Raw genomic sequence first — 62,076 nt, forward strand, 5'->3', positions numbered from 1 at the left:
ACGTCTTATTGAAAACCCTCACTAACGAGCAAAAATTCTAAATAATAGTTAGTGGAATCGGTTTAAAAGTAATGCAGCATCACCAGATGTGTTGTGGGAGGCAGAGGCAAGGTTGATTTAACTCAAGTGTGTGGGTTTGGGAGGCAGACTGCCAGGTTCATCCAAAACCTGGCTTCCCTGCCTACTGGGAACTGGCTGAGCCAGCCAGGAAAGGTCGTAACCTCTCTGAGGTTGCTTTCCAGTTTGCAAAATGGAAACAAGATCAGATTTTGAGAGATGGGAGGATTAAGTTACAATAATTCATTTGCAGAGCTTAGCCAGCTTCTGGGCACATTGTAAACACTCAACAAGCGGTAGATACAAGGGCTCACTGTAGAATACGTTTTCAAAGCCTGGAAGACGCCATCGGCCGCTGGCTTGAGTTCTTGTCCCTGCCAAGTTCTCCAGCAGGAGACCATCGAATGTGTTCACGGCTGAGCAGGCGAGTGGAGAGGAAGGCAGGCAGGCATCTCAGAGACAAGGAGGCAGAGGTCAAGTCCCTGTGTTCCTGGCAGTCGTCCAGTCCAATCTTCTTAGGCTAGTTTGGCTAAGTCAGTACCAGCAAACTAGGGAGTTCCAGGAGTTACTGCCCGGTGCTACAAGTCCTTCTTAGCCAGCCATAGTCACAACCACCCCTTGGGGTATTTAAGTCATGGCAACCAACAACCACTAGGAGGCAGCAAACCGCAGCCGGGGTGGGGGCCGCTGGGATCCAGGGTCAGAACCGGGCGGTACCCGGCCTGCGGGCTGCTCAGCTTGATGCCAGCACTCCATTGCCTCTCAGCCCCGCAGCCCCGGGTTCCATGGACTACTCTGAATCTCCTTTAACGCCTCCTGATGAAGAAGAAAATGATACTACCAACTCCACAGACATCCAAGAGCCATTTGATTAAATTAACTTCTGTTTCTAATTTCCTTTGAAAAAACCCTCTCCGTAAACCAAGAACTGATGAAAGTGATCTGATCGCAATAACAGATCTACGCGGTCTGCACGAGCGGTGGCAAGTGAGACAGCATCAATCGGCCGCGTACCTCCCGTGAGCATCCCCACTGCAGTTGTTATCATGAGAATCGATTCCCCTGGTAGAAGGAAGGCACAGAACAGCCACGAAACTTGGCAGGTGCAAGCAGAGTGGGGGGCCCCCTGCCTCGCAAAGCCATTCCGAGAGTTGGAAAACCAGAGGAGTGGGAATACTGAGACTGCTGGGTGAAGAGACCCCCACCCTGGCACCGAGGGGCGGGGGAGGCGGCCATGTGTCCAGGGGGTCTCTGTCCAGGCTTGAGGAGTGGCGAAGAGCAGACACCCATTCAAGACTAGGAATTCTCGGGAGAAGATCAGAGGCTCTGGAGCGGGCGGGAGGCGTGTCCCGCGTGAGCAGGGCGGCCCCACGTGTGTCCGCAGCCAGGCGCGCGGTTCAGGGGACCCTTCTCCGACGTGACGCACGGGCCCTGCCTCCGCCTCCCCGCCTGCCCTGCTCTTTCCTTGCGGCTCCTAAGCTGCACGTGGGGCTTGCTCAGACCACGGCTTCACCCCTGTCCCTAGTGGGCGTGGCCTGGGCTGCCGTGTGGGAGGGGGAGGGTCCCCCTGGATGGAGAGGCAAACAGTGCTCAGAGAAGAAGTGGGGATGCCGGACGCCCCAGAGGGGGCCCCTTGACGTCACCAGATCTCTTCCCAGACACTTGCAATTGACCCAAAAAACCGGAACCCCGGGTCTTCCCCCACTCACCTGGTCCTTCTCAGAAAGTGGTGCCATCTCCCCCAGGCCACGCTGGGAGCCTCAGGGCCCTGGGCCTCCTGCTCTCCCCTCTCCTGCAGGTCCAGCTGGTCCCAGGGTGCCGCTGGCTTCCCCGCTAAGCCCTCCTAGCATCTGCACGCTCGTGTCCACCTCCGGGGCCCTCACCCAGGTAGGGAAGTGTCCCGTTTCACCCGGACCTCTCTGCAGGCGCCTTTGCCATCGGCTGCTACTCGCCACCTTGCGACTGTGATCTGTGCTCACGCTCCAGGCCTCCGCCCAGCCCTGCTTCCCCAAGGAAGTTGCCTCTGGGTGCTCCAGGCCCATTGCCTGTTGCTCGCTTTCCCAAGGCGAAGCCTGTCATTCAGTCTGTGAGCATCGCAAGGTAAGCTCACCGAGCTAGCACGAATGGGTGGAACAGCCAGGGCTGGGCCGGGCTGAAGCCAGGAGCCGGGAACTGCACGGGTGTGGACCCCAGGCTGTGTGTCAGTGGGAAGCGGGGCGAGGGCGCTCTGATACGGAGCGTGGGCTTGCTAAGCAGTGCGAGGGGCAGCCCTGAGCCCCCAGCCTGGCACGGGCTTTCTCAGCCTCGGGTTTTCACTGTCCTCCTCTAAGGAGAACCCCGCAATGCTTAGTAAACAAGCAGGTTTTGTATAGAAATTAAATGCTAAGGAGAAGCTTTGGAGAGTTTGGGAGGGGGCCATTGTAACAGATGACCGCGTATTTATCTGTTTATCTCCACAGGGCCTGGAAGGCGTCTGATGGGGGCTCCCCAGGCTGCAGAACACGATGTCACACTGCGGACCACAGAGAGACACATCCAGGGTCTCCTCCTGGGGACCCCACCCTCAGATGGGGTCTAACGCTAATCACCTCCCCAAAGCCCCACCCCAAACACATCCCGTGGCGGGGATACAAATGCCGGGGAACAAGCATTCAGCCCCTGCGAGAGCGCCACATACCCTGCTGACGTCTGTTTTTTGCCCCCCACCCCCAAGAATGAAGTTTTACCCCATGAGATAATTACCCTCAGTGAGCTTGCATGACTCGGCACATAGTAGGTGTTCAGTAAATAGTTATGAATGAATGATGTCAGCTCCCCGCTAATGCACACCCTGGGAGACAGCAGGCGATGGTTCAAGGAGTGGAGTGCCTGCTGTCCACATGGGAGACCTGGACTCAGCTCTCAGCTCCCAGCCTTGGCCTGGCCCGGGGTCAGCTGCTTTGGACACCTAAGGAGAGAACCAACAGATGGACGATCTCTCTCTCTCCCCCTACCCTGTGTTGTTCTCTTGCTTTTCAAGTAATGACAATAAATAAAGACATTTTTATAAAGAAGTAACACTGGCTCTGGATTCAGCTACCGGTAACTGAGGTGGAGACAGACGTCCGTGAGGATTTTGAGCGGGTCGCTGATGGAAGCGGGAAGAAGGGTGGACGTTCAGCTTTCCTGGGTGGACGCCCAGGGAGAGAGTGGTGCCACCCAGGAGCCAGGATGCTTGCTCTGCCGGAGAGTGGCATGAAGTTCTAGTGTGGGCTCTGTGGGGTGCCGTGGCTGTGGGTTACTCGGGTGCTGTGTCTAGCTGGCTGTTGGGTACGCGGGTGAGACCTTCAGGACCGCCGTCCCTGCTAGAAGTGAGGATCTGGGGGCAGCGGATGTAAATAGGAATGGGTGATCTCATCAGAAGGCTGTTGTGGCATAGCAGGTCACCTCCAGGTGACACCAGGCTTCCTGGCTCTCCCTGCAGGTGCAATGCATGCTTGGCCTCTATGCCCCTCAGGGCCCGGCCCAAAGCATGGAGGCAGCTCCCTCATCCTGGGACCATCCTGCTCCCCACCTCCCCACCCCCACCCCACAGGTTCAGGCCTCTCACCTGCCTGGGGCCAGCTCAGCAGCACCACCTCCAGGCCATCCTGAGAAACGCGTTTTCCGACCTCCACGCGGTCTCCAGGGGGGGCTGGCAGGCAGCTCGCTTCCCCTTTCTGAGCTGCCCTGCAAAGTGGGGGCGGCCATGAGGATGCCGAGAGACAACCACACAACTCCCGTGGGAGCAGCCGGGCGGCACCCAGCGAGAGCCGGATCGCCGATTCCGTCCCAGTGTGGATACCATAATCCTTCTGCAGCAGTGTCGGAGGCTGGTGAGACCCCTGGCCCTTCCGGTCCTGCGCCTTGAACCTCAGATGCGGAGACCCAGACGGATCGCCGCCTGTCCCATCGCCTCACAGCCTTCAGCTTTAGCTTCTTGGTTTCCGTGTGTCTCAGCCCCCTCGTCCAGCGCCCGCCCCTGCCTCTTCTGGCATAGGCAAACCCTCACGTTGTCCAGGTGAAAATGCTGGCCACGGCTTACAGGGGTGCTCTTCTCCGCACACCTCACTGGGCCTCACAGTCTGGCCATCCTCCAGGGATAGACCCGTCGTCCTAACTCATTCCACTGGGCTTTGTGTTCCATGTGGGGCGCACCAGCGGCCGTGTTGTTGCTCTCCCCCCTCCCCCCAGCCAGGACACATGACAGCTCCTGGGAATGGCCTTGGCAGCACCAGGTCACTCTGCAGCTGGGTCTCACGTCCCCAGGCACCCCAAGCAGGTGCCTGGCTGATGGTTACACAGTGCAGCCCCTCGGCCCCGCTCTCTCCTGTTCCAGCCGGCTGTCCTGCAGGGGCACTGCAGGCCGTGCCGACCAGCAGCCGGTAGGCCCTGCACCCAGGCACCTGCTGAGACAAGCAGCTCCGGTGCCTGGTGCGCCCACCCTTGCCCATCATTTGCTATTGACCACACCCTGTTAGGGAGCTGACACGGGGCACTGACAGCACAGCCTCGGGACCAGGGTGGTTGTAAGGCCATCACAAAGCACACCAAACACCGGAGTTAGGTGAAAGGTTTACTGTCGGGTGGGGGAAGCCCGACGGGCAGGGTGGGGAGAGAGGTCGAGAGAGTGAGAGAGAGCTGGAGAGCGTAAGAGAACGAGCAGGTGTTCAGGAACAGGTCCTGTTAAAGCTTGGGGGGAGGGGGGCAGGGAAGTAGGAGCAGCGAATCCCATTAGGGTGGGGTGGAGCTGACACCTCTGGTTGGGCCACGTGGCCACCTGGCTTCCAGCAGTGGCGGTGGGGGGATTTGAGCCTAGGACGGTGTCTGGGGCGTAGATCATGCCAGATAAGACTGTGCCATTTTACTAACAGTGGTGCGTGAGCCTAAGGGCAAACCAAGGTGAACGACCAGCCCCGAAAGGATTGATCAGCCAATCAAATGCAGCTCTGGTGTCCCCACCCTGGGGAAGTGGAAATTCAAGACAAACAATCAGTCTGGGGACTGCTGTTTGGTGCTGTGGGCCAAGTCTCCCCCTGGGATGCCAGCGTCCCATATCGGAGCTCCTGGGAAGGCTGCAGAAGACGGCCCAAGAGCTTGGGCCCCTGCCTCCCACGTGGGAGACCAGGACGGAGTTCCTGGCTCCTGGCTTCAGCCTGGCCCAGCCCTGACCATTTGGGAAGTGAACCAGCGGATGGAAGATCAATCTTTCTTCTCTCTTTCTGTGTTGCTCTGCCTTTCAAGTAAATAAGTAAATAAACAAATAGGGAGCTGACACTGTGGCATAGTGGGATGGCCCTCTATCTATGGTGCCAGCATCCCACGTGGGCTCCGGTTCAAGTCCCAGCTGCTCCACTTCTGTCCAGCTCTCTGCTGTGGCCTGGGAAAGCAGTGGAAGATGGTCCAAGTGCTTGGGGCCCTGCACCTGCATGGGAGACCCAGAAGAAGCTCCTGGCTCCTGGCTTCAGATTGGACCAGCTGCAGTCATTGAGGTCATTTGAGGGGTGAACCAGTGGATGGAAGACCCCTCTTTCTCTGTCTCTCCCTCTCTCTGTCTATAACGCTGCCTCTCAAATAAATCTTTTAAAAGCAGTCAATCAATCTTCCCTCTGCTGCTTCACTCCCCAAATGGCTACTAAGGCTAAAGCTGAACCAGGCAGAAGCCAGGAGCCAGGAACTCCATCCGGGTCTCCCACATGGGCGGCAGGGACGCAAATACTTGGGTCATCGGCCCCTGCTTCCCTGGGCGCATTAGCAGGGAGCTGGATAGGAAACGGAGCAGCTGCGACTAGAACTGGATCCTGGAGAAGGATGCTGGCCTCTTGAGTGGAGGTTTAACCAGCTAAGAAAACAAAGTAGCAGTCTGGGCTCCCAGGTCTGTGAAGCAGGAAGGGCCAGGTGGGTGACGGACACCGGGGGCTGGAGCTGGGTGGCCGTGTCCCCAGGCTCTGGGGCTGGGTGTCTGTATCCCCTAGGCTCTGGGGCTAGGTGGCCGTGTCCTCCAGGCTCTGGGGCTAGGTGGCCGTGTCTGCTCGGAGCTCACGGGTCTCTCTCTGGCTTTTGCATAGGGGCTTTCAGAGTCCTGGGCTCTGGGGTCAGGACGTGCTGGTTTCAAGCCCCATCCAGCTCAGCCACCCTGCAGGGCTGTTGGAAACTGGGAGGAGGCGCCTGGCAGGGCTGCAGGTGCAGGCCCCGCCTCCGAAGCCGCCAACGATCATTTTGGGGGACCCGAAGCAGGATGGATGGATCGCTGGGAGGAGAGAGGGGCGGCACTGTGCCCCTCACCCCTCCACGTGCAGGGGCTGCCCCCAGCTCAGCGGACCACGGCTAGGGACGCATTGTCCATCCCCGCCTCTTCAAGGTCCCTCACAGCCTCGCTTCTCTGAGAGGTGGACCCCCCTCCCTGAGGCCAGGGAACCTGGACTTGTCCCCTGTACGGGGCTCGAACCCCTCTTCTTGTACTGCAGGGGCCGACGTGTGGCCCTGGCCACCCCGCCTCCCTGACTGGCACCTGTCAGCCCCAGCGCAGGACACACCTTGCCGCTGCGGACAATACGGGCGCCCACCGCACCGCGAGGGCCTGCGTGGCCACTGCGCGCCAGCTTGCCGGGGCACGAGTGGGGGGGACGGCCCAGGTCACGTGGCGCCCCCGCAGCCTCCGCCCTCCCGCCAGGCCCAGGCCGGGCCGGGGAGCAGGGATCCCCCGCAGGTGCCGCTGGGGGGTGGCAGGAGGCTCCCGGGCGAGCACACGCGAAGCCAGCCCCAGGGAAGCCCCGACGCCCACATTAAATATTAAAGCGCCGGCTGCCTTGCAAGCGTGGTGATTAAAACTCCTATTTCATATTTCACACAGGGCGCGCGGCTTCCGGGCTCCTCGGTCGCGGACCCAGCGGCTCTGGGGGCGGGGAGGGGGTCTCCCTCCCGCGGGACCCTCTGCCCTGTGGCTAGGAGCCATTTCCAGGGACGGAGGCACCGGGGGGCTCCGGGGTGGGGGCCCCGGCAGGGCTCCGGGCAGGCTTTCGGGCTCCACGTTTGCCTCTCCAAAGCGGGGTCCGCGTCCCCGGGAGGCTGCGGGGGCGGCCCGGGAGGGAGCGCAGGGGAGGGAGCGCGGCGGGCGTGTCCCTTAGCTTCCGGCGCCATCTGCTGGCCGTGCCCTGAACTGCAGTCCCCGCGGGCCCACGGGACCCCCAGCCTGAGTTGGGGGGGGGGGTGTGGGCTGGAGAGAAGGGCCAAGGAAAATCAGGCCTGGCGCTCCCAGAGGCAGTAAAAAAATCGTTTATTTTTAAAATATTGTTTTTAGATGTATTTGAAAGGCAGAGTTACAGAGAGAGACAGAGATCTTCCATCCACTGGGGTCACTCCCCAGATGGCCACCACAGCCAGGCTGCAGCCCCGAGCTCCAGCCGGGTCTCCCATGTGGGTGCCAGGGCCCTGGTGCTTCGGTTACCCAGCGCCGCCGTCCCAGGCGCATCAGCAGGGAGCTGGATCAGAAGTGGAGCAGCCCAGGCTCTGGTGGGCAGCATCCATCCATGTCAGAACGCCAGCCCTGGTTTGGGTCTTTTATGCCTCCGGGATGGAAGGAAACACAGGCCCAGACTCGGACGTTTGGGGGCCCAGGCCTGTGTGGTTACCGCGTGTGCAAGGCGCCCCATGGCCCTGTCGGTCACAGCCCCGCCCCCGGGTGGCCGTTGGTCATCCGCCTGTGGGTGCTGCCGGCAGCAGCAGGTTCCGTCCGTGCTGTTGAACTTGGACCCTCTGCCCCCAGCACGAGATGCCACTGAGAGGGAGGGGCCGGCAAGGGGAGGAGCCAATTTCTGCTTTGAAAGATCCCAAAGCCGTTCTGTGCCGCGGGCCAGGGAAGGGCTGGGGTCCAGGTGAGAGAGAGGGGAGGGAGGAGGGTCTCCCGCCAGGGTAGCAGGGGCAGGAGTGGAGTGGAGACAGGAGCTGGAAGGGAATCTAGCGGCCCTGGGAGCAGACAGGGAGTTGTCAGAGGAGCGCTCAGTGTCTCCGTGCTTCCACAAAACTGGGCGTTTGTGGGTGGCATCCACTAACAGGAGGCTTGCAAGAGAAAATGAATGCCCGGGTGCAATTCTTACATGGCAGTGCACGGAGAACTCAATTCACATTGGCCTCAGTCACTAGAAGATAGGCTGGGCTTTGCGGTTCTGCTCTCCATAGTGTTTCTCCCTGAGGCTTCGTCTTCATGGTGGCAAAATGGCTGCAGCAGCTCCAGCCTTCATGTCTCCACTTGCCCAGCCCAGAAGAAGGAAAGGGGTTAGTAGGGGGGGTCCCCTCAGAAGAGGAGCAATAGTCTTTTCCTAAAGCCCCAGCAAAATCTCTGTGGAATAATCGAGGCAGCGCTGTTAACCTGCCGGCACCGCGCACCCCTCCCGTCGGACTGCGGGCAGAAGGGTCGAGGCTTCGCTGAGCCCGGCGTCGGATTCCCGCGTGGCCGGGTTGGCGGGGCTGGAAGCCGCGGCGGTGCACACGCACGGAGCGCCGCCCTCCCGCGCCCGCCGCGCCCGCCGGCGGCTGCTCCGGAGCCCGCAGCCCCGACCCCCGGGCCGCGCACTCCACGCTCCAGCGCGGCTGCGGGCCCCCCGGGAGCAGTCGGGCGGTTCGCACCGCCCGCCACGTTTCCCGTTAAAGACTGATTTACCTGTCTACCTGAGAGGCGGCCCCCTCTCGGCCCGGTGCCGCGTCCCCAGGCGCGTCCGCTGGGGAGCCGGCTGGGACCCTGCGCTCCTGGCAGGCGGGAAGCGGCCCCTCTGTTCTCAGAGGTGGGCGCTGTCCTCAGTCAGCGGCACGGAGAGCCCACCGCCCCCGCCCCCGCCCCCACACAGGGGTCTCTGCCCCGCTTCCCTGGCACGGTTCTGGGAGGAGGGGGGCTCTCCCGCAAGAAGCCACTGGCGCGGAGACCAGGAGCCCCAGCTCGGGACCCGGATTTCTGCTCCTGCATCCGGGAGGCAGTGGGCCATGACCCAGGTCCTGGGGTCCCTGCTATTCACGGGGGAGACCCTCCTGCCTCCTGGCTTCCGTCCGGCCCAGTCCCGGCCACTGTGGGCATTTGGGAGCTGAACCAAGCTCTCTCCCCCACCCCCTTGCCTTCCAAATCAATCGATACGTTTAAGAAGAATCCAGAAGTGACTGTAGCTATTGATACTGCGCTATGCATTAGTTTAAACATCTTTAAGGCTAGAAGAAAGGATTTGGGACGAGGACGATTGGAGGAGACAGGTGCATCCTATCCTAACGCCAGCATCACTCAGCGGGCGGGGAGAGCAGAGGGCAGGGCACAGCCCTCAGATTGTGCAAGCTCCGTGTGTCGCTGGAGACAGAACAGCGTCCTCACTAGAGAAGCCGGAGAGGGGACCAGCGGCCAACGAGGAAGACAAGAGCGGGGGAGGCTGCAGGGAGGGCCGCTGGGTGGGAGCTGCAGCCCGCCAGCCCTCCCTCCGGGCTCGCCGAAGGCCCAGTTCCTTTCGGGAAGCTGCCGGAGGTGCCAGGGTGGGAGGGGTGAGATGTGACATATTAAATACAGAGGCCTCTGGGGGCGGCGCTGTGGTCCAGCCGGAGAAGCTGCCGCCGCGACACGTGCACCCACCTCGGAGCTGGTGTTCGAGTCCTTTGTTGTCGTGGCAACAAAGGATGGCACAGGTACCTGGGCCCCTGCCACTCGCCTGGGTTTACATGGGTGGCGTTCTGGCCTCTCGGCTTCAGCCTGGCCTCACCCTGGCTGTCATGGCCGCAGGGGGAGTGAACCAGCGGATGGAAGAACTCTGCCTCCCCCTTTCCCTCTCTGTCACTCTGCCTTCCAATAAGTCAATCTTTTCTTAAAGAAGAAACTGCTGGCCCGGAACAGCCGAGGCACAGTTAGACACAGAAGGTGGCCAGTGCCCAGGATACATGACAGAGCCATGGGGATTGAGACAGTGCCATGTCTGCCCGGGATGGACGCAGAGACCAGCGGAGGGGATGCGAGAGCCCAGGAACAGACCTCCCCCACCCCGCCCCACCCCCCAACCACGCACGAGGACACAGGGGGCCACCAAGCAGTGGGGAAAGGTGAGGGTCTTCAACACGCGAACTTGGGACTGTCAGGCACCCACAGGGGACGGGTGGCAGGGCCCCGCGTCTGCCCCATGTGCAGCCCCCTCCGGCAGGGTGTGGAGCCCAGAACCAGAGCGCCATCTGCGACCCCCTCCCCGGCCCCCCACCTGATGTTCACAGAACACGCTTTAGGTGCTAGACACTGGCCTACGGGCATTAGTGTGTCCTCATGGAGTCCCTGTAACACGCCTTCTGGGCCAGAAGGATGACCCCATTTCACAGCTGTGGACACTGAGGTCGGGATTTTCCCAAGGATGCGGAAACCACAGGAAGTGGGGCTGGGACCTGAAGCCAGATGGGCAGGGTCAGAGCCCACCTCCTGTGCCCCTTCTGGGAACAAGGAGAGGCTCAGGGTGGGGGGAGGAAGGCCCCTGGAGAGCTGGGTAGAACCAGAGCGCTGAGGGCCTAGAGTGCCAACCCAGAGCTCGCGCCTCCTTGTCCAGGGCAGGGAAGGTGGGGTGGTGGGGAGGCCGAGCGTCACTCTCCCGCCCAGGCTGGGGCACCGTCAGGTCCCCGGGCCGGCGGCCGCTCCCTCCCAGGCCTCAGAAGTGGCCCAGTTACACCTTGCCTGTCCTGGTCACGGTAGAATCCTGCCTTGCTGGTGTCACATCGGGGTGGCGTGGACACACGGGAGGGAGGCCAGCTGGCTTATCCCGGTCACAGAGGCGCACGACCCGCTTGAACTCCTGAACGCCCTCAAGTGGGAACCCCGCGCTGCAAATGCTGAGCTCGGGGCTTCCCCTGTGACTTGTAGCCTGGTCACAAGAGTTCCGGGTTCGCTCCTCCCCCGGCTGACGGCTGACGCTGGTACCTGCGGTCAGAGGTTGGACGGAACGACTGGCTCTTCTTTTTCCCGCACCCCTCCCCCCACTTCTTTCTTAACTAGGGTTCAGATGGTCACTCCCCTCTCTGCCCCTCCGCCGCCCGTGGGCCCGGCTCAAGCTGCGCCCAGAACCCAGGCTCTCCGCCCCACCCACCGTCTGACCTCAAGCCCGGCGGGGCCAGGCGGGGCCCAGGCGAGATTCGCTGTTCTGCCCTGCACCTGGTCTCCTCCCCCGCGGCGCCCATCCTGTGAGTGGCACCATCACCCCCAGCTGCCCCGCCACCAGCGCCACACGTCTGGGCCACGCTGGGCTCCCCTGCTCCCTCACCCACAGGCGAGAGGCGCAAAATCCTGCTGGATCTGTTTTTCTTTTTCAAAGATTCATTTATTTGTTTGAAAGTCAGAGTTACACAAGGGAACACACATACACACACACATACAGAGAGAGAGAGAGAGAGAGATCTTCCATCAGCTGGGGCTGGGCCAGGCCAAAGCCAAGGAGCTTCATCCAGGAATTGGGCCATCTTCTGCTGCTTCCCTAGGCGCATTAGCAGGGAGGTGGATCGGAGGCGGAGCAGCTGGGACTCGAACCAGCACCCAAATGGGACGCCAGCACCACAGGCAGCAGCTTTACCCACTGTGCCACAGTGCCAGCGCCATGAAAGACATTTCTTCAGAGAAAATAAACAAATGCCCATCGGCCACGCGGAAAGGTGTTCCACATCATGGGTCGCTGGGGAAGTGCCAGTCAAAAGCAAGGAGGTGCCCTCTCCCGGGAAGGTGGCTAAACAGGAGACAGGCGAGAGCGGGTGTTGGTGAGGCCGTGGAGGAAGTAGACCCTCTTGGGAATGTAAAGTGGCAGCCGACGCCGCAGCTCACTAGGCTAATACTCTGCCTTGTGGCACCGGCACACCGGATTCTGTCCCGGCTACCCCTCTTCCAGGCCAGCTCTCTGCTGTGGCCAGGGAGTGCAGTGGAGGATGGCCCAAGTACTTGGGCCCTGCACCCCATGGGAGACCAGGAGAAGCACCTGGCTCCTGCCATCGGATCAGCGCGGTGCGCCGGCCACAGCACGCCAGCCGCGGCAGCGGCCACTGGCTGGTGAACCAACGGCAAAGGAAGACCTTTCTCTCTGTCTCTCTCTCTCTCACTGTCCACAAGTCTAGAACATCATTCTGCCATCAGAGGGGCTTCTGAGACATGTGACCACGTGGATGAACCCAGGAACATTCCGCTGAGTGACAGGTGCTGCGATAGGAGACAGGAGCGGGAGTGACTGTGCTGAGCTCCGGTTCCTTCCAGGATGAAAATGTCCCCAAGTCAGGTGGTGGTGATGGCTGCACAACTTTATGATTATGCTAACATCTGCTCGGTTGTGCACTTTAAAAGGTGGAGATTGTGCAATGTGAAATCAGATCTCAAATCTTTTTTTTTTTTTTTTTTAGAGACTTATCTATTTGACAGAGTTACAGAGACAGAGATCTTCCATCTGCTGGTTCACTCCGCAGATGGCCAAATCTAGGAGCCAGGAGCTTTTTCTGGGTCTCCCACATGGGTGCAGGGGCCCAAGTACGTCTTCCACTGCTTTCCCAGGCCATAGCAGAGAGCTGGATTAGAAGAGGAGCAGCCAGGACACGACCCGGCAGCCGTATGGGATGCCAGCACTGCAGACAGAGGCATAGCCTACTACGCCACAACGCTGGCCCCAGGATCTCAATCTTTAAAACCCAAACAACCGGGCCGGCGCCGCGGCTCACTAGGCTAATCCTCCGCCTAGCGGCGCCGGCACACCGGGTTCTAGTCCTGGTCGGGGCGCCGGATTCTGTCCTGGTTGCCCCTCTTCCAGGCCAGCTCTCTGCTGTGGCCCGGGAGTGCAGTGGAGGATGGCCCAGGTGCTTGGGCCCTGCACCCCATGGGAGACCAGGAGAAGCACCTGGCTCCTGGCTCCTGCCATCGGATCAGCGCGGTGCGCCGGCCGCAGCGCGCAGGCCGCGGTGGCCATTGGAGGGTGAACCAACGGCAAAGGAAGACCTTTCTCTCTGTCTCTCTCTCTCACTGTCCACTCTGCCTGTCCAAAAAAAAAAAAAAAAAAAAAAAAAAAAAAAAAAAAAACAACCTTGAGCGCTCCACACAGCTCCAGCATCCAGCCCCTGCCAGTCCTCCCGTTGGTCATTTCCTCAGAGAAGCCAGAGTCCAGGAACCACCTTTCTTAAGGGCTTTGCCGTGGGGATTTGTCTGAATGTGGGAGCGGGGTCGCTGGTTTTTCCAAGTCTGCTAATCCCAGGTCTAAACATGTGAGCTGGCAGGGTGCCTGACAACCGTAACCCAGGCTGCGGCTCCTCCCTAATCTCACCCAAATTTCTCCAAAAGCCAGCACCAGAACCACACGAGGAAGGGCATTCTGGGAAATGCAGTTCCAGCTTAGCTAACCAGAGCCCACGCAAAGCCACACTCGCTGCTCCGCTGCCCAGGGACACAGCCCACCCGTGCCTGCCCAGCCTTCAAGTCTCAGCGTCCCACAGGAAAATTATCTGGCCCTTGCAGGACCAAGCGCAGAAAGGCCCATGGACTGGGGTCTTCAGACGTTGGGCTGGGGGCAGGAAGGGGGGAGGCTCAGCATGGGAGCTCAGAGCACCGATTCAGGACCTTCTTCTCCAGCACTCACCAGCTGTGTGGCCTCCAGCTAGTTACTTCACCTCTCTGTGCCTCGTCTAGAAAAACAGAGATAAGGACAGCAGGTCCGTCAAGGGCTTGCGGGAGACTGCGCTGGGCTAATGTTTGCCAAATGCTTGCTTAGCAGTATGCACATGGCTGCTGCATGAATAAGCATACACACACACTCATGCACGCAAACTCAACAGAACGGAGGGACGATGAATCATTTCCATCAAAGCCAAGGCCAAGGCAGCCCTTGGAGAGAGCCTGCTCCTGGGGCTGCCCACGGGGCGGCTGGGAGGCGGAGTAGCACCCCAAAAGCACCGCCAAGTTTAAGAGCATCCAGCAAGGGCCCCGGCTGTAGGGTGAGCGAGACGAGAGGGTATTGCGTTAACATACTGTTACTTAAGGAATTACTGCTCTTTGGATACCAGCTTCTGCACAATAAAATGATTTTTAAAGCCACATTTTAAAAACCTGATTAAAACATAATGCTCTGTTTAGTTACTGCCACAAAATGTTTCCTTTGCAAATTAGAGCCGAGCGGATTTAATTTACTTTCTGCTGACACCCACATTAGACCTGATGGGCCAGGCAGGCGCAGCAAAGCTGCAGGCTGCAGAGTGGCATTGTGGGCACGTGCGCTTGTGGGCCCCGCCTCCCAGCGTCTGTGGAGGAGGTGGCACGGCCAGGCCTCTCTGCTGTCCCCAGAGGGGCACCTCCTAGTGTCTCATAAATAGCCTACTCACAGAGATCCCTCCCATAGGCTGTTCTTCCCATGGAGGCTCGTGCTGAGAGCAGAGACCAAACACTGGGCACCAAGTTCAGCCACCCGATTGTTTGCCTGGTGCTGTGGTTTGAATATGATTTGGATCCTGAACCGTGCAGTTTTGTTCCCAGTCTTACGTTAATGGTACGAAGCAGATGAAAACTTAATCTGATTAATGTGCTCGCAGATGGAGCCTTTGGAAAAGGGATCGGATCGGATTGAGTCATGGGGGTGGAGCCCCTGGTGGATCCCTGGTAGCTTTGTAAGAAGAGACCCTGGGGCTGGCGCCGCGGCTCACTGGGCTAATCCTCTGCCTCGTGGCGCCGGCACACTGGGTTCTAGTCCCGGTCGGGGTGCCGGATTCTGTCCCGGTTGCCCCTCTTCCAGGCCAGCTCTCTGCTGTGGCCAGGGAGTGCAGTGGAGGATGGCCCAAGTGCTTGGGCCCTGCCCCCCATGGGAGATCAGGAGAAGTACCTGGCTCCTGCCATCGGATCAGCGCGGTGCACCGGCCGCAGCGTGCCAGCCGCAGCGGCCATTAGAGGGTGAACCAACGGCAAAGGAAGACCTTTCTCTCTATCTCTCTCTCTCTCACTGTCAAAAAAATTAAAAAAAAATAAATAAATAAATAAAAAGAAGAAGAAGAGACCCTGGGAGTGGGCCTTGTGGCACAGAGAGTTCAGCCACTGCTTATGCCCATGTGGGTGCAGGTTCAAGTCCCGGCTGCTCCACTTCTGATCCAGCTCCCTGCTAACCCACCTGGGAAGCCAGTGGAAGATGAAGCCAGTGGAAGATGGCTTGAGTGCGTGGGCCCTTACCACCCATATGGGAGACCCGGGTAGAGTTCCAGGCACTCTCTCTCCCCTCTCTGTAACTTAGATAAATAAAATAAACCTTTAGGGAAAAAAAAAAAGAAGAAGAGAGAAGAGAGAGAGATACACGGGCGCGTGCATGCCCTGATTTGCCGAGAGAGGCTCTGTGCCATCGCAGGACTTGCATGCAGGAAGCCTTCCGCAGAGGTAAAATCAATGGGACCTGCCCAGTCTGGGACTGAGAACCTGCAGAACTGCGAGCCAACCGGACTTCTGCATGTTTCATTATGGATGAAAAAGGAATTCATACAACCGGCTCACAGCGTGATTCTTAACAATCTGTGCCAACACTTAAAACCAGGAGATCTTGGGGCTGGCATTGTGGGGTAATGAACAAAGCCATCCATATGGGTGCCAGTTCATGTCCCCGCTGCCTCACTTCCAATCCAGCTCTCTGCTGTGGCCTGGGAAAGCAGTGGAAGATGGCCCAAGCGCTTGGGTCCCTGCACCCACGTGGGAGACCTGGAGGAAGCTCCTGGCTCCTGGCTTCAGCCTGGCCCAGCGCTGGTCGTGGCAGTCATGTGGAGAAGGAACCAGTGGATGAACGCTCTCTCTGTCTAACTCTGACTCCCTCACATTCAGGCGCTCGAGCGGCCCTCAAGGCCTGATTTTTGGTGCCTGTGGGCTGTTGTTTCTCTCTGAGGAGAGAAGCACTCCCTCACTCATGCTCACCACCAGCCAGAGACAGACGGCTCCCTCACGCCGGGTCCCTGGGGCGAGGTGAGCAATGGCATCGTTTACCAAAACATGACCAGGCTTTATTTAGGAAGAGCAGCAGGGACAGATGACACAGACCTCAGGGCCACGAACACTGGGAGCTGTCATCATGCTAACCTGCAGGGATACGGGGGAATACTGCAGGGATACTGATCCAAAGGCTCAGCCAGGCCTGGTGACTCTGCAGGGAGGAAGCCTGGAAATACGCTCCACGTGCACACTCCCCTCTCCCCCCCAGTGCCCTCCAGGGCTCCCGTGTCCCGGGAAGGCAGCAGAGGAAGGAGTCACCCAGGTCAGCCTAGGACACAGAGGTGGGTGGGGAGCCAGGGGCAAACAGCAGGCAGCCTCCACTGCCCATTTCCCTCCGAAAGAGCAAGACAGGCAAACGTCTAAGCACAAGCAAGGGCACAGCGCTGTGTGGCCGGTGAGCACCGTATCCTGCATTTAATAAGCAAACGCCTGCTCTACTTCTCTCCTCCGCATCACCGTGCCGCCACCCCCGCCGCCGCACTCCGTCTCTGTGATACTGAGAACGCTCGCACACGTTCCTCTTCTCCTTCCCTGCCACCGCCACTCCCTCTTTTGGTTTGGTGTCCATTTGGGGAAGGAGATTCCCACCCACTCCCCAAAGAGGAAACAGCACCAGGGGCCCTTCCTGTCTCCCTCCCAGCTCCCTCACGTTTGTGGTGGGGCAGGGGACAGGTGCCAGCTCAGACACCGGCCTCGCCCTGGCCCTGCCCTCACACAGGGCACCATGCAGTAGCCCGACAAGGCAGAGTCCCTGCTGGGGGCAGGGGAGGGCTCCCCCAGAGCTAGGAGAGAAATTCGGCTCAGAGGGGGGGAGTTGGAGTCCCACTTTGACCCCAGGTTCCAGCTGTATTCGCTGTACCAGGAACACAGCTGACACTGGAGCCCCTGTCTGATCTCTGCTCCTTAGGTCCTGAATTGAGCACTGGGCTGACTTTTCCCGACTGCCCAGCAGGGAACCCATCCTGTGCCGAAGGAAGGAATCGCCCACCATGAGCCTTGGAGGGAGGCAGAACTCACCTCCCACTCACTGGAGAAGCCCAAAGGGTCAGCTGGTTGCCTTTCCAGCTTCTCTTGCAGCTACAAATGGGACACGGGCCCAGGCAAAGCTGGCCAGGGGGCTATGACTTGTAGCCAGTGCGTCCGGGAGGCCACGAGAGCTGCTTTCAAAGCAGCAGGGGAGGCGGCCCTGTGGCCTGGGCTGTGCGGTCAGCAGTGGCAATGCTGCTGTCCTGGCCATTCCAGTTCTGTGGCCCAGTTGTGGCTTGGCTACACAGTCACAGAGCTTGATTTTCCAGCCCTGCCAAGGACTCTGTGAGCTACCCAGGATGCTCTGAGTGAGTCCATTTTCTGCTACAATCCGCCAGACTCCATGTACTTCAGATTTCTTGCTGAGTTCGTGCACAAGTGCCCCTAAGGCCAGCACCCCAGGGGAAAGGTGTTAGGAAAACTGCCAGGTGTGTAGTCTTATCTGTGGCATGACCTGCCCTTGATTTACATTCTATACCCCCAGTTCCAGCCGCCATTACTGAAAGCCAGGTAGCCACATGGCCCAAACTACCTGTGCCAAGCTCCATCCCCAACCTAATGGGATTGGCTAACTCCTACCTCACTGCCCGGCCCCTGGAAAAGGTATATTAGACCCCCTTCCCAGACACGCAGCCCTTTTTTCTCCTCCCTTCGCTGCCCCACCCCTCCGGTCTGCTGCATTTTCCTCCATAAATCCTCCCTTTTACTCCAGTGTTTGGTGTGCTTTGTGACAGCCTAACAGAAATATATAACAAAAGGGGGTGAGCCGCCTCCCACATTGGATCCCTGAGTTCAGTCCCCAGACCTACTCCATACTCCAGCTTCCCAGTAATGTGGCCCCTGGGAGGCAGTGGCGATGGCTTAGGGGACTGAGTCTCTGTGACCCCTGGGGGAGATCTGGATTGAGTTCCAGCTCTCAGCTTTAACCCCTGCTCCAGCCCCAGTCACTGGGGATGTTTGGGGAGTGAATCAGCTGGTAGGAACTCTCCAGCCATCCTGAGCGTTCAGGCTGGGTGCCACTTCTTCTAGGAGCCATCCTTGACCTTCAAGCCCATGCTGGGGCCTCCTCTCCTCTCCCAGAGCCCACAGCTTCCACATTGTAAGCAGAGAGAGACGCAGACAGAGAACACCCATGGTTTACTTTCCAGATGCCCACTTTGGCTGGGCATGAACTGCATCCAGGTCCCCCACGTGGCTGGCAGGGACCCAGTACTTGAGCCTCCCAGGGTTCACATCGGCAGGAAGCCGGAGCCAGGATTGAAACCCGATAGGAGATTCAGGCAGCTCAAAGAGCAGCTTAACTGCGGGGGGCCAGATGCTAGCCCCACACCTGTCAGTTGTCATAAATATTCCAAACACTTCACAGAACAATGTTTTTATTGCACTCTATACCTGTCTTGTCTGGGTCCCCAGGTGCCAGTGCGCTGGTGTCTGGTGAGGGCGTGTTCTTTTTCCAAGACGGCACCTTGAATGCTGATCCTCCACCGGGAGGGAGCACTGGGTACCGCCACGGCAGGAGACACAGAAGGGACAAAGGGGTAAAAAGGAGCTGAACACCTCCCCTACACTTCTTCCCTTTTATGAATCATTCATCCCACTCGCAAGGGTGGGCCCTCCTGACCTAGTCACCCCCAAAGCCCTGCCTTCCCATACCATCACCTGGGTGATAAGGTTTCAATGGGATTTTTTTTTTTTTTTTTTTTTTTTTTGGAGGGAGGAGCCGCCGCGGTGACGCAAGGGGTTAAGCCGCCTTGAGCGATGGGGATATTCAAGCCACAGCAACGGACAGACAGACACACTCCGTTCTCTCTGCATGATGCTGAGTTTGTCTTTTTCTTCTTATAGTTCTACAAGGTTTATTCCAGACTCCAGTTTGAAACTATTTCAACCTGTGGATACAATTTAGCATCATTAGGCTCTCGTGGGGAGATGACCCATCTCTCATTATGAAATTGTCTGTCTGTATTAGTCATCTCCTATTAAGTGTAGCTGTGGTATCAACACAATAGCATGAATCACAGGGCCAAGCACAGGGCCTTAAAGTGCCCACCTGGAAATGACGCACGCGACACAGGGTTCATGCTACATTAGTCAAAGCCGCCTGACCACATCTGCCTCCCAAAACCTTGTTTGCTTATAGCAATAAGGGCTCACCTGTCATCCTGTTGTCTGTCCTTGGGGCACTGCCCATTGCTATTCTGTGTTATCTCTCTCACCTGTGGCAGAGGGCAGGCGGCATGACTCACAGCCCTCTGTGTGGACAACACACATTGCTCCCACCCCTGTCTTGGTACCATCCTCACGCCCCTGGGGTGCGGAGTCAGGTCCCCAACAAGGACCCCAACAATTGCTGAGGACAGGACTGCAATGCACCCAGTGTGTCCGCCAGCGCTTTTCGCTTTATAGTCTGTCCAGTATTCCACAGCTAAACCAGCCCAGAATCTCTTACTGTGGTTTCACTTCAAACTTGCTTTCTGTTTGTACTTTAAATAGTGTATTGCTTGATTTTTTTTTGACAAATCTAGTATTACAATCTGTCATTTAACTAGAAGGCTTAGGATTTTTTAAAGACATACTTACTGTGATTATGGATACATTTGAATTTATTTTTCATCTTATTTTGCACTTTGTATTTTTCAATTATTTATTTGAAAGGCAATAAGACAAAGAAAGAGGCAGACAAAAGAGCTCCCTTGTGCTGTTTCATTCCCCAAATGCCCTCAGCACCAAGGCTGGGCCAAGCCAAAGCCAGAAGCCAAGAGCTTACCCATGTGGGTGGCAAAGACCCGAGCACCTGACTCATCATCACTACCTCCCAGGGTCTGCATAAGCAGGAAGCTGGATTCAAGAGCTGGAGCCAGGACTTGAACCCGGGTACTCCTATATGGGGTGTGGACATCTTAACGACTAAAATAAATGACTACCCTGACTTAAAAAAAAAAAAAGATATTTGAAAGGTGGAGTTACAGCGAGGGAGAGGCAGAGGCAGAGAGAAATCTTCCATCTGCTGGTTCACTCCCCAAATGGCCGCAGTGGCCGGAGCTGGGCCTGTCCAAAGCCAGGAGCCAGGAGCTTTGTCTGGGCCTCCCATATGGGTACAGGGGCTCAAGTACTTGGGCCATCTTCCTCTGCTTTCATAGGTGCATAAGCAGGGAGCTGGATGGGAAGTGGAGTGGCAGGGACTTGAACCAGAGCCTACATGGGATGCTGGCACTGCAGATGGCGGCCCAACCCACTACGCCACAGCGCCAGCCCCCTACCCTGACTTTTTATGTTATTTTGTTTCTGTTATTATTTTCTTCCTTCTTCCTTTCTTTTTCTTTTTCTTTCTTTAATTCTGCAACTTTTCTCCTGGCTTGGACTAGAACTTTATACTTTCAATGGTACCCTTCAAAATTTTAACATTCATATTTTAATTGCAAGTTTAAAATCAGTCAAAATGTTTGTGGGCAGTGAAGCCCCCTGGCTTGACTGAACTAAGGACTGCCTTGGACCCTCCCTGGGAGCTGCCTCCTTTGTGCGAACCTTCACAGCTCCCCCTGCTTTAACTCTGAAATCAGCCCTGTGCTTGGCTTTGGTCAGGGAGCTGTAGGCTTAGCACAAGCACATCCTGTTCGGTGGTTTTAACAGTGTGAAGTGGGTATTCTTCCTCCTTATCCTGCTTTGGATTAATTGTCCTTCCTTGGGGCTTCTCCCACCAGTTCTGGAGAATTTTTCACCCCTCATTATTTGACAGCTGCTGACCCACATTCATTCACTCCTGAGTGCCCAAGAGCAGGTGCTGGACCTCCCCATTCTTTCCCATTTCCTCATCTCTCCATCCGGCATGCCTTTCGGGTTATTTTCTTCAAATCTGTCTTCCAATGCACTGGTTTCCTTTCAGCTGTATCTCATTTTGTATTTATCCTTTCAAATGGTTACCCATTGATTTAAAATATTCTAATAGCTGTGTCAATAACTCCTATGTGATTTCTTTTCACACTCGCCTGGTAATTTTCTTGAGTATTTTGATTCTCACTTGTGCTTTTAGCTTCCTGTTTGCTTTTTAAAACCTGGTTACTTTATGTCCTAGTTCTTTTTTTAGCATTTTTTTAGATTTATTTTATTTATTTGAAAGACAGAGTTATAGAGAAAGGAAGAGACAGAGAGAGAGAGAGGTCTTCCATCTGCTGGTTCACTCCACAGATGGCCACAACGGCCGGAGCTGCGCCAATCCAAAGCCAGGAGCCAGGAGCATGTTCTGGATCTCCCACGCGGATGCAGGGGCCCAAGGACTTGGGCCATCTTCTACTGCTTTCCCAGGCCAGAGCAGAGAGCTGGATCAGAAGAGGAGCAGCCAGGACTGGTGCCCATATGGGATGCCGGTGCTTCAGGGCATTAACTGGCTGCGCCACAGCGCCGGCCCCTATGTCCTAGTTCTAAAATGTCTAATATCTAAAGTGGTTATGGATCTGCCTCTGCTCCTTGTCTTCTCTGCTTATTTCTTCATCATGGGTTTTGTGGTCTCTGGTTGTGAATTCATATTCATTTGGAACTCCTAACTGTTGAAACTTGTGTTGAAGTTCTTTTTTAAAAAAATTATTTATTTATTTATTTGAAAGGCAGAGTTACAGATAAGGAGAGAGAGACATCTTCCATCTACTGGTTTACTCCACAAGACCCATGAGGAGGCCTGGGGTCCAAGCATTGGGCCGTTTTCTTTTGCGCTCCCAGACACATTAACAGGGAACTGGCATCCTTCCAGACATATTAGCAGGAAGCTGGGTGGGAAGTGGAGCAGCCAGGACCTGAACCCGCACTCCTATGGGATGCCAGCGTTATAGGCAGCAGCTCAACCCACTGTGCCACCACACTGGCCCTGACGGGAGTTCTTACAGAGAGGGTTCATGTTGGTGTTGGCCAAGTACATTAGGCACTACCTACCCAAGTAAACTTGAAATTAGAAAGTTTAGCTTGTGGGCTTTTGCCTCAGGCAAATTGTATGGCCCTGTGATGGCCAGACGTGGGCCATGAATCCACTGGGGTAATATTTCCCCTTCCACCCAGAGCCAAAGCAAAGAGAGTCGACGTCCTTGCTGTGTGCAGATTCCTCCTTGAGTTTATCCTTCCCTTGGAGATAGATTCCTTCTTAGGACCCAAACTGATATTGCAATTTGGCTCTTCCACTGCCAGGACCCAGGCAGAAGCTCCTATCAGCGGCATCCATGCATTCCCTATCTCCAGAGCCAGTTCTCGAAGTATCTGTCGGCTTAGCACACGCATTAACCAGTCACAGCAGCTGCAGGCTGTACCTGGGCACACATCTGACCATCAGTTCTAGCTTCCGAGGCTTGGATTCCTGCTCGCTTCCTAGCCGTGAAGGACTTTACTGGTTTCCTTGCAGGCTTATCCATGCATTTAAAAGGGTGTGTTCCATATTTCTCCTGGCAATTGTATGTATTTGGCTGCAGTAGTGATATGTGGAGATATAGAGTCTACAATATTGCTGGAAGTAAAGTCTACACAGGAAGTTGATTTGTTGTACTCAAGAAAACCCCTGGGGGTAAGCAGTCCAAAGATGGAGCCTGCAGCCTAACGTCCCGGCCACCAGGCTCTCTCCGTCTGCTTGTTTTGCTGGTCACTTCCTAGCCACAGGACAGCAGCTGAACGTCCACACTTCAGACCCGCTACAGCAGCTGAACGTCCACACTTCAGACCCGCTTAGAGGCAGAAAGAAGACAAAGTGGCAAAGCCCTTTAGGAGTATTCCCAACTAGAAGTCTTAGTGGATTTTGCAAAAACTTTTTTCCCAGCATTCCCACTGAATGACTTCTACATTTATTGGCAAGATGTTGGTCACAAGCCCAATTTCGAAGAGTGAGGTTAGATCAGACGTCTTGGGTCAGTTCTGAGACTTGCCAAGTCCAGCTCCCCTGAGATCAAGGGACCGCTGCTGGGATCTGAACAGAAACGAGTGGAGTTTTGTTTGGTTTTGTTTTAGGGAGTCCAAGAGGGAGGAGAGATACTAGCACGCCCTGTCTGTGGGGCTTTGTTGGAGGAAGTGGTGTGTGCTCCAGCTGGGCTGAGGGGAAGATGGAGCGTAGACCCTGCGAGCAGAATCTTCGGCAGCGGTTCTGTGCCCACCCCCACTTCTGCGGCTTCGTCTCCCCGAAGTTCCTGATAGAACTCTCCGAGATAGTCCCAGTCTCCTCTTGGAACACTCAAGAAGCAAGCGGACCAGGTGGGAAACCCCGCACTCGGCGCTAAGACACACACGGTCCTCCCGGGCGAGCCTGGCCGGGGAGGGGCATCCACCCTACGCCCAGGGCCCCTCTGGCCGGACCCCTGCAGCTGCCTGGATTTCGGGTTGGTGCGCGTTCAAGTGAGCTCCCTGGTCTCCAAGCAGCTCCGAAGGTCGCGGAAGGAAAGGCAGGAAGAGAGGGGGGCAGGGTCGCGGCGGACGGGAGAGCCGGAGGCAGTGCAGGTTCTCTGGTGCCCCCATCTCTGACCCTGGCGCCCAGCCAATGCGGCCACCCAGAGGGCACTGGCTGTCACGGACCCCTTCTAAGCGCCCACTATGTGTCAAACAGCGGGATGGGCGCTGCTGAAGCAGACACGGATTTTGACATCGTCTCTGCCAGGCTCTCCAATGCCTGTCAGCGAACCTCAAACTTGACAGACCGGCTCCCGACACCACTGCGCAGGCGCCGGCTGTCTCGGAGCCCTCTCTCCTACGCCCCGCCCATGAACGTGCGTCCCGCATGCGCATTAGAGTTCCCTCGCGGCCGCACTCCCGGAAGTACTGGCAGTTTCGGGGGCGGGACCGGGAAGCGTTTCCGGGGGCGGGAGGCGCAGGCTGAGGCTGTTGCGGCTGCGACCGCTTGAACAGGCCTGGCGCCGGCGGCGGCGGGAGCTCCTTTGGGTCTGGGATGTGAGCGCGGAGCCCTTGGCAGGTACGGCGGCGTCGGGACAACTGGGCGCGAGGATGCGGGGAAGGAAAGCCGGGGAGGGGGCTGAGGGCTCCTCGCAGGCCGGGGCGCGCGCGTTGCGGGTGCCCCCGGGCCCGTTCGGTCGAGCGGGATGCTAAAGCCGCTGGCGGGCGTTCGGGATCCCCACGCTCCGGTCCGACCCCCGCGGTCTCCAGCCCTTCTGGCGCACAGACCGCGACACCTGGGGCCCCGGGGCAGCCTCCGGTCCAAGGTCACCCCGCGGCAGCGGGGCTCGGCGGGCCGGAGCGCTTGGAGATCCCGCCCCCGTCCGTCCGCCGGCTTTTCGGGGCGCGGGGTGGGCGCGGCTTGGCGCCACCGGCGCGCCCCGGGCCCGCAGAGCCGAGACCGGGAAGCAGGCTGCGGCCGGTCTCGGCTGGTCTCGGCCGGTGTCCTCCTCCCCTCGGTGCCGCACCTCGGTGGCTGTCTGTGTCACCTGTTGTCACCTGCGTCGCGCCGCGGCTTCCGTCAGTTTGCTCTTTCTGCCCGAGACCCCGAGTTTACTTGTGGCCTCCCCTTTGCCTCTGTGTCTCTGATCCGGCAGGACTTTTGTAGCTGTCCGCTTCTATCTCTCGGCCGATTCTGTGTCTGTCCCTCCCAGCCGGGACTGTCTGGGCAGGGCGGGGCGGGCCTGCCCGGACCTCTGAGCCACAGAAGGTGACTCATGACCCCGTGGGGCGCCCCGCGCGGGTGACACTCTCGGTGACTCGGCCGCCGGCTGGTCTGAGATCTGACAGGTGTCGCCGGGGCCGGAGCAGCCCGGGGGACCCTTGCCTCTTCTGGCCTGTGCGTTTTCAGGGCTGCACGGCTCTTGCCCGCTGACCCAGGCCCGTCTCCAGGCGGAGTCTTCTCCTGGGGGGCTCCCCGGCGGAGCTGCGGGTGTCGGGGTGCTCGAGACCCCCCGCGATACGGGGCCCTTCGCCGCCGCACAGGGGATGAGATGCCAGCCGGACGCGCGCGGGCCGGCGCGGGTGGAGACCCCGGCGTGGAGTGCCTGGAGGGTCCCGGAGCCTCGGGGGAGGAGCCTGCGCTGAGTGCGCACAGGGTTTTTGTGGTGATGGCAAAGTTCTGGAAGTGGGTGGCGGTGGCGGAGGCGCCCCGGAATTGGACGTTTCGGGAGGGTGAAGCCGTGTGTGGTGCTCAAGTGGGACTTGAAGGGAACCTGTCCCGTAGCTGTCGGGGGAGCGTCTCTCTCTCTCTCTCTCTCTCCTCTCCTCTCCTCTCCTCTCCTCTCCTCTCCTCTCCTCTCCTCTCCTCTCCTCTCCTCTCCTCTCCTCTCCTCTTCTCTCTCTCTCTCTCTCTCTCTCTCTCTCTCTCTCTCTCTCGGTGCTCTCCACAGCCGGGGGTACAGCCGAGGGCCTCGGGAGAGGAGTGTGGTTGAGTTAATTTGGTTAAATTGTGCTCGAGTTTCCTACTTACACAGCAGATTCCTGCCCCGGCTCTCCCACTCCACCTGCCGTGGGACCAGGGAGGAATCTGCTTCCTAAGCAGGAAATCCGAGAACGATTTTACTTTCACATGAAGACAAGGTTAGACAGACAGCCCTCCTGGTACGGCGCACAGGGTCGGAGGGGGAGCTGCTTTGTCTCTGTTTGGAGTCTTTCTGGCTGTCGCTTGCCCCAGGATAGCTGGTCAGGCGCTCTTGCTGTGAGTGTCAGTGCTGTGTAGAGTTCCGTGTCACCAGGAGGGACACCGCCAGTTAAGCTGGGGCATAATGCTTTCTTGTCGTTTGGACTTCCATTCTTATCGAAAACACTTTTAGGTGTACATGGGCATTCAAAAATCAATGCATATTGCAAATCAACTCACATGTGAAAGGGGTAAAAAATAAATGGCTGAAGTGTTCCTTAAGCTTTCCCACATTCCGGGTGCTCCTCTTCGGAGCACTTTCAGTTCCGAGTGTGTCATGGTTCTTCCACACAGCTTCTTCCTTTGTGCCACTGAAAACATTCGCGACTCTCACAGGAGTGCTTTTTCCTTGTCAGGCGGTGACAACTCTTTTTTTTTGACAGGCAGAGTTAGACAGTGAGAGAGAGACAGAGAGAAAGGTCTTCCTTCTGTTGGTTCACCTCCCAAGTGGCCGCTGCGGCCAGCGCTTCTCCTGGTCTCCCATGGGGTGCAGGGCCCAAGCACTTGGGCCATCCTCCACTGCCTTCCTGGGCCACAGCAGAGAGCTGGCCTGGAAGAGGGGCAACCGGGACAGAATCCAGCACCTCAACCGGGACTAGAACCCGGAGTGCCAGCGCCGCAGGTGGAGGATTAGCCTAGTGAGCCGCAGCGCCAGCCAGGCGGTGACAACTATTAACACTGCTATTCGGCAAGTGCGTCCTGATTTCAGAAATTTTAAAGTGTATGTCTTTATGTCAGTTCAGTATGTTCTATCTTATTTTCTTTTATTTTTTTATTTTTGAGAGAGAGCGAGGGCACCCATCCCCTGGTTCACTCAAATTCCCACAGTAGCTGGGGCTGGGCCAGGGCCTCCTGAGACCAGGAGCAGGGGATTCAGTGTGGGTCTCCCACGTGGGTGCAGGACCCAGTTATTTGAGTCCTTACCTGCGGCCTCCCGGGGCCTTGTTTTGGGCTTCTTATCCCGCGTCCTGCACATGGGGCGCAGCCGAGAACTTCTTGGCTCTGCTGAAATGTAAGGGGAAAGCTGACTGCCGGGGGAGGGCGCTGAGTGCCTGAGCAGACCTTTTCCCTGGGTTCTCCTGGAAGTTTTAAATCAAACGTTCCGCTGCGGCTTACAATCAAAGGCGGTTGTGATCAGACTTCATAAAGTAGGTGGCTTGTTTTCTAAAACTCCTGAAGTAGGTTTTATAAAGTTTTTTGTGTAAGGTGTTCCAATTGGGAAAAAAGCTGTGACCACAAGCACTTTTCAAAGGCTATTTCATTCTGAGAATTTGTGTGCACACTGACCCCCTTGCTTCCCTAGTTCTAACGAAGGTGCCCCATTAGTGACACGTGAATGTTCAGGGAAGTTGAGTGAGGAGCACAAGGGAACTGCACTATCGTTGCAACTTTTCTGTAGATCTAAAATTACTAAAAAAAAAAAAAAAAAAAAAAAAAGTGTATTTAAATGAATGCGAAGGCAAAAGCTAAGGAGTTGCAAAAATGAAAGTTCATGTCACCAAGCACAGCAGTCTTGGTTGTTTTCCTCTGTGCTGCTCACACACGAGTGTGGTGTCTGTTAGCGAGGGTCGTGTCTGTTAGCGAGGGTCGTGTCTGTTAGTGAGGGTTGTGTCTGTTAGTGAGGGTCGTGTCTGTTAGCGAGGCCCGTGTCTGTAAGCGAGGGTCGTGTCAGCGAGGGTCATGTCTGTTAGCGAGGCCATGTTCATAGTGAATAGTGCCAGCATCTCTGACATTCCCAACGGGATTTTTTTTCCTTCCAGAAGTCAGTGTGATCTTCATCAGAAGCAAAGCTGAGAAATGAGTACCTCTTCCTAACTCATTCGTCCTGCTTTTTGGAGGCCATGGCATAGGAACTTTAACCCAGGAATACAACTTTGCATTAGGTAAGCTTTAAGCTTAGGTTAACACGATCTGAAAAATTACTTAATGTAATTGCTTCCCTCTCAGCCAAAGTAATAGTTTTTCTTGGTTTTAATTGCTCTAGAGCAGATTCTTCTACTCCCTGCCTCTTTTCTAGAGAGAGAATTGCACATTTGCAGGCTGATCATCGCCATGCTTTCAGTGAGTGAGCATTTAATTTCAGAGAAATAACAGTTGTTTTCTAGTTTAGAAAAATAATGTGAAATTGTACTTCTGTAAAAGACAAGATAGACCTTTTAATCTGAGCTTCAGTTTACTTCTCTTAAAATGAGTCTGATGGTAACAGGAATGTTGCAAGACCCGGGTTTACATGATATGCTTTTTTTTGGGGGGGGGGTGGTTTATAAGATTCATTTATTTATTTGAAAGGCAGAATTACAGAGGCAGAGAGAGACTTCCGCTGGTTCACTTCCCAAGTGGCCGCAACAACCAGAGTTGGGCCCATCAGGAGCCAGGAGCTTCTTCCAGGTCTCCCATGCAGGTGCAGGGGCCCAAGAACTTGGACCATCTTCTACTGCTTTCCCAGGCCCCAGCAGAGAACTGAATCAGAAATGGAGCAGCTGAGACTTGAACCAGCACCCATATGGGATGCCGGCACTGCAGGTGGAGGCTTTTACCTGCTACGGTGTTTATGTGAAAGGCAGAGTTACAGAGAGAGAGAGAGAGAGAGAGGGAGGGAGAGAGGTCTTCCATCCACTGTTTCATTCTCCAAATGGCCACAGTGGCCAGGGCTCAGCCAGACCAAAGCTAGGAGCTTCATCCAGGTCTCTCACATGGGTGCAGGGGCTTAAGCATTTGGGTCATGTTCTGCTGCCTTCCCACACATATCGGGAGCTGGATTGGAAGAGGAGCAGCCAGAACTTGACCCAGCACCCCTGTGGGATGCCTGCATGCAGGCGGTAGCTTTAGCCACTCTGCCACAGTGCTGGCCCCACGTGATGTGCTTTGTGCACTGTAAAAGCATCTGGCTCAGGTAAAGAATGTTGGTAGGCAGGGGTATTGGTACTTTTGTCTGTTCGTGCTGGGACATTTTCTGTGTCTAAGTGTGTTATCTACAGTAAACATGCGGATTACCACATCTGCTGATTGAAGAATTCTCTAGAAGGCTTCGGGACCAGCAGTTAATGAGTTGCTTCTCGGGTACATTGTTGTCATCTGTGTTTTCAGGATGTTTAATCCATGATTAAATGGTGTATGAAACTCAACATGCAGCTCCTCATTAAAAAACAAGTAGTGGGGCCCACATTCTGGCACAGCGGGTCAGGCTGCCGCAGGCAGTGCTGGCATCCCATGTGAGTGCTGGTTTGAGTCCTGACTGCTCCATTTCCAATCCAGTTCCCCGCTCAGATGCCTGAGAAAGTAGTGGAAAGATGGCCCGAGTGCCTGGGCCCCTGCTCCCACACGGGAGACCCGGATGAAGCTCTTGGTTTCAGCCTGGCACAGCCCTGCCTGCTGCTGCCATCCGGGGCGTGAACCAGTGGATGGAAGATACCTGTCCTCCCCTACCCTCCCATATCTCTGCCTTTCAAATAAAGAAACTTGAAACTAATTAGTCAGTTAATAGAGGCTACCATTCAGCTCATCGGAGTTGGAAGGGATCCTGGAGATCGTCTGTTTCAGGGGTCCTCAGTACGCTGCCCTTCGTCTTCTGCTTTCAGAAGACCAGAGAGCTTCCATGAAGCATGGAGGGAACGAGCAGAGAATGGTGTGTTTGTTTTAGAAGAACTGCTGCTGTTGGATTAAAAAATAAATATTGATAAGCACACAAGGTGACATATAAGGTTACTAAAGCCTTCCTAAGCGAGGCTGGGGACTGTCATGGAGTTATATGAGTACATTGTGATAGATTGTTTAGGTTGTTTGTGAAAATGGCATTCACTTTTACCTGCCTTGCTAGCTCACCTCTCAGACTCAATGGGCCTGAACAAATGCTTTCAATTTAGATCCCAGCTTCATGGCTCACTAGTTACATGGCCTTAGGCAAGCAGCTTAGCCTCTTTGTCTATTTCTTAATCTGTACAAGGGGAATAAAAATACCCATGAAATGGGTTCTTGTAAGGATTAAATGAGGTAGACTCTGTAGTCTTTGCCCAGAGTCAGGTACAATGCCCGGTACAAAGCATTTTGTATATTTGTATACGTGTTTACATGTATGCGTTTTATGTGTTTGTATAGGTAGTCAATAAATAGAAATTGCTGTTATTCCTATTATGACATTTTCCTAGTTATCCAATCATGAATCTTTTTTTTTTTTAATAAATGATAGGCTCTAAGACAGCAGTGATGGTCTGTGGGAAGAAAGATGGTTAAAGCCAGCAATAGCCAGAGAGACAAGTTCAACAGGTTGAAGACAGAATGTCTTTTTGAAGATTTTATTTATTTATTTGAGAGATAGAACCAGAGACAGAAAGAGGCAAGGACAGAGAGAAAGATCTTCCATTTACTGGTTCACTCCCCAGATGGCCACAACAGTTGGAGCTGAGCTGATACTAAGCCAGGAAGCTCCTCTGTATCTCCCACGCGAGTGCAGGGGCCCAAGCACTGGCACCCATACGGGATGCCGGAACTACAGGCAGTGGCTTTACGTGCTATGCCACAGCACTGGCCCCCCCCCCCTTTTTTTTAACATTTATTTATTTATTTGAAAGACAGAGTTTTACAGAGAGAGATTGAGAGAGATTTCCTCCATCCCAGAGTTAGGTTGGTCCGGAGCCAGGAGCCAGGAGCTTCCTCTAGGCCATCACCTGCTGCCCTCCCAGGTGTATTAGCTGGAACCAGATCAGAAGTGGAGCAGCCAGGACCCAAATCACATGGGATGCTGGTGTCACAGGCAGAAGTTTTACCCACTATGCCATAATGCCAGCCCCCCGATCTGTTTTTTTTTTTTTTTTTTAAGATTTATTTATTTATTTATTTGAAAGACAGAGTTACAGAGAGAGGTCTTCCATCCGCTGGTTCACTCCCCAGATTGCCACAACAGCCGGAGTTGCGCCGATCCGAAGCCAGGAGCCAGGAGCTTCTTCCAGGTCTCCCACGTGGGTGCAGGGGCCCAAGAACTTGAGCCATCTTCTAATGCTTTCCCAGGCCATAGCAGAGAACTGGATCAGAAGAGGAGCAGCCAGGAGTAGAACCGGCACCCATATGTGATGTGCGCTTCAGGCCAGGGCGTTAACCTGCTGCGTCACAGTACTGGTCCCCTGATCTTTTTTTTTTTTTTTTTTTTTTTTTTGACAGATAGAATTAGACAGTGAGAGAGAGAAAGGTCTTCCTTCTGTTGGTTCACCCCCACAAATGGCCACCATGGCTGGAGCTACGCCATGCTGATCTCAAGCCAGGAGCCAGGTGCTTCCTCCTGGTCTCCCATGCAGGTGCAGGGGCCCAAGCACGGGCCACAGCAGAGAGCTAGACTGAAAGAGGAGCAACCGGGACTAGAACCCGGAGCCCATATGGGATGCTGGCACCGCAGGTGGAGGATTAACCAAGTGAGCCACAGCGCTGCCCCTCCCTCCCATCTATATTTAAAACTGCTTTATGGAGGGGCCTGCAGTGCCAGCATCCCATATGGGTACTGGTTTGAGTCCCGGCTGCTCCACTTCCGATCCAGCTCTCTGCTATGGCCTGGTAAAGCAGTAGAAGATGGCCCAAGTTCTTGGGCCCCACACCCTCATGGGAGACCCGGAAGAAGCTCCTGGCTTCGGATCAACATGGCTCCAGCTTTGTGGCCATCTGGGCATTGAAACAGCGATGGAAGACCTCTCCTTCTCTCTCTGCCTCTCTGTAACTCTGCCTTTCAAATACATAAATAAATCTTTTTAAAAAAAAAGCTTTATGGAGACATTCATAAGCAATTAAAAAGGTTTGGTGTAATAATCACATTTGTGTGCCCATCACATCTAAAATTAGAAACTGTAGGGGCTGGCATTTTGGCACAGCAAGTTAAGCCGCCACCCATGATGCCCCGATATCCTACATGAGTGCCAGTTTGAGTCCTGGTTGTTCCACTTCCAATCCAGCTCCCTGCTAATGCACCTGGGAAAGGTGGACAATGGAACAAGTTCTGGGCCCCTGCCACCCACATGGGAGACCCAGGTGGAGCTCCTGGCTTCTGACTTTAGCTTGGTCCAGCCCAGGCCATTGTGGCTATTTGAGAGTAAGGCAATAAAGCAGCAGATGAAAATCAATCAATCAGTTCTCTCTCCCTTCCCCCCAACCCCTGCATCACTCCACTCTCCAAATAAATACATAAATACATCTTTTTGAAAGCATGAAATAAATTTAAAATGAGAATGAGAACTGCTAGTGAAACCCAGTTAGCAGTCATGTTCCCATTTGCTGTGCCAGCCCCAGCCTGCTTTCGGTCTGTCGGTTTGCCTCTTGTGGACATTTCGTTTACGTGAGCTGTGTCTTGCTTCTGTGATTAGCATAGTGTTTTCAAAGGCCAGCCGTGTTGTCACATCTACCAGTACTTCATTCTTTATTTTTAATCACCAAATGATGTCCCGCTGTGTGTTTACACCACATTTGTTTATCCAGCCATGGGTTGCTTCCAGGTGCTGCCTTTTACAGATAACGCTGTTAGGAACAGTCCTTTACAAGCGTTTGTGTGAACATCATGTGTTTCATCTCGACTGTGTGCTTAGGAGTAGAATTGCTGGGTTACGTGGTAATTCTGTTTAATTCTGTTTCCACCATGGCTAGGCCATTTTACAGGCCAGCCAGCGCTGGTTCAGAGTTCCAGTCCCTGCCCTTCTTCCATGACACTTGTCATTGTTTTATCTCTCATGTCGTCCTATTGGGTGACAACGGGCATCCCATAATTTTGATCTGCTTTTCCCTAATGATAATGATCTTGAGCATTTTTCATGTGCTGATTGGTTATCTTTGGAGAAATGTCTGTTCAAATCCTTTGTCCAGTTCTGAACGGGGTTGTTTGTCTTTTTATTGAATTGTGAGCTCTTTGTGCTTCTGCACATGAGTCTCTCGTTAGTTCTGTGATCTGTGAATATGTCCTCCTGGTGTCTTCTGTGCTTTGACTTCGGCCTCTGCCGCCAGTTCTCTCAGTCCCGTCACTCTGCTCTTTTCCCTGCCTGCTGTCCTTACCTCAGGCCTAGCCCCTGCTTGCTGCAGTCTTGCCGTGAACCCCTGCTTCAGCCTTCTCCCCTACAGGACCCGTGAACGGTTTAGCCTTCCCGAACCCAGACCCCCTGAATGCCATGTGGACCTTTGCAGAGCTGTCCAAGGTCAGCCTGCGGCCGGCGCCGCAGCTCACTAGGCTAGTCCTCTGCCTGCGGTGCCGGCACCCCGGGTTCTAGTCCCAGTCGGGGCACATTGTGAATTTGCCAATTAACAATAAACTGTCACCCTATTTGATGCTTTTAACATTGAATTATAATTTGATGATAATATTGTGTTGCTTCACTTTTTATAAGACTTATTTATTTGAAAGACAGAGTGACAGAGATAGAGACAGAGAGAATCTTGCATTTGCTGATTCATTCCCCAAATAGCTGCAACAGCTGGAGCTGGGCCAGGTCAAAGCCAGGAGTCTGGAACTCCCTTTGGGTTTCCCACATGGGTGGCAAGGGCCCAAGTATGTGGTCCATCTTCCATTGCTTTCCGGCTTTTGAGGGAGCTGGGTTGGAAGCCAAGCAGCCGGAACTCCCGCCTGCACTCGCCTATGGGTGCTGGCGTCACAGGTGGCAGCTTAACCTGCCATACCAGCCCCATGCTTCACTTAGTTTTGTTTTCATATCCCTGTTCTTTTCTGTTTGCTTGTTTTTAAAGATGTATTTATTTACTTGAAAGCCAGAGCTACAGAGACAGACAAACAGAGATCTTCTTCTTTTGGTTGACTTCCCAAATGGCTGCAACAGCCAGGGCCAGGCCAGGCCACAGCCAGTAGCCAGGAGCCAGGAACTCTCCAGGTCTCCCACATGGCTAGCCGGGATCCGGGCCCTTGGACCATCTTCTGCCTTCCCAGGGCGTTAGCAGGAAGCTGGTTTGGAAGCAGAACAGCCAGGACTTGAACTGGTACTCCAGTATGGAATACCAGTGTCACACTGGCAGCTTAACCCACTGTGCCACAACATCAGCCCGCATTTTAACCATTTTTGAGTGTACAGTTCAGTGGTATTAGTTACATTAATGTTGCACATTCAACACTACTATTTCCAAAATTTTTTCATCACTCCAAACAGAAACTCTAGCCTGTAAGCAATAATTCCCCATTCTCCACCTTCCTGAGCCCCCATTAACCTCTGGTCTTACTTTCTGTGTTTATGAGTTTGCCTACTCTAGATAGTTCACACAGTGGAGTTGCACGTTTGTCCTTCCATGTTAGGCTTATTTCAGTTAGTGTAATGTTTTCAGTGTCCGTCTGTGTTATAGCTTGTATCAGAACCTCCTTCTTTCTTACAACTGTGTTCCATTGTGTGGGTCTAGCACATTTTGGTTATCCGTTCATCTGATGAACACTTGATTTGTTTCCACCTCTTGGCAATTTAGTGGATAATGCTGCTATGGCCATTTGCACATAGGGCATTTGTTTGAGTCTCTGCTGTTTGGGCTGCACACCCAGGAGTAAAGTTGTGGGGTTACTTTTTGAAGAACCACTAAGTTCTTTTTCAAAGTAGCTATGCCGGGGCCGGCGCTGTTGTGCAGTGGGTTAATGCCCTGGCCTGAAGCGCCAGCATCCCATATGGGCGCCGGTTCAAGACCCAGCTGCTCCACTTCCAATCCAGCTCTCTGCTATGGCCTGGGAAAGCAGTAGAAGATGGCTCAAGTCCGTGGGCCCCTGCACCCGCGTGGGAGACCCGGAAGAAACTCCTGGCTTCAGATAGGCGCAGCTCCAGCTGTTGCAGCCAATTAGAGAGTGAACCATCAGATGGAGGACCTCTCCTTCCTCTCGTGCGTGCGCTCTCTTGCTCTCTCTCTCTCTCTCTCTCTCTGCCTCTCCTCTCTCTGTGTAACTATGACTTTCAAATAAATAAATCTTCAAAAGTAGCTGTGCCATATTCCCTGCAGGAGTATAGATATTCCCGTTTTTTTATGTCTTAGTAAGCATTTGCTCTTTTCCACTTGTTTTTGTTTTTTATTGTAGCCATCCTAGTGGTTGTGAAGTGATATCTCATTTGTGGCTTTGATGGCTAATAATGTCGAGCATCTTTTCGTGGGCCATTCGTGTGTCTTCTTTGGAGAAATGTCTGTTCATAGTCTTGGACTATTTTTAAATTGGCTTTTGTTGTTGAGCTGTAGGAGTTCTTTATATAGACTAGACCCTTATTGTATATATGATTTGCAAATATATTCTTCAGTTCTGTGGGTTGTCTGTTCACTCTTTTGTTAGTGTCCTCCGATGCATAAAAACTTCTGGTTTTAAGTCAGTCTCTCTGTTTTCTTTTGTTGCCTCGGTTTTTGGTGATGTGTTTAAGAAACTACAATCAAAGCCAAGGTCTTGCTGATTTGCCCCTGTGTTATCTCTTACCCTTGCATTTAGATCTTTGATGGATTCTAAGTTTTGCCTATGGAAGAATCTGGCTTTATCCTTCTGCATGTGAATACCCCTGCCCCAGCACTATTCAAAAGAGTGATCTTCCCCCATTGGCCTGGGCGCCCTCATTGGAACTTGGGTAATTGCGGATGCTGGAGTTTATTTCTGGGCGCTCAGTTCTGTTCCACTGGTTTATGTCTGTCCTTATGCCAGTATCATCCTGTTTTGATCAAGATTGTTTGGCTCTTCTGGATTCTTTGAAACTCCAAATGAAGAGGTGTGTTTTTCTATTCCTGTCAAAGATCCATTGGCTTGCTTTGAATCTGTATATTGCTTTGGGTAGTATTGTCTTAGTGTCAGGTTTTCCGATCTATGAATGTGGAATAGCATTCTGGTTTTTTGTATCTAATCCTTCAGCAGTTGTTTGTAGTTTTCAGTATACAAGTTTTTCACCTCCTTGGTTATGTTAATTTCTAAGTATTTTTTATGCTATTGTAAATGAAATTATTCACAGTTGAGAGATGGACACTAGCGTGGTATTTTAGACGGCAGCTGGGATGCCCTTGTCCGATATTAGTGCCTGGGTTTGAGTCCCAGCTCTATTCCCACTTCCACCTTCCTGCTAATGCACACCCTGGAAGGCAGCAGATGATGGCTCAGATACTTGAGTCCCTGCCACTCGACTGGGAGACCTGTACTAACATCCAGGCTCCTGGCTTCCGCCTGGCTGTTTCAGGCATTTAGGGAGTGAACTAGCTGATGGAAGATCTATCTTTGTCTCTCTCCCTCTATTTCTTTGCTTTTCAAATAAATAAATAGAAAAAGAAACAGTTGGGGCCGGCACTGTGGTATTATGGGTTAAGCTGCTGCTTGCAACGCTGCATCCCATTTAGCAGCTGGTTCAAGACCTGGCTGTGGGGTGGGCGGTGTGGCATAGCAGGTAAAGCTGCCGCCTGCCATGCTGGCATCCCGTATGAGCACCAGTTCAAGTCCCGGCTTCTCCACTTCCCATCCGGCTCTCTGCTATGGCCTGGCAAAGCAATAGAAGATGGCCCAAGCCCTGGGCCCCTGCACCTGCATGGGAGACCCGGAAGAAGCTCCTGGCTCCTGATGGGCCCAGCTCTGGGCATTGTGACTAATTGGGGAGTGAACTAGCAGATGGAAGACTCCTCCCTCCCTCCCTCCCTCCCTCCCTCTTTCTCTCTCACTCTCTCCTTCTTCTCTCTCTCTCTCTCTCTCTCTATATATATATATATGTATGTATGTATGTATATATATGTATATGTATAAAACTCTGACTTTCAAATAAATAAATAAATCTTTAAAAGAAAAAAAAAAAGACCCGGCTGTTCCAGCTCCCTGCTAATGTGCCGGATAAAGCAGTGGAAAATGGCCCAAGTGCTTGGCCCCTAGACCCATGTGGGAAACCAGGAAGAAGCCGGGTCCTGGCCATTGTGGCCATTTGGGGAGTGAGCCAGTGGATGGAAGATTTCTCTGTCTCTGCCTCTCCCTCTCTGTAACTCCACCAGATAAATAAATAAAGGGCCAGCGCTGTGGCATAGCAGATTAGGGCGCCAGTTCTAGTCCTGCCTCCACTTTCTATCCAGCTCCCTGCTAATGCACCTGTGATAGCCATGGAATTTGGCCCAAAGAAGCTCCTGGCTTTGGCCTGGCCCAGCCCCAGTCATTGTGGCCATTTGGAGAGTAAACCAGCAGTGGAGGATCATCTATGTAACTCTGCCTTTCAAATAAATAAATCTTTAAGTAAATAAATCTTAAAAAAAAAAAAAAAAACTGTTAACAGCTGATTTTTGTGTGGTTTTTTTGTGGAGTCTTAAAGGTATACAGCTGTGTAATCTGTAAACATACAGTTTTACTTCTTTCTTTCTGATTTACATGCCTTCTGTTTCTTGCTTAATTGATCTGGCAAAAGCTTCCAATACTGCATTGACAAAAGGGTGATCTTTGTCTCATTCCATATCTTAGAGGAAAAGACCCCATTCTCCTCCACTGAGCATGATGTTTTCATGGATTTTTCATATAAGGCTTTTACTTGTTTAAATCATGGAAGTGTGTTGAAGTTTATCGATGTTTTTTCTATATCACTTGAGATATCATGTTGGGGGAGGGTCTCAGCTGTTCTGGTAATGTGGTATAGTGTACTGATTGGGTGGCACGTCCTTTCTTCCAATTGGGTCTGCTTGGTCATGGTGTATACTCCTTTTAGTATGCTGCGGAGTCTGCTTGGTGTGCTGCTGGTATTTGCACTGAAGACCCTACATAAGGGTATTGGCCTAGAGTCCTCTCGTAGTGTATTTGTTTGGCTTTGGAATCAGGGCACAGCTGGGTTCATAGAGTTAAGCAGTAATCCTTCCTCTTTGATTTTTTGGAAAAGTTTGAGAAGGGTTAGTAATAGTTCTTTAAATGTCTGGTAAAGTTACCAGTGAAACATCAGGTTCGGGGCTTTTTCTAAGAGGTTTTGGATTATATGCTCAGTCTCCTTACTGGCTCTGGGTTCATTCAGATTTTCTGTTTCTCAGAATCTGTGTTGGTAGGATTTGCCCGTTTCATCAAGGTTAGTGTGCTGGCTTACAGAGGCTTGTAGCAACTCCTGTAATCCTTTTTATTACTGTAAGTCAGTAGGAATATCTCTTATTTCATAATTTTAATATTTTGAATTTTCTGATTTTTTTGTGATATTTATTTATGTGAAAGGCAGAGTTCAGAGAGAGTTAGAGATCTTCCATCTGCTAGTTCACTGCCAATGAGCCAGGCCAAATCTAGGTTCCTGGAACTCTATCTGGGTCTCCCACGTGGGTAGCAGGGGCCCGAGTACTTAGGTCATCCTCTGCTAATTTCCTAGACACATTAGCAGGGAGCTGGATCGGAAGTGGAGCAGCCGGGACTCGAACCGGCGCACATATGGGAGCTGAGGCTGAGGCTTAACCCACTGCATCATGATGGTAGCCCCTTATTTTTTCTTTATCAATCTAGTTAAAGGGTCTTCAACTTTGGTTAAAAAAAGAGAGAGACTTGCACATTGACTGATTTTTCCCTATTTTTCTAGTCCCTGCCTCTCTGTTCTAGTCTTTGTTATTTGTTCCTTTTGGTAGTTTTTGGGTTAATTTGTCCTGCTCCTGTGTCATAGATCACAGTTGTATTTCTTCGTAATGTAAATGTTACAGCTATAAATTTTGCTGGGTCCCACAGCTTTGGTGCTCATTTTAATTTGCCTCAAGGTATTTTCTAATTTCCCTCCTGATTTCTCTTTGATACATTGATTGTTTAAGAGTATGATTTAGGGGCTGGTGCTGTGGCTTGGTGGGTGGGGCCGTCGTCTGCAGTGCCGGCATCCCGTATGGGCACCAGTTCGAGACCCAGCTGCTCCACTTCTGATCCAGTCTCTACTATGGCCTGGGACAGCAGTGGAAGATGGCTCAAGTCCTTGGGCCCCTGCGCCCACTTGGGAGACCCAGAGGAAGCTCCTGGCTCCTGGCTTTGGATCAGCGCATCTCCGGCTGTTGTGGCCATTTGGGGAGTGAACCAGCGGATGGAAGACCTCTCTCTCTCTTTCTCTGCCTCTCCTTCTCTCTCTGTGTAACTTCAACTTTCAAATAAATAAATAGATCCTTAAAAAAGGGGGGCAGGGTTTAGGGGCCAGTGCTGTGGCATAGCGGATAAAGCTGTTGCCTGCAGTGCCGGCATCATATGGGCACTGGTTTGAGTCCTGGCTGCTCCACTTCTGATCCAGCTCTCTGCTATGGCCTGGGAAAGCAGTAGATTATGGTACAAGTACTTGGGCCCCTGTACCCACCCGGGAGACCCACAAGCTCCTGCTTCCTGGCTTCAGATCAGCCCAGCTCCTGAGTGGAATCAATGGATGGAAGACCTCTCTCTCTCCTACAACTCCGCCTTTCAAATAAATAAATAAATATTTTTTAAAAATATGGTTTAATTTCTACATATTTGCCAATTTTTCTGTTTTCAATGTTTTAATTTCTAGTTTCATTATTAGAAAAAATATTTTGTATTTTAGTCTCTTTACTATATTAATAAAGACTTGTTTTACAGCCTGACATAGCAGCTCAATACTATATCAAACTTTTTTGCATCAAAATAAGTTTATCTTTAAAAAAAATTTATTTATTTATTTGCAAGGTTCAGTGACAGAGAGAGATCTTCATCTGCTGGTTGACTCCTCAAATGGCTGCAACAGCCAGGCCTGGGCCAGGCTGAAGCCAGGCACCAGGAGCTCCATGCGGGGTTCCCATGTGGGTAGCAGGAGCTCAAGTAGTTAGTTGGGTCAGCTGTGACTCAAACCTGAACTGATAGGAGATGCCAGCATTGCAAATGGCAGCTTCACCTGCCGCCATGCCACAGCGCAGGCCCTGTAGATAAGCTGTCCCACTGCCTTCTGGGCCCCGTGGCTTCTGATGAGAATTTAGCTGTTTATTTTATTGAGGGTCCCTTTTATGTGGCTGGTAGCATCTCACTTGCTCCTTTTAGGAGTGTCTTCATGCTTGGCGTTCTACAGTTTGACTATAATGTCTTAGTGCGGGACTCCTTGACTTTATCCTACATGGACTTTGTTGAGCTTCTTGGATGTGTAAATTGCTATCTTTTATCAAATTTTGGAAGTTTTTGACCATTTTTTCTTCAAATACTCATTCTGCCTCTTTCTGTCTCTACTTCCAGAATTCAAAATGGTGTCCCACAGCTACCTCAGGTTGTGCTGATTCTTTGTCTGGCTCAGATTGGTTAACTTGGATATTCCTGGTTTGTTTGTTTTTTTTGTTTTTTTTTTTTTTTCCTTTTTAAGGTTTTGTTTATTTATTTGAGAGGTAGAGTTATAGACGGTGAGAGGAGAGACAGAGAGGTCTTCCATCTTCATGTTCACTCCCCAAATGGCCGCAACGGCTGGAGCTGTGCCAATCTGAAGCCAGGAGCTTCCTCCAGGTCCCCCATGTGGGTGCAGGGGCCCAAGCACTAGGGCCATCTTCTGCTGCTTTCCCAGGCCACAGCAGAGAGCTGGATTGGAAGAGGAGCAGCCAGAACTGGAACCGGCGCCCATACGGGATGCCGGTGCTGCAGGTGGAGGATTAACCCACTGCACCACAGTGCTGGTTCCCTGGATACTCCTGTTTTTTAGTTTGCTGAATATTGTCTTGCTGAGATGTGCCGTTGGATCTCTTGAGGAGTTTTGTTTCAGCTTGTATTAGCTTACACGGCCACCATAATGACACAGGTCGGTGTCTCAAACAATGGAAATTATTTTCTCCCAAGCAAGGTGTCCTCGGTTTGGTTTCTCCTGTGCGTGTCTGCTCCCCGGGCAGGTGCTGCCTGCTCCCCAGGTCCCCACACAGACTTCCGTTTGCCGAGTGCAGCCCTGGTTTCTCTGTGTATGTTCACATTTCCTCTTGCCGTAAGGACACTCCAGTCATACTGTGCAGGGCCCACAGAGAGCCTTATCTGAACTTAGAGCATCTTGAAAGGCGCTTTCCTAATACGGCCAAACGGAGGTGCCGAGCGGGAGGCTTCCGCCTGTGACCCTCGGGGAGAGGGATGCGGATCAGCCGGAACAGCCGCCACACTGTACTGCTCAGCCCCAGAGTTTGGTTCCACTTTTCTGTTTTCTATCTCTTTATCGGCTTTGTTCTCCTAATTTCCTTTAGTTCTTTATCCACGGTTTTCTTTACTCTTTGGGCACATACGAGACAGTTGATTTAACATCTGTGACTCGTAATGCCGATGTCTGAGTTTGCTCAGGGACAGTTTCTAGTTCTTCTTCCCTGTGAGTGCCGTATGTGCGTTCTGCTGTGCGTACTCCGTAGTGTTCTGTTGAGAACGGGGCGTGTTGAGTATGGCCCTGCGCTAGCTTCGGAATCAGACTCCCCTCCTCGGGACTGCTTGTTACTTGTTTGGCTGCAGTTGTTGGGTGACATTTGTGCAATGTGTGGAGTCACTGAGGTTTCTGTTCCGAAGTGCGTGCGACAGATGTGCTGACACATTTCCTTAAACGTCTGGATCTGGGTGTGTTAGCTGTGTGTCTTCTCAAACTTTACCGAAAAGCCATTGCAGTGCTGAGGGAGCTGCCAAGAAAAGGCTGTGTGGGTCCCCCAGGCTGGCCCAAGTGCTTGGAGGCCCAGGTCCTTGCTGTCCGGCAGGCCTGAGCCCGGGCCTTGTGCACAGCACGCTTTCTTGAGGCCAGCGGTCTCCACTCATCAAGCCCTCGCTTGGTTGCTGTGAGTGACTGAGTTCTGAAATAGACTCTGATCCGTTTTCCAGCTTCCTGGTTGTGTTGGGAGGGATCAGCCCCTCCAGCTTCGCTGCCTCACCATTTTCATTTATTTCTGTAGAACGATTTTGAAATGATTATTCTCAGTCATTTGAGAATACTTTATGTGGATAAGATAGGTTATTCAATTAGCAGGGTTAGAAAAGCATGCTGGGACCAGTGCTGTGGTGTAGAGGTTAAGTCTCTTTCTGCAGTGCTGGCATCCCATGTGGGCACCTGTTCAAGTCCCAGCTGCTCTACTTCCGGTCCAGCTCCCTGCTGATGCACCTGCGAGAGCAGCAGAAGGTGACTCAAGTGCTGGGGCCCCTGCACCCACATGGGAGACCTGGAAGAAGCTCCTGGCTTTGGCCTGGCACAGCCCCTGCCATTGCGGCCATTTGGGAAGTGAACCAGTGGATGGAAGAGCTCTTTCTTTTTTCTTTTTTTTTTTTTTTTTGACAGGCAGAGTGGACAGTGAGAGAGAGAGACAGAGAGAAAGGTCTTCCTTTGCCGTTGGTTCACCCTCCAATGGCCACCGCGGCCGGCGCGCTGTGGCCAGCACACCGTGGCCGGCACACCGCGCTGATCCGATGGCAGGAGACAGGAGCCAGGTGCTTTTCCTGGTCTCCCATGGGGTGCAGGGCCCAAGCACCTGGGCCATCCTCCACTGCACTCCCTGGCCACAGCAGAGGGCTGGCCTGGAAGAGGGGCAACCGGGACAGAATCCGGCGCCCCGACCGGGACTAGAACTCGGTGTGCCGGCGCCGCTAGGCAGAGTGTGGGGAGCAGCCCGGACTGGACTAAGTTACTGGAATTAAGACTTATTCTATGCATCTGCTCTCCTGTGGGGAGCAGCCCGGACTAGACTGAGTTACTGGAATTAAGACTTATTCTATGCATCTGCTCTCCCACAATGTGGCGTTGGGAGAGAAGTAAACAGCTTCCGCACAGCTGCCTCCAGTTCAACCAATTAACTGTAGGACTTGCTCCTGATTGGAGAGCAGCGTACTCGGCGTGTGGGCAGCCGAGTTGGGATTGGCGGAGGAGGACTATAAAGGAGGAGAGAGACGGCATGCACCAGGAACATCTATGGGGAACATCTAAGGGAACCCGTGCAGCCCCCGAGAAAGCCGGCCGGCGGTGTGCCGCTCCCCTGCGGAAGTGGGGAATGTGGCCAGGGGGAACTGCCCTTCCACGGAGGTGGAAGGGATAGTAGCCAACCCGGGAAGAACCAGCAGCAAACCTGGGGAGGGCCGAGCAGACGAAAGAACAGCGCAGGGTCCTGTGTTGCTCCTCCACGAAGAGGGGGAGCGACAGCAGAGGATTAGCCTAGTGAGCCGCGGCGCTGGCCAAGAGCTCTTTCTGTCTTCCTCTCTCTCCTCTCTCTGCATTTCTGCCTTTCAAATAAATTAAATAAATAAATCTATCTTTAAAAAAGAAAAGCATGCTAGCCATTTTGGAGAGGAAAGGACTGGGCTCCAGGCTTCCTCCTTATGCCTAAATTAACTCCAGGTATTAAAGGTTTAAGTGTTTTAAAAAATAATAGGGGAGGTGGGGGGGCCAGTGCCATAGCATAGTGGGTAAAGCTGCCGCCTGCAGTGCCGGCATCCCTCTGGGGCACTGATTTGAGTTTCAGCCGCTCCACTTCTAATCCAGCTCTCAGCTGTGGCCTGGGAAAGCAACGGAGGATGGCCCAAGTCCTTGGGCCCCTGCACCCATGTGGGAAACCTGGAAGAAGCTACAGATCAGCCCAGCGCTGGCCATTGTAGCCATTTGGGGAGTGAACCAGCAGATGGAAGCACTCCTTCTGCCTCTGCCTCTCCCTAACTCTGCCTTTCAAATAAATAAATACATCTTTAACACCCATAAAATGATACTAGGAAAAAACCCTAAATTATTATTTTATTGTTATTTTAAATAATTTTGCAGTTCGGGAATGCCTTTCTATATCTACCACAAAACCCTGGAGCCATAAAAGCAAAGAGTGGCTCTTTTCTGTGTTTCATTGTGGAAAGACATTCTATAAGTAGCTCCCTGAAAATTACAAGGTAAAGTTGACTTCCTGAATTTACAAAGGAAACTTACACATGAGTAAGATCACCAGTTTATTTAAGCAAAACGTATGACTGGTGGTTCATGGAAAAATACAAATGGTCAGTAAAAGTGCGTAGAGTATGGATCTGATTCCTAATAAGGCAATGCAGATCCAATAGCAGCGAGTCCTAGGTTACTCACTTGGGAGATCTGCAGACTTTGTTTTGTCTTGTTTAACAATGCCCGGTTGTGGTGAGGGCTTGGGGCAGTCACTGTCCTTTACTGTTGGTGAGGCCAGCTTTCAGGAAGGGGGTTGGTAATACTGATCAGAGTATCCGCTGCACAGCCCTTGGACCGGCAGTCTCACTGGTGGAAATCACCCTGTAGTGTTTCCAGAGCTGCGCCAAGATGGCTATGTGCAGAGACGCATTGTAGCATTGATGTAATTTCTAACACCCGGACTACTGAAATTCTGTCAGAAGATAACCACTGAAATTATGAGGCAGTCCTGTGCCAGGAAGCTATGTGGCCATTAAACAGAATGAGTTAGCTCTTTTGCACTATTGTGGGAAGACCTCCAAGACATATTAAGTGACAAAGCGAAGTGTGGAGTAAAAATGTAGGGAATGAACCTATTTGGGTAGGATTTTTAAAGTATATGATTTATTCTGATACATGTAAAGAGAAGTTCCTAGAAGTGCATAGTGTGTTAATGGTGTTTCCTTTGGGGGAGGCCAGGAATAAATGAAGTATTTAAAATATCTTTCTGTAATTTTTTTAGACTTGCCTGTATTATGTCTTCTCCCCTTTTCAGATAGTTAAAACCAAAATTTTACAGTGGGATGATCTAGCAGAGAATATGCTCACAGATGCAGTTTTCAAAATTTGTATACCACAGCTTTTCCTTGTGAAATTACAAATACCTAAATGTTTATTTCATAATCAATTTTTATTTTAAATAGTTATGAAGGGCCGGCGCCGCGGCTCACTAGGCTAATCCTCCGCCTAGCGGCGCCGGCACACCGGGTTCTAGTCCCGGTCGGGGCGCCGGATTCTGTCCCGGTTGCCCCTCTTCCAGGCCAGCCCTCTGCTGTGGCCAGGGAGTGCAGTGGAGGATGGCCCAGGTGCTTGGGCCCTGCACCCCATGGGAGACCAGGAAAAGCACCTGGCTCCTGGCTCCTGCCATCGGATCAGCGCGGTGCGCCGGCCGCAGCGCGCCGGCCGCGGCGGCCATTGGAGGGTGAACCAACGGCAAAGGAAGACCTTTCTCTCTGTCTCTCTCTCTCACTATCCACTCTGCCTGTCAAAAAAAAAAAAAATAGTTATGAAATGTTTTAAGATGTGTAAAAGTATAATACATAATTCTAAAAATGCTTTTAAAATTGATAGTAACTAATCTAGGATTTTAACATCTTTTTAGATGCAGAGTGATATAATAGGAAAAATAGCACAGGTTTTGGAGGCATAGATACGGACTCACATCTCAACTTACTGAAAAGTAACATTTTACTTTGGGAGAGTTACTTAAAATACCTTGGGGTGGGCAATGTGGTGCTGTGTACCAGTATCTCATATCATAGTGCCTGGTCTGAGTTCTGGTTACCCCATGCTTCTGATCCAGCTTCCTGTTCAATGTGCCTGGGAGGTAGCACATAATGGCCCACATTCTTGGGTCCCTACCACCCACTTGTGAGACCCAGATGGAGTTCTGGGCCCTGGCTGTTGGGGCATTTCAGTAGTGAACCAGAGGATGGAAGATACCTCTCTATCACACTGCCTTGGAGATCAATAAATTAAAAAAAAATAGCTGAGCTTAATAATATTGACTGACTTTTGCAGAGTAATTATAAAAACTAAGTTTAAAAAAAGGGAAAGTTTATAATCTGTCTCTCCTTACCCCTCGAAGATGATTTTCAGTCTTTGGGTTGTCTGATTCTTCTCTGCACTTAGCTTTTTGTCACATTTAGGGAGTTTGTTATTAAGCAGTGTTTGGTTATAGTAGTAGAACCAGGTGACTAATAAAGTTGATAAATCATTTACATAGTAAATGTTTGTTTTAGCTCTTTTGTTAGCTTTAAGTTGCTATAGGACTGTGGGCATGGGCAGGGTCTCTAATGGAGCTTTTCTTAAGTGCTGTTGTTCCCCACAGACGTGTTTGCAGTGACAACATGGGCAGTCCACTACTCTGTCATAGTTTCATTTTCTGATGGAGTCGCATGGACAATATTTACTGTCCTTTTTGGTTTATAACTCTAAGCAGTTTGGAGACCACCTAGTAGATAGAATCACTTGCCTTACTTTTTTTTTTCTTTTAAGATTATTTATTTATTTATTTGAAAGAGTTACAGAGAGAGAGAGAGAGACAGATCTTCCATCCACTGGTTTACTCCCCAAATGGCCTCAAGGGCTGGACTGGTCCAGGCTGAAGGCAGGAGCCTAGAACTCCATGGGGGTCTCCCACATGGGTGCAGGGGCCCAAGCACTTGGACCCTTTTCCACTGCTTTCCCAAGCGCACTAGCAGGGAGCTGGTTTGGAAGTAGAGCGACTGGCACTCGAAGCGGCGCTCCTATTGGATGCCAGGTGTTGCGGGCGCCTCAACCTGCTGGGCTGCACGCTGGCCCCACTTTATGGTTCTGTTTCATGTCGCCGGAGGCTCCTGAGGACTGATACACTGGCACTGTGCCCTTTGGTGCTAAACACCAAAGCCAGAGTCCTCCTGGCCCTGCCCCTCACTCCTCGCTGGGTGCTGGCCCGGCCGTCCATTCCTGCCCAGAGCCTTGCAGATGCTCCCTGCCTCCCACGGTTCTGCTCTCTCCTTCACCACAGCTCGGCAGGTGGTTGGATCTGAGGCCTGAAGACTCTCTGGTCTTGATAGGTATCATGTTGGTTTTGACTCGAATGTTTACTTTGTCTTACTTAGGGATAAAGTGATAGTTGTGGACTCTGTTCTCTCACCATAGTAACGGGCACAGTCCAGAGTGACAGCGTGAAGGGGCGTGGGTGACTCCCTCTTTGATGCTCACCCTTGGGAGCCTTCCTCTGGGATCGAGTCTGCCGCCCACGAGGGCCCAGAGGCGGGGGGACTTCATGGGACTTTGGAACTTAGTTGTCTTAGTGATGGAGAAGGGGATAGAATCATTTTCTCTTTGGGCTGGAATGAGTATTAATTTTTGTTTCTCTTTTAGCACCAGACAAGATTTGTGATGAAATGGAGCCTGGAACAAACTCTTTTCGAGTAGAATTTCCTGATTTTTCCAGCACCATTCTGCAAAAACTGAATCAGCAGCGCCAGCAGGGACAGCTATGTGACGTCTCCATTGTTGTGCAAGGCCACATTTTCCGAGCACACAAAGCCGTTCTTGCTGCCAGCTCCCCCTACTTTTGTGACCAGGTACTCCTGAAGAACAGCAGGAGGATTGTTCTACCTGATGTGATGAACCCAAGAGTGTTCGAGAACATTCTGCTGTCCAGTTACACAGGACGCCTGGTGATGCCTGCTCCGGAAATCGTTAGTTACTTGACAGCGGCCAGCTTCCTCCAGATGTGGCACGTGGTAGACAAGTGCACTGAGGTTTTAGAGGGAAACCCTACGGTCCTGTGCCAGAAACTAAACCATGGCAGCGACCACCAGTCGCCAAGCAGCAGCAGCTACAACGGCCTGGTAGAGAGCTTTGAGCTGGGCTCTGGAGCCCACCCTGACTTCCCCAAGGCCCAGGAACTGAGGGATGGTGAGAACGAAGAGGAGAGCACCAAAGACGAGCTGTCGTCCCAGCTCACCGAGCACGAGTACCTGCCCAGCAACTCCTCCACCGAGCACGACCGGCTGAGCACCGAAATGGCGAGCCAGGACGGGGAGGAGGGCGCCAGCGACAGCGCCGAGTTCCACTACACCCGACCCATGTACAGCAAGCCCAGCATCATGGCGCACAAACGCTGGATCCACGTGAAGCCCGAGCGCCTGGAGCAGGCGTGTGAGGGCATGGACGTGCACGCCGCCTACGATGAGCACCAGGTCACTGAGTCCATCAACACCATGCAGACCGAGCACTCGGTCCAGCCCTCGGGGGTGGAGGAGGACTTCCACATCGGGGAGAAGAAGGTGGAAGCCGAGTTTGACGAGCAGGCCGACGAGAGCAATTACGACGAGCAGGTGGATTTCTACGGCTCTTCCATGGAGGAGTTTTCTGGAGAGAGGTCAGATGGGAATCTGATCGCGCACAGACAGGAGGCTGCCCTCGCAGCAGGCTACAGTGAGAACATCGAAATGGTGGCAGGGATTAAAGAAGAAGCTTCCCATTTAGGGTTCTCGGCCACCGACAAGCTGTATCCTTGTCAGTGTGGGAAGAGTTTCACTCACAAGAGTCAGCGAGACCGGCACATGAGCATGCACCTCGGCCTGCGGCCTTACGGCTGCGGCGTCTGTGGGAAGAAGTTCAAGATGAAGCACCATCTCGTGGGCCACATGAAGATCCACACGGGCATCAAGCCCTACGAGTGCAACATCTGTGCCAAGAGGTTCATGTGGAGGGACAGCTTCCACAGGCATGTGACTTCTTGTACCAAGTCCTACGAAGCGGCAAAGGCTGAGCAGAATACGGCTGAGGCTAACTAAAAATAGGAGCTGGCCCTTGAGTGGCGTGCACAAAAATAAACTATGGTAATTAATGCAAATCTGGGCACAGATGATGCGTGCTACTTGCTATTATGAGAGACGCTTAAAAAAAAGAGGAAGATATTTCTGAAAGACCAGCTCTAAGTAGGCCAATTAAAAAATCTAATTCCTCAAATTTATCTTCTAGTCCTGGCCTGGATTGGGTGATGGGGGTGAGTTGACCCTCCGCCCAGGTGGCAGGGCCGCTGTGAGGGAGGCAGGTGGCTCGGTGATGGACACACCTGCCCTCGAACTGAGCCCGCCCGCCAGTTCCACTTCAGGGGGCAGCAGTTTTTGATCACTCATTATTACAAGGTCGAGTTGAAATTTTGTTTTGCTCTTACAATAGATACTTAGGTAATGTGGATTTGTTTTGGTAGCTGCTTCACTGAATGAAATGCTACTTACATAAAGCTGCCGACAATGTGATTCCTAGAGTGAGAAGTTAATTAACAGAGCTCTTATCTGGATTTACTCTTTGTAAAAGGATATTTAACTGAAACTCTGGAGATGTTACGAAGGTGACATTCTAAGTATGGAACGAGTGATTCATGGTACAAGCTTCAGTTTTGGTGTGATGCTACTGTCACAATGTTTTTTCAGACTCTTGATAAGGCAGAGTTTGGATTTGAGTCCTAACATTGAGTTTGAACTATTATACCCAACTAATTCTTCAGGGTGCCAGAGATAGGTTTTGCTAATTGGTTTGCTGTCCCAGATCCTGTCTGTTTCATTGTAGCATCCACGCAGTGGGATCTGCTCTGGCTAGACTGCTGGCCAGCTGCTGTGGCTCTGACCATGGTACCGCTGGCTGCTCCAGCCATTGCTCTGTCTTAGATTATGGTGCTTCCGGTGGGAGGGAGCCAGAAGTCGCAGACAAGTTACCTGTGAGCTGCAGGAGGTAACGGCGTGCCACGGTGACACCCCTTCAGAGAGAGTGGCAGAGTAGACTCTCCTGAGTGGGAGGTCGCACTTGAGGGGGGAATCTGCCCAAGAAGAGTCTTGAAAAATGCACTGGTGGGGGACCCTCTTTTTGAGGGTGCACTGAGCCCATGCTGCCAGCTCTGGGAGTGCTGGAATGTGTTTGAAAAGGGGGAAGAAGGAGTCCCGATTTAGCAGAGTCGTCTACAGATCCATGCTCCCAAATGACAGATAAAGCTGCATAAATTTACACGTCCACACAGCTATACCTACCCAGAACTCAAGAGGAGCAGCTATTCTGAGCTCGCTCTGGCGCTGGGTCCGATGTTTTAGGTTAAAAAGAAGGCGTACGTCCAGAGTGCTTAAAGCTGTGGCTCGTACCTGAAGTTGGTGCCAGCGTAGGACAGGTTGCTGCTGTGATGCCATCTTTCCCATACACTTTCTGGTCTCGTGTTTCTAAGTAGAAACTGCTTTTTCCTCAAAATAACTTTCCTTGGACTTGGGGTGAAAATTTTGTTTTAGAAGTTTGGCCTTGCTCTAATAGATAATGCTGGCAATGGCCTTTGACCTTCAAGCTCCTAACTGGATGGGGAAAGAAAAAATACTTATTTACCAGTTAATTCTTGTAATCAAGACTACAAAACAGGGATTTATTCACTAACACTGTATCATTCTCGATATATAAAAGCACTTTGTATTTAAAACTTTATTATAAATATATATATATATTGTTTTTTTAACATAGAAACTAGATATTACCTCTTGGTTGTTTGCCACATTAAAATCATCTTCTCTTAGTGTTGAGACCTCACCAGTCAACAGTCCTTTCTCCGTGTAGCTGACAGGTGTGTAGAGGTGACTGTCCCATCAGGCCGTGGGTACAGGTGTGAGGAGAACGTCCCGTGTTAACTCCCACCCATTTCAGTACGAAGGTCGGAAAGCCATTTTGTTCTGCCAGGAGCTCACGCCCTCTCCGCGGGTGTTAGCGAAGCCGTCTGTCTGTCTGAAGGTTTGGGGTGCTGTTCCCCACTGAGTGTGGCATGCAGATGAGCAGGGGGATGTTTTGGGAGAAGAGTCTGAGAGGTCAAGTGAATCCCTGGAAAGTCAGAGTCCCGCGGCTGTGCCGACTCACCGTGGCACCTGCTCTGAGTTGGGATGGAGGCGTTTTTGTTCTGCCAGGCGCAGTGACCCGCCCTTGGTGGCAGTTGGGGGAGCAGGCAGTTGTGCTGGGCTTATTTACTGTGTTGTGAAGGGAGGAGCATCTTTGAGATCCTGTGTATACATCAGCTGCTAAACAGAGTGTAATGTAAGTGAGCTCCTCCCGTCTGCTGGCTTGGGTTTGCTGCGATAGCTGGGGCTGGCAGGGTTGGCAGCTGTGCCCTGTGGAGAAGGTTGGTATCTGAAACGCTGGCCGTGTTCAGAGAAGCCAGAGGAAGGGTTCCCTTAGTGTGGGCATGAAGAGAGAATTTCTACAGTCCCTGCTACTTGGAGGTCATAGTGCATTGCTACCTTGTGAGTCTGTGCCCCGGCCTCGGCACGGCACAGCCGTAGGAACTCACTCCCAGTGAGCAGTGGTCTGGGGCACGGTTCCCGTCTTTCAGGGGTCCTCTCTGGCCTCCAGCCCCAGCGGGCAAGGGCTTCATGATACCACCAGTGGCTTTTACTATCTGTCCTTCATTTTAAATCCTCGTGTCACTGTCATGCACCTGATACTAGGCTCACCCGCTAACCACGGCAGGGCTGTGTTAACTAAGAGTCTTCGAGAAGGTCTCCACCGTTCCAGTGAGTGTTCGCTGAGCTGAACCCACCCCAGGTGGGCTTCTGGCTTTTTGGGAAAGCTGCTTCCCTCAGTGGCTCCGTACACTGGAGCAGGAGCGGCAAAGCCAGACCTTCCCAGAGTCAGGAGCCCGGGGTGGGGGTGGAGAGGTGTCCCGGGGCAGGGCTCTGGTGGGGCAGGGATGCCTGCAGACAAGCAGCAGCCTCCTCCTGCCTCCCCTGCGCTCCAGTGCAGTGACTTTCATGGGTCACTAACTTTGTTCAGTGAAACCAGGGTTGGTTTGGTTTTTTTCTTTGCTATTTACATATTTAAAGGTACAGGTTTCTTATTTCAAATCTCTACTGATAGTGCCCTATGGGAAGATGCTGGAACACATTTTGCAAATGTGACCTTTTTTGTTTGTTTTTAATTTTGCTTGAAGCCTGTGTCATGTCAGTTGCTGCTGCTGCCTTTCCTTTTTTGAGGTTCCCAATGTTTCTCCCAGAAAATTTATTTATGTAAGTCAGGTGACTCTTAGGCCACAAAACCATTTGATGATAAACAGATTGTCCTTAGGTGCATATCTCATTGATACTTCGTGAACTGTTATGCCTGTGTTACAAAAGTTGAATAGTTCTGTCTTTCTATATTGCTGTCTTCAGTGTACAGCATGGTTTTACTTAATTGAGTGTTACTGTTTAATATTTTCTTCTTATAGAAGAGACCATGCCCTTTTGTATGACATGTTTTAATAAATGTTACCTGTCAATTTTGCAAACGTTGTGTTTTTCACTGAGTAGATGACCACATGTCTTGTTTTCATAACTTTCGCCACCCTAGAAGAAAGTTGTATTGTGGCCTTTGGATAAGTCAGTGCCAAGTAGTCTGATCACACGGGCAATGAGTGATCATTAGCTGTGCCAGGAATTCATGATTGTTATCTCACTTTAAACACACACACACACACACACACACACACACGCCTCGGCAAGACGGTGTCCAGGTGTGCTGGGAATTCTCCGGGCTGCTCCCAGGCCCCTCCTCGCCCTGCGCTCTCCCCTCCCCTCTCCCCGTGCCCCCTTGCTGGTCAGGTGCCACCAGGGACACTGGGAGGAGCTTACCTGGTGAGAGAATTTGGGGAATTCACCGCCCTGGCCCCTCCTGCTGGGTGGGGGTTGGCTGTGCTCCTTTCCGGCCACTTCTGGGGTTTGGTAACCACAGGTGCCCTGTGTCCCTTCGAGCGAGGGTTGGTTCTGACGCCCTGCTTTTGTTGTCCACGTGTGTGTTTCCTGCCGGGAGACCCTGGCTGGTCTAAAGCGTCCTCACTTCCCAGATGAGCTGCTGTGATTCTGAGAAGGTGGGTGTGTGAGCACAGGTGCGGGACTGCAGGCCGGAGCCAGGCCTCAGGCTCGGGACCCTGGCAGCCACGCACTGAGGCCTTTTCCCTGCTCAGGTGGCGCCGCCCTCTGCAGGTGGGGCTCTGGTTGGCCTCACACTGCCCTCCCCGGAACCCCAACCCTGCAGGAGCCACTGCCGTGGGCACCGAGGGCCCTGCAGATTTCCTAACAGCTCATTACCAGAGACGCTGCTTGTTTTAGAGCGCACCAAGCCGTCTTCCCACGCAAACCTTCTGTTCCCACTGTTTGTTGTGAGGTTTTGCCGGTCCCCGTTGCTGGTTTCGAGGCCAACTCTAGACTGCCTCTGCCAGCTTCGCCGTTCTCTGAGTGGGGAAGAAGGCACCCAGACGAACCCTTTCTCCATGTACTGTGTCCATCTTGTCCAAGGGCAAGCTGCCCAGCCCCTGTGCCGCGGTGACCCCCGTGGCCTCCCACCCTCACCCCTCCTGGGGACCCCGGCAAGGCCCGGGACGCCAGCAGTGGCCTCCTGGAATCCGGTGTCCCATAGCACCCGGGGCGGGAACCAGTGAGGACAGGGTGAAGGCTGCGTCCTGTTCGGGTCAGAGCAGGGTGGGCTGCAAGGATCGCCTGCCCCTGCCGAGGAGCCACGAGCTCCTGTGCCTTTACCGCGGTTGCCTCCTGGTGGGTTCGGGATCCAGGCTCCCAACCACGCCTCCTCATCCCTCAGGGTCTGCTGGGCGCCGGGAGGAGCCGGGATCCGCCCACAGTCGGAGGAGCGGTCAGCCTGAACTTAACCTGCAGTTAGGATTCAGATCCTGGGTTCCTTCTCAATGTGGGTCAAGTGAGGGGCAGGGCTCGGGGTCCTTGCGCTCTGTAAGAAAGCGCCCTGCATTTCAAGTTCAGCGAAGGAACGGGACACAAGGGGCCTTTCTCCCTGGCCTGAGAAGCCAGTCCCCTGACGTCTTCTGAACTGGTTTGACTAGTCTGAAACGAAACCAATTTGATTTTTAAATCTTTGTGCGACTTTTCCCTTCTTCCACACAGATAAGGAGTGGAGCTTGGCACGCGGCCTGGTGCACCAGGAGCAGAGGCCAGCTGTCACGGGGGCAGTGTGTTGGCCTGGGAAGTAGGCTCTTAGGCGGTGCTGTAGGTAAAGACCGGTTATGGAGAGCGGTGGCTTCTCAGCCGCACTCGAGTGATTATGAGTTCTGGTGTTTTCCTTCCTCTGATTCCAAACTAAGAAACCGGTACTAAAGCAATTAAATGTATTTATAACTTAATAAGATACCAGTCACTCCCCTGAGTGTGCTAACCCACGTAACGTAGCAGCTAACCTTTATAAATGGAAGCCCAGGGCTGCCTCTGGAGCTGCGCCTGTCGTAATTTGGGGTCAGCAATGCTGTGATAAAATCTCAGTTATTGGGGTTTTCTGAAAAGGGTCCCATCGCTCATGATGGGCAGCTGCTGGGTCTGGCCTGCGGGATCTGGCTTAGCTAGAAACTGTCGGCTTTAAACCGACACCCCTCGGGGGACACACATCCCTTCCAGAGCCTGGGTTCAAGTCCAGCTCCGCTTCTGATGCAGCTCCCTGGGAGGCAGCAGCACGCGGCTCAGGTGCTTGGGTCCCTGCCAAAGACATGGGAGACCTCGACTGAGGTCCTGGTCCTGGTTTCTGCGGGCATTTGAAGAGTAAACAGATGCAAATCTGTCTCTCTGTGTTTAAATACAAAGAAGAGGATGAATAGGAATTAAGTTTTATTTTTAAAATTACAGCAAAATAACCTTGAAATGCATGTAGAAAGGGGTAAGCGTTTGCTCCCCCATACAGAATGCCACGAAGTAAAACATCTTTTCTCTCCGCACTAGGAAGACGTCGGTCCCACGTCTTTCTCTCGGCGCTGCCTCCTGCAGCAGGGACATCGGTGTCCTGGGGAGATTTGCATCCTTGGCCTCTGCACCTGCAGGCTGCCGAGCCCAGCTTCTGACACAGGGGAGCAGACCTGGGCTGGATGTGAGGGGGATGCCCTGGGTGTCCCTTGAGTCGCTGAACTTTGGTTCTTGTCTGCCAGGAAGTGCCTTTCCTTCTTTTTAAAATATTTCTTATTTAAAAAGCTGAGAGAGAGAGAGAGAGAGAGAGAGAGAGGGGAAGAGAGAGAGGAAGGAAGATCTTCCATCTGCTGGTTCACTAAGCCAGGAGCCGGGAACTCCATTCTGGTCTCCTCCATCCGTGGCAGGGACTCAAGGACTTGAGCCACCGTAGGCTGCTTCCCCAGGCACATTAGCCGGGAGCTGGATTGAAAGCGGAGCAGCTGGGACTTGAACCAGCACTCGGATATGAGATGCTGGTGCTGCAGGCAGCAGCCTAACCCGCTGTGCCACAACGCCAGCCCCTGGAAAGTTCCTTTCCGGTCATTCAGGCTCTGCAAAAGTGGTGTCCGGGACCCCTCCCCCAGCGATTCCGGGTTTACTCACACCGTTCTTAGGGATCCCATTTCATCTTGAACTTAGCTCTGCTGTGGCACTTGCCCTGTGTTGGTTTTGGCTCTGCCACCTTTTGTTCACCTCCCACATGGCGCACGTGCACACACACACACACATACACCCCTGTGCCCCCGCCCGCCAGCAGGCTCCTAAGGAACAGGCCATGGCTCAGTTGTGTCTGAGTGGCTTGTCCCAGCACAATCCTGACCCCTAGCCAACGAAATGCTGCTGAATTTTTTTTGAAAAAGAATTATTTATTTGAAAGAGTTACACGGAGGAGAGGCAGGCAGAGCCAGAGGTTTTCCAACTGCTGGTTCACTCCCCAGATGGCCGCAACTGCTGGAGCTGCGCCGACCCGAAGCCAGGAGCTTCCTCCAGGTCTCCCACGCAGGTGCAGGGGCCCAGGGACTTGGGCCATCTTCTGCTGCTTTCCCAGGCCACAGCAGAGAGCTGGATTGGAAGTGGAGCAGCCGGGACTCTTAACTGGCGCCCACGTAGGATGCTGGCACTGCAGGCAGTGACCTCACCTGCTATGCCACAGCTCAGGCCCTTAAATCTTTTTTTTAAAATGCAGATTGACTGCCGAGTCTTTATTCCCCAGTTATGTCCGTGAACTTTCTGCTTCAAAGCTCCTTCTTGGGAAGCAGGGGCAGACTGACCCAGTGCTCTCCCACTGAGTGTCACCTGAGCGTCACTGCAATGGCCTGTGAGCTGAGAATTCTGAGATCACTATGGGTCCCTCTCCTAACCCACGTGGAGGTATCTGGGCAGGGTCTCAGCTGTGCCGCCGGTTTATTGCGGTTGGGCAGAAGAGGGTGACGGGAGTTATCTTAAGAAAAGGCTTCTGGTGTATCAGCAGAGCTACAGAGCCGGCAGGCCCGCAGCCTGCGTGGTTAAGATGCCCACGCCCACACCGGAGAACCTGGGTTTGATTCCTGGCCCAGGCTCTTGACTCCAGCTTCCTGCCCGTGCAGACCCTGGGAGGCAGCAGGTGATGGCTCAATACGTGAGTCCCTGCCACCCTTGTGGGAGACCCGGATGCAGCTCCGGACTCCTGGCTTCAGCCTGGCGCTGCGCTGGTCACTGCCGGCATTTGTGGGTGGATGGGACCTCTGTTTATCTCTTTCTTCCTGCTGCTGAAAGAAAACACTTGAACTCAGAGTGTGAAGGGAGGCGTGGACCGTGGGTGAGGGTGGGCAGCTGCTCCCGGGGCAGGGGGACAGGCGACAGGCTCTGCTGAGCCTTTGCCTCCCTCCAGCTCTGTGCTGCTTTGGGGCATCCAATCAGATCCTCAGCTTTCAACCCAGCTAGAAAGTTTAGGGGGAAACTGAGGCACAGAGCAGTTAACCCCAGGGTGCTGCCCAAGGTCATGAGAGACCACAGACCCCAGGCTACCCCATGATAGGACTCAGGATGTGGGTCTGTGCTACGTTCCCTGTGTGGCCCGAGTGTCTCATAGTCGGCTTGCTGGGTGTGGGACAGGTGCCTGGAGGGGGGTGCTGCCCAGGTAGGTCAGGTTGAAAGTCAATGATGACAGGGAGACAAGGGGGACTCCTCACCGCCCGCCCACCGAGGGCTGCTGTTCACCAAGGCAGAGCCGTCTCAGAGTAAGAATCACGGATCCCAGAGGCTCCTTCTGGGGTTTTTGCCTCTGGCGCTGTCACACACCCTCCAGTTCCTGCCTGCCAAACCCCATTAGCAGTTCCTTTAATAGAATTCAAAATCAGGAGCAGCACGCCACCCCCTTCTCTCCAGGAAGGTAAGTGGGGTGGGGGGAGGGTGGGTAGGCGGGAGTGTGAGAATCCCATCCAGGGTCAGCGCCCTGGTGCTGCAGGTTAAACTGCCACTTGCTACAGGGCATCCAGTACGGAATCAGAGTCCCTGCTGCAGCGCCTGGGAAGGCAGCACAGGATGGCCCCGCGCTCGGGCCCCTGCCACCCACACAAGAGACCCGGGTGGAGCTCCTGGCTTCAGCTTGCCCAGCCCTGGCTGTTGCGGCCATTTGGGGAGTGAACCAGGGGATGGAAGAGCTCTGTCTCTCTCTCTGCTTTTCAGATAAATAAATCTTAAAGAATCATGGGTGGGCGTTGCGGCGCAGTGGGTAAAGCTGCCCCTTGGGGTGCCCACGTCATGTGTCAGTGCTGGTTTGAGTCTTCGCTACTCTGCATTTGATCCTGCTTTCTGCCGATGCACCTGGGAGGTGGCAGGTGATGGCCCAAAAACGTGGGTCCCTGCCACCCAAATGGGAGACACTGATGGAGTAACAGGCCCCTGGGTTGGGTCTGCCCCAGCCCCCTGGCTGTTTTCTCTCTCTCTCTCTCTGCCTTTCAAGTAAATAAATAAATCTTAAAAAATAAACAAACAAATAAAAAATCCACCCTCCACTCTGACATCCGACTCATCAGCCTTGGAAGACGACTGTCGCCACCCCGGGCTCACTAGCCCTCACCTGTATTCTTGCGCCAGCCTGTGCTCCCCTCTCCACCACACCCTGCCCACTCCCATCTGCCTCAGTTTTCCCTCATGTTATCAGGCATCCCCGATTCCTGCTAAAGCAGGCCCGGACTCTGCAGGCTGTAGTGTGGACTTCCTGTCCGGCTTCTTCCCACCCTGTGTCTGCAGCCCACCTGCTGAGCGCTCCAGCCAGGCCCCCTCGTCAACTGCCCTGAGCCCCCAGCCTCACCAAGGCTGTGCCCTCTGCTTGGGGCACCCACTGTGTCCTCTCCTCCTGCCAGTTGGTCCCGGCGGTCTCTGAGGGCACTCCTGGAAGATACAGTCGGCCCAGGGTCAGCTGGCGTCCCCTAGAGCCCCCGTGGAGCTGAGGCGGCGTGCAAGATGTTTAAGGACCCACTTACTTTGGCCGGCGCCGCGGCTCACTAGGCTAATCCTCCACCTTGCGGCGCCAGCACACCGGGTTCTAGTCCCGGTCGGGGCGCTGGATTCTGTCCCGGTTGCCCCTCTTCCAGGCCAGCTCTCTGCTGTGGCCCGGGAGTGCAGTGGAGGATGGCCCAAGTACTTGGGCCCTGCACCCCATGGGAGACCAGGAGAAGCACCTGGCTCCTGCCATCGGATCAGTGCGGTGCGCCAGCCGCAGCGCGCCGGCCGCGGCGGCCATTGGAGGGTGAACCAACGGCAAAGGAAGACATTTCTCTCTGTCTCTCTCTCACTGTCCACTCTGCCTGTCAAAAAAAAAAAAAAAAAAAGGACCCACTTACTCCTGAGTTCCTTACGCCACAGAGCCTGGTACTCAGTGCGTTTTTGTTCATTTGAAGTCAGAACAGCCTCCGTGGGTGTTGAGGCGGGCGTGGGCGTGACAGCAGTGGGGTGACAGCCTTCGGAGAGACCGAAGCACGCGCCCCTGCACCAGGTACGTCAGGTTCAGGTGGACACACCTGGAGCATTCCTGGCAGTCACCCAGCCAATCCAGATTTTTCGTAACCAGCTACCTCCAAGCCAGAAAATGCTTCAGACACAACCAAGTGTGGACTATGGGCTTTGTGCCCTGCCGGTTTCTCCCCTCCTGGGACCTGACATGTACTGACCAGTGACTGTCACAGCTGGCGTGCAGAGCCTGGGGCCGGGAACAGAGCACTGGCCAAGGTGTCCAGCAGTCACTCCTCCCTCCCTGTAGCTGAGCTGCCTGTGCCCCTCCCAGCCTCTGCACCCTCTCTGCAGGTGGAGCCCATGGGAATTCAGACTGCCTTGGTGTGTGTGTGTGTGTGTGTATGTGTGTGTGTGTTTTAACTCAGAAAAATGACAAGCGTCTCTTCCTTGTTCTTTGAGTAAACTTGGCGGAGTCTTACAAGTCTGAACCCCAAAGACGCCCCCCGCCCCCTGCCTTGGGCAGGATGAAAGTCAGGTCTGCTCTCTGCAGTTGCCTGCGAGGCAGCTTGTCCTGTGATCAGAGTGGCACTTGGGGGAATTCTGCAGCCTTGGAATCTGAGGTTGGGAGCCCTCCCCAGATGGGACCCTTTGCTGCAGGCAAAATCGTTCCGCGCTCTGAAAGGTTTTCTCGGCACCAGGTGCTCTCTCTAGCTGCTCCTGACCCCTGGCCTCCGTCGGGGTGAGGACGGGGAACGTGTACAGACAGGGACCCGGGGAGAGACCCTGGCCGAGAGTGCCGCCTCTTGTTCACTGGGAAAGACACCTTTTCTCTCTCTTTTAAAGATTTGCCTTAATTATTTGAAAGGCAGAGTTACGGAGAAGGAAGAGAATGCGATTTTCCTTCTGCTGATCACTCCCCAAATGGCCAAAAGAGCTGGGGGCTGGACCAGGCCAAAACCAGAAGCCAGGAGCTTCTTCTGGGTCTCCCACGTGGGTGCAGAGGCCCAAGGACTGGAGCCATCCTCTGCTGCTTTCCCAGGCGCACTAGTAGCAAGCTGCATCGGAAGTGGAGCAGCAGGGACTCGAACCAGAACCCATATGGTTTGCCAGTGTTGCAGGGGGTAGCTTAATCCACAGACCTTTCTCTTGGTGCACTTTAATGACCCCTGTGGACACGGGCGCACTGTTCTTTCCCTTGCTCTCTGAGTCACAGAAACTCACACACAAGCTGGTGCTATCGCTGCGGATTCACTCCTAGGCCTCAGGGTTTCCTGCTGGCCACGCACGATTTTTTTTTTTTTTTTTTTTTTTTTTTTTGGTAACTGAAGTATGATCAAGCATAAACAGCACACATCCTAATGGACACTTGATTGAATTTCTACCAAATGCACATACCCGTGTCCTCTGCGCCCGGATCCTAAAACGTGACACTCAAAACCCACCCCTGTTCCTCTGCCCAGGGACACCCGTCCTGACTCGGCTTCCGCAGACCAGTTTCAGCCAACTCAGTTCTGCGCGGGATCACACAGCCAATGCTCTGTTTTACCTATTTACTTAGAAAGGCAAGCAGAGAGAGAGAGAGAGAGAGGAATCTTCCATCTAAGGTGAACCAGTGGATAGATGTCTGATCCTCATCCGGGATGCGTGTGACTGTAGTCCCCCCCCCCCACCAACTCGCTTTTAATTCCCTTTTTGAAATTAATTAATTTATTTGAAAGACTTACAGAGAAGGAGAAACAGAGCCCTTCCATCTACTGGTTCACTTCCAAGGTGGCCACAATGGCCAAGGCTGGGCCAGGCTGGAACCAAGAGCCTGGAACTCCCTCCGGGTCTCCCCCATGGGTGGCAGGGGCCTGAAGCACTTGGACCACGGTCAGCTGCTTTCTCAGCAGGGAGCTGGATCAGAAATGGAGCGGCTGGGACTGGAAGTGGAGTCCATACACCCAGGCCCCTCGCTTGTTCCTTTACACGGAGTGGTCCCCAGGCATCATGGGGGTGCCGTCCTGTGCAGGCAGCCATTCCTGCAAGGAGTGGGAGAGCTGTCCCCAGTCTCACCCCGGAAACGCGACACCAGCAGGGAGGTGCGGTGCCAGGGCGGCTACAGGGCTTGGTCCCTGCGGAACAAAGAGTGGGCCTCGCTTGCACGTTCACCTCCAGTCCTTTCTTCGAGTTCCTGGGTCTCCTGACGGAGACAGCTCGGCCAGGCTGTCCCTGGAGTGTGCTCTGGCCATCAAGGAGGTGCCTCGGCGGAGGAGGTTCCGCTGGGAAGGCGCTCAGGGGCTGAACTGGGGACGAACCTCAAAGCAGCTCTCCCTTGCATTTGCTGAAAGGAGCGGCTGCCCCGTGGGCGGGGTTCTGGAGCACACTGTTGGTACAAGATTGCTGATGGGGGCGGGGCGGTTGCAGGTGGCCATGGACTGGCCCACTGAGAGAGGGGACGAGGCCAGCGCACACAGCCCTCGGCTCCTGGCCTGTTGCTATGGATCGTCTCTGAGGAGTAGGCTCGGCCACTCTTGAGCTCTGTGGAGAGGCAGGGCATGCAGTAGGAGGAGCTGGAGAGAGGACCGGGGACGCTGGCACAGGAATGTGGTCTGCCCCTAGCAGGAGTTGGGAACCCTGTCCTCCCTCGAGGGTACTCCCGGTCTGTGTGCCTTGGTGCAGAGCCACCTCGCCCTCCCCAGAGCCAGCCCTTTGTTACTTGTCTTAAAACCTTTACTGAGGGGCCAGCATCATGCCCTAGCAGGTTAAGCCGCTGCCTGTGATGCCAGCATCCCATATGGGCGCTGGTTTGAGTCCCTGCTGCTCCACTTCCAATCCAGCTCCCTGCTAATGGCCTGGGAGGGCAGCAGAGGGTGGCCCAAGTGCTTGGGTCCCTGCACCCAAGTGGGAGGCCTGGAAGAAGCTCCTAACTCCTGGGTTTGGATAGGCCCAGGTCAGACCATTGTGGCCACCTGAGGAGTGAACCAGCGGATAGATGTCTCTCTCTCTCTCTCTCTTTCTCTGTAACTTTCAAATAAATAAATAAATCTTAAAAAAAAAAAAAAACTTTATGGGGGGGGGTGGGGGCGCATTATGGCACAGAGGGTGAAGCTGCCACTTGCAATGGACGGCATCCCACACAAGTAGACTTTCAAGACCCGGCTGCTCCACTTCCGATCCGGATCCCTGCTAATGCGCCTGGGAAAGCAGCGGAAGACGGCCCAAGTGCTTGGAAAGTGTACAGAAAACTGGAACGGAGCCCCATGCTCCCGGTTTTAGCCTGGCCCAGGCCTAGCAGTTGCGCCTGTTTGGGGAGTGAACCAGCAGATGGAAGATTCTTTCTCTCTCTCTATTTACCTCTACCCCCCCCCATAATTCTGCCTTTCAAATTAATTAATTAAATCTTTAATTTTAAAGAAAGAAAAGAAACCTTTATTGAGTGCTTGCCTTGCACTCTCTTTGGTGCCAGGCGCTTGGGACGACAGTGGGAAACGAAACAGTCCCAGGAGGCCCCGACAACAGGAAGTGCTGCTAGTTTCTAAGAACGGCAGGGAGCGACAGGGTCCCCGTGATGAAGCGCTTGTGCCTGACAGCCAGCAGACTTCCGGGCTCAGTGCGGTGGCTGCCCCCCGGGGGAGCTGCACAGGATTGGGAAGGCTCAGCTGGGAAAGTAAGACCTCATCTGTTTTACCTATTTACTTAGAAAGGCAAGCAGAGAGAGAGAGAGAGAGGAATCTTCCATCTAAGGTTTACTCTCCAAATGCCTGCAAAAGCCAGAGCTAGGCCAGGCATAGCCAGGTTCCCATGTGGGTGGCGAGGACCCAGCTTCTTGTCCCATCACCACTGCCTCCCAGGGTGAGCATTCGCAGGAAGCTGGAATGGAAACACAGAGCTGGGATTCCAACCGAGACGCTCCGACCCAGGACGCACTTGTCCAAATGGCGTCTTCACTCCTGTGCCAAATGCCTTCGCTCAAGACCTCATCTCAGGGCGGGCACTGTGGCTCACTTGGTTAATCCTCCACCTGCAGTGCCAGCATCCCATATGGGCTCTGGGTTCTAGTCCCGATTGCTCCTCTTTCAGTCTAGCTCTCTGCTGTGGCCCGAGAGTGCAGCGGAGGATGGCCCAAGTGCTTGGGCCCTGCACCCCATGGGAGACCAGGAGAAGCACCTGGCTCCTGACTTTGGATTGCTCCGGCTGTAGTGGCCACTTGAGGGGTGA

General features: G+C 53.5%; 1 protein-coding gene across 3 annotated transcripts; it reads left to right on the top strand.

Annotated features, from left to right (window-relative positions):
- Positions 1-23,849: 23,849 nt before the first annotated feature.
- On the top strand, positions 23,850-51,491 carry ZBTB43 (zinc finger and BTB domain containing 43). Of its 3 annotated transcripts, XM_089320093.1 has the most exons (4): positions 23,853-24,005; positions 27,428-27,550; positions 27,652-27,728; positions 46,571-51,491. In XM_089320093.1, the coding sequence occupies exon 4, from the start codon at positions 46,594-46,596 to the stop codon at positions 47,995-47,997; it is 1,404 nt and encodes a 467-aa protein (XP_089176219.1). In that variant the 5' UTR covers positions 23,853-24,005; positions 27,428-27,550; positions 27,652-27,728; positions 46,571-46,593; the 3' UTR covers positions 47,998-51,491. The 3 variants fall into 3 exon arrangements, with proteins under 3 accessions (XP_008271516.1, XP_089176219.1, XP_008271517.1); XM_008273294.5 differs by lacking the exon at positions 27,652-27,728 and having other exon boundaries at positions 23,850-24,005; XM_008273295.5 differs by lacking the exons at positions 27,428-27,550; positions 27,652-27,728.
- Positions 51,492-62,076: the final 10,585 nt, after the last annotated feature.

Source organism: Oryctolagus cuniculus, chromosome 1, assembly GCF_051225735.1.
Source record: "Oryctolagus cuniculus isolate XC-2025 breed Fujian yellow rabbit chromosome 1, ASM5122573v1, whole genome shotgun sequence".
NCBI classification, from domain to species: Eukaryota; Metazoa; Chordata; class Mammalia; order Lagomorpha; family Leporidae; genus Oryctolagus; species Oryctolagus cuniculus.

What these genes read in the sequence shown, in the direction of transcription:
- ZBTB43 (XM_008273294.5), top strand. Translation starts at nt 46,594, where the DNA reads ATGGAGCCTGGAACAAACTCTTTTCGAGTAGAATTTCCTGATTTTTCC.